The following is a 72,089-nucleotide window of genomic DNA, read 5'->3' on the forward strand; positions in this document are numbered from 1 at the left end:
AGAAAGCCCAACAACGTCTCTACTTCCTACGGAAGCTAAAGAAATTTGACATGTCTGCATCGACTCCTATAAATTTCTACAGGTGTGCGATAGAGAGCATCCTATCCGGCTGCATCTCAGCTTGGTATGGCAACTGCTCGGTCCAAGATCGCAAGAAACTGCAAAGTGTGGCGAACTTAGCCCAACGCATCACACATTACCACCCCAACATTGATTCTGTATACACCTCCTGCAGCCTCAGAAAGGCAGACAGCATTATCAGAGACCCCTCCCACCCAGGCATTGCCTTCTTCCAGACCCTTCCAGAAGGGACAGAAGTCTGAAGACCCGCACATCCAGTCATAGGAACGGCTTCTTCCCTACAGCTACTAGACTCCTCAACGATTCTCCCTCGGACTGATCTGTTCCCTGTAAGAACACTGTTCACGATGCCCTATACTGCTCTTGCTCATGTATTTGCTTTGCTTGGCCCCTTGTTCCACACTGTAACCAATCACTGTTTGTCGATGTACCATTTGTAAACGTTCTCTGTTGATTATTTTGCTTGTCTACTATGTACGTACTGTATACATTCCCTCAGCTGCAGAAAAGTACTTTTCACTGTACTTCGGTACCTGTGACAATAAATCAAATCAAAAAATCTAAAGTCTAAATGGTAGTAGGAAGAGGGTGGGTGTGGTGCAGCCACATGGTCAGCATAGGGTTGGTTTGCGAGCCATGTTGGCAGGCCACTATGGGGTGCAATGACAGAGGGTCATGAATAAGTCCATGAGGTGAGAAGGATGCTGAGGCTGAGGGGACAATGAAGGCACAAACATTTTTCATCACCCCTCAAGCTGCAATGCGGAGCTGCAGGGCCTCAGCTGTGTGGAGGGGGACTGCCACTCCTCCAGGAAGCCCGACCTACTGGGCTGGTAGCATGAGTGGCTTGGTGTTCGACATGGAAGGCTTGTAATATTTGCTAGGTCAGAGTGCAGGGGAAAAGTTAAATATCAAGTCTTTTCAGGGTGGTGCCATCCATGATTCTGCAACAATATCTCCACTGCAGATGCCACCCTCACAGTGTTGGCCTCATTGCCTCAGAGTGCGTGCACCATCTCCTTGTACAGAATGCAATGGGACTCCTAAATTCAGCCTTGTGGTCTGAGGAGGGATGCTGACATCCATTCCTGATATTCATGACTATGCCTTTGTAGCTCCAGCAGCTGGGGGACGGCCGAACCCAGGGGTGCATCGTCTGACTGGAGCTCAGCAGATTCCTGGGCTTCAGCACACCACTGAGTGCCAGATCCCTGGGACGTCCCTGCCTCCAACTGCTGTGGCCCATCAGCTGTGAGGTGCTTACCAATGAGTTACCCAGATGTCTACCTACTCATTCCCATCGAAGCGCGAGTATTTGCACTAGTTGAGGATGTGGGTGACAGCTGTGACACCTCTTCAATCCTTATGTCCGAGATATGTTCCTCAGAGCTGCTCAGGTCCACAGTCTCCAAAGGACGAGAGGACGGGCTGGGCTGGTAAACTGATTGACCTGCAAGGGAAGCAAAATACCATTAGTTCATGGCTGGGGCATAAGAATAGTAGAAATCGAACTCACGTGAGGCTGGCACCATGGCTGGATTTGTAGAAGATTCTCACTTTTGTCTCTTGTTCGCACTTCTCCCTCAGCACACTAGTGGCCCTGCACCTTGCCGTCCAACTCTAGGTTTCTCTCTTCGTACCCCATGAAGGTCTTCATCTCAGACATCAATCCGGCCGGCTGTGCCCACGCTCATTGATTTTGCTCAAGCTTGTCCTGCAATGAGACAGATGGGGAGAGTATAGGCAGGACGCAGGTCAGATAATGATGGTTGCGGAGTGGGAACCAGGATGTGATGAGGAGAGGAGCCATTTGGGAAATAAGGGAGATGCAGGAGGGCGAGTGGTGGGACTTCCATGAGGTGGCTGTGAGTGAGCTCCCTGTGGAAGTGTGATGGGTGTGTGAGTGGGTGCGTGGTGACAAATGAAAAGGATGACTTGCCCTGGCTGAATGGAGGTGAACATTCATCTTTTTCCAGCACTGGATTCTGATCATTTTATGCAGCGAGCTGGTTCTCACTAGTGATGCCATTGCCTCCTATGCAGGGTGGGGGCAGGGTGGGTAACATTGTTGGCAGGACGTCTGCCAATCTGAGGGTAGAGGATATCACATCCCTGCTCCAACCCATCCAGAATCTTAGTGAGGGTTCCCTCCAAGGACTTTAGGACTGTTTTCCTGGCCATCCCCCAAATTGGCCTTGATGCAAGTGCCAGGGAGTGCAGGTGAGGCGCTTCCAAGGTGCGCCCAGCGATTGATGAGTCCAAGTGATGCCAAATGTGTCGACCCATCGAGTCTGCACCGGCCCTCCGAAAGGGCATCCTACCTAAGCCCATGCCACCTCCTCCCTATCCCCGTAACCCCATAACCCTAACTAACATTTTGGACACTAAAGGGCAATTTAGCATGGCCAATCCACCTAACCTGCATATCTTTGGACTGTGGGAGGAAACTGGAGCACACGGAGGAAACCCATGCAGACACAGGGAGAGCATGCAAACTGGACACAGGCAGTCACCCAAGCTGTGAGTCAGCAATGCTAACCACTGTGCCACTGTGCCGTCACCAAAGGTCATATGATTTTTGAGTGTCCATTTTAATACAATGGCTGGGATTCTCCAGTCCTCCAGCCGTGTGTTTCTTGGTGGCGTGCACCGTTCGCTGGCGGTGGGATTCTATCTTCCCGTCGCTTGTCAATGGGATGTGCCATTGTAACCACCAACACCGCCGGAAACCCCGTGGACATGGGTGCGCTGCCGGCGGGAAAAGTGGATCACAACGACTGCAGAATTCTGGCCACTGTTTGTGCTTAAAATTTTAATGTATAGTCTGAAAGTTCAGAATACACTGGAGCAAGGTAATATTACAAAAGTTATTTTAAGCTGTCAGTCGTGTAGATCAATTTATAGTAAGCCTTACATGTGTAAATCCAACTCCTGCTTCCCTATTATGTGCAGATGTCACGCAGCAGGCTGGCTGCTGTTTTTATTGCAAAAATGCTCTGACAATTAATCAACCATGGCTTCCCACACTTTGCTGACAAGAATCTTCTCCCTTTATCAGCTGCTGGAAATTCTAACCAGAATACGAGGCAATTCCATATTTCATGCATTGAAATTGTCTTCATTCTGCCTTAACTTATGTGGCTAAGGGTTTCTGTTCTGTACTTTGCGCCCTGGCTCATTGATGTGCTAAGTGTTGATCTTTCTTTCGTATCGAGCGGCAAGCAAGTCAAGGTACAACGAAAATTCCGCATCCCTTTCTGATAAAGTGTACTTGCAAGATAAGCCCCAGTGGCTCAGTGTGTATGTGCATTCCCAGCATCGCACATCAGGAAGGAGAGATTGACCGATCTCACCTGGCCCTAGTTCAGCAGTTGGCAGTTGGTATTCTTGGGCAGGGAAGAGGACTAAGTCGGTTAAGTTTTCTACTGCCGGTCAAAAGCTTGTGGCCCTGAGTCCCACTTCAACACATAATCCAATGCAATACTGAGTGAGTGCCACAGAATGTCAGAGGTGCTCGCTCTTAGATGAGCAAATACATTGAGGCCCTGTCTGTTCCCTAAGGTGGACATGAGTGGTCCCCAGGCACAATCTGAAGAAGAGCAGTGGTGTTATCCATGTTCTGTGGAAGAGTCATATGGACTCGGAAACATTAACTCTGTTTTTCTCTCCACAGGTGCTGCCAGACATGCTGAGTCTATCCAGCATTCTTCATTTTGATTTCAGATTTCCAGCATCCCTTGTCCTGGCCAATGTCCTGGCCGAGTTTCTGACTAACCACCTATTGCCGGTCGGGATGCTCGCGTGGCGGCTGCAGAGTCAGTCCGCGGCCGCCCTGGTCAGGGGTGTGTGCATCAGAGACCGGGGGCCTTATAGGCGACCGGGGATTAAATGTGCGGGGGTTGAATCTCGAGTGCACGGCCGATCGGTGGGTCTCCTTTTTCGGTATGGCTCCGCGGTCCGAGTCCGCCATAGAGCACGGCGCGGCCGTTGGAGGTTGCTGCCGTGCGCATGCACGGCCTCCACTCTGGAGGTGCAGAGGCCCGTATCTGCAGCAAAAGTTGTGAGATTCACTCCGGGTCCCTGCTAGCCCCCTGCTGGGCTAAGAAGTCATTTAACTTTTTTCAAGGAATTTCGGCAGTAAAACCCCACCGTTGTTACGCCAGCGTGGGGTCACAGTCTCATTTTGGGAGAATCCAGCCCAAGATGTTTCACACAATATGAAGTAGCCCTGGGGATTCTTAAATGTCCCTGACGCTTTCAACTGATGACATTGTGCTACAAGTGCTCCAGCTTCCCTTCTGTGAACTGGAGGCTTCATGTGAGCAAAAGAACTCACACTGTATGGGCGACTCAAAACATGCTGTGGTGAATGTATGAATACTGTTAATTCACCAGTATACTGTATTATGTTATATTATGTTATTAACCCTGTGGGCTCCATCTATGGGCCATTGTGTGGCTTCACCCACAGGGGGAGATGTTGGAGCATGTACGGGCTCTGCCCATGGCTCTGCCCTTTAGAGGAAGTATAAGAGCAGCAGGCCTGCGGGACCGCCTTCAGTATTGTACCAGTTGCAGGCAGGCAAAGGTGTAAATTGATTAAAACCACTGTTTACTTCGACACATGTCTTTGAGTGAATTGATGGTCGCATCAATTTTATCCACTTAAAGAACTACTATGGAGTCAGCCCTCAAACCTGACAGACTGGAGCTCGATCCACAGACCGCGGAGGCGAAAGAAATTTTTTCACATTGGCTTCGGTGTTTCAAGGCCTACCTTGCTCCGCCCATGGGTCCGCCCTTTAGAGGAAGTATAAGAGCAGCAGACCTGCGGGACCACCTTCAGTATTGTATCGGTCGCAGGCAGGCTGTGGTGAACCTCTGTGTGCACCTGTACTAGGGGATGTAATGTAGGACCTGCACTTCAGGTTCGCCGGTAGGCCCTGCCGGCTAGCTCCGCCCATAAGGAGCCATATGAATATGCGTGTCCTCCTCTGATCAGCCATTTTGCCAACTGCAGTAGGAGGCCACGCATCTGACTGTAATAAAGCCACAGTTGTACCAATCTGAGTCTTTTGTGTAATTGATCATGCATCAATTTATTACAGTCAGATTTTCGAAGAAATGGATATCAGAATCAAACCAGATCGCCTGCAGCTGGATCCCCACTCGCCCGACGCCAGAAATGACTTTAGTCACTGGCTAGCTTGTTTTGAGGCCTACATCAACGCCGACGGAAGCTCAGAATATTCAGGTCTTATACTCCAGGTTAATCATCATTAACTCCAGGTTAATGGCACAAATCATCGTAAATGACTATGATTTAGTGGCCATTACTGAAACATGGTTAAAGGATGGTCACGACTGGGAGTTAAATATCCGAGGGTATCAAACTATTCGGAAGGACAGAGTGGATGGTAAGGGAGGTGGTGTTGCTCTGTTATTTAAGGATGACATCCGGGCAATAGTAAGGGATGACATCGGTGCTATGGAGGATAAGGTTGAATCCATTTGGGTGGGAATCAGGAATAGTAAGGCGAAAAAGTCACTGATAGGAGTAGTCTATCGGCCACCAAATAGTAACGATATGGTGGGGCAGGCAATAAACAAAGAAATAACTGATGCATGTAGAAATGGTACAGCAGTTATCATGGGGGATTTTAATCTACATGTCGATTGGTTTAACCAGGTCGGTCAAGGCAACCTTGAGGAGGAGTTTATAGAATGTATCCGCGATAGTTTCCTAGAACAGTATGTAATGGAACCTACGAGGGAACAAGCGGTCCTAGATCTTGTCCTGTGTAATGATACAGGATTGATTCATGATTTCATAGTGAGGGATCCTCTCGGAAGGAGCGATCACAATATGATGGAATTTAAAATACAGATGGAGGGTGAGAAAGTAAAATCAAATACTAGTGTTTTGTGTTTAAACAAAGGAGATTACAAGGGGATGAGAGAAGAACTAGCTAAGGTAGACTGGGAGCTAAGACTTTATGGTGGAACAGTTGAGGAACAGTGGAGAACCTTCCAAGCGATTTTTCACAGTGCTCAGCAAAGGTTTATACAGTAGTCCCCCTTTATAACGCGGGTGTTGGGGTCCAAGACCCCAACCCGCGTTGTAACCGAGCCGCGGATATCCATGATGGGGGTTTTTAATTTATTTAAAAATCTATGCTAGCGCTTCCTATTGTGAGTCTACGGGGGGGCGGGGGTAGAGGTCAGACCCCCGTAGACTCACAATGGGAAGCGCCAGCATAGATTTTTAAATAAATTTAAAACCCCCATCGTGGATCCAATTAAAATTTCAGCGGCCGGCTCACTTTGATCCGGAGAGGGAAGCTGCTCTCACTGAAATCAGCCGGCCGCTGAAATTGACACTGCCCGCTGCTCTCTCCCTCCAATCCAACTTTTAAGTTTTAATATTTCTGATTGGAGGGAGAGAGCAGCGGGCAGTGTCAATTTCTTTTTTTTCCTCCGGCTTGCCCCCTCTCCCCCCACACCCTCCGACTCGCCCCCTCTCCCCCCCAACACCCTCCGGCTCGCCCCCTCTCCCCCCACACCCTCCGGTTCGCCCCCTCTCCCCCCACATCCTCCAATTAGACCCCTCTCCCCCCACACCCTCCGGCTCGCCCCCTCTCCCCCAACACCCACTGGGCTCTGTCTCCTCCTCTCTCCCAACACCCACTGGGCTCTGTCTCCTCATCTCCCCCAACACCCACTGGGCTCTGTCTCCTCCTCTCCCCTCCCCCCCCCACCCCACCCACCTCACACCCTCCGTCTAGCCCCCTCTCCCCCCACAATCTCCAACTAGCCCCCTCTCCCCCCACACCCTCCTGCTCGCCCCCTCCCCCCCCCCCCCCCACACCCTCTGGCTCGCCCCCTCTCCCCCACACCCTCCTGCTCTCCCCCACAGCGTCCAGCTCGCCCCCTCTCCCCCCACACCCTCCGGCTTGCCCCCTCCCCCCCCTCTCCTCCCCCCCTCTCCTCCCCCGTCCCCTCCCCCCCCTCTCCTCCCCCGTCCCCCAACACCCGCAGGGCCCTCCTCTCTCCCCCAACACCCGCAGTGGGGTCTCCCCCACACCCGCAGGGGGGTCTCCCCCACACCCGCAGGGGGGTCTCCCCCACACCCGCAGGGGGGTCCCCCCACACCCGCCCCCCTCCTCTCCCCCCCCAACACCCGCCCCCCTCCTCTCCCCCCCAACACCCGCCCCCCCTCCTCTCCCCCCCAACACCCGCCCCCCCTCCTCTCCCCCCCAACACCCGCCCCCCCCTCCTCTCCCCCCCAACACCCGCCCCCCCTCCTCTCCCCCCCAACACCCGCCCCCCATCCTCTCCCCCCCAACACCCGCCCCCCCTCCTCTCCCCCCCCAACACCCGCCCCCCCTCCTCTCCCCCCCAACACCCGCCCCCCTCCTCTCCCCCCCAACACCCGCCCCCCTCCTCTCCCCCCCAACACCCGCCCCCCCTCCTCTCCCCCCCAACACCCGCCCCCCCTCCTCTCCCCCCCCAACACCCGCCCCCCCTCCTCTCCCCCCTCCTCTCCCCCCCAACACCCGCCCCCCTCCTCTCCCCCCCAACACCCGCCCCCCCTCCTCTCCCCCCCCAACACCCGCCCCCCTCCTCTCCCCCCCAACACCCGCCCCCCCTCCTCTCCCCCCCAACACCCGCCCCCCCTCCTCTCCCCCCCAACATTTGGATAGGTTAAGTGAATGGGCTAGGGTCTGGCAGATGGAATACAATGTTGACAAATGTGAGGTTATCCATTTTGGTAGGAATAACAGCAAACGGGATTATTATTTAAACGATAAAATATTAAAGCATGCCGCTGTTCAGAGAGACTTGGGTGTGCTAGTGCATGAGTCACAGAAGGTTGGTTTACAAGTGCAACAGGTGATTAAGAAGGCAAATGGAATTTTGTCCTTCATTGCTAGAGGGATGGAGTTTAAGACTAGGGAGGTTATGTTGCAATTGTATAAGGTGTTAGTGCGGCCACACCTGGAGTATTGTGTTCAGTTTTGGTCTCCTTACTTGAGAAAGGACGTACTGGCGCTGGAGGGTGTGCAGAGGAGATTCACTAGGTTAATCCCAGAGCTGAAGGGGTTGGATTATGAGGAGAGGTTGAGTAGACTGGGACTGTACTCGTTGGAATTTAGAAGGATGAGGGGGGATCTTATAGAAACATTTAAAATTATGAAGGGAATAGATAGGATAGATGCGGGCAGGTTGTTTCCACTGGCGGGTGACAGCAGAACTAGGGGACATAGCCTCAAAATAAGGGGAAGTAGATTTAGGACTGAGTTTAGGAGGAACTTCTTCACCCAAAGGGTTGTGAATCTATGGAATTCCTTGCCCAGTGAAGCAGTTGAGGCTCCTTCATTACATGTTTTTAAGGTAAAGATAGATACTTTTTTGAAGAATAAAGGGATTAAGGGTTATGGTGTTTGGGCCGGAAAGTGGAGCTGAGTCCACAAAAGATCAGCCATGATCTAATTGAATGGCGGAGCAGGCTCGAGGGGCCAGATGGCCTACTCCTGCTCCTAGTTCTTATGTTCTTATGTTCTTATGTTAAGCTCCAACGTGTTCCCGTTGACCCAGGACGCCCCGGGTTATGCGGAAGCGATGGCACTCCTAAAAGAGAACTATGCACAGAAAGCAAACACGCTCTTCACCAGGCACGTACTCGCCACTCGTGCCCAACTCCCTGGTGAGTTCATCGAAGACTTCTGGCGGGCTCTAATCCCACTTGTACGGGACAGTGACTGTCAGGCTGATACGGCCACTGAACATTCCAATCTCCTCATGCGCGACGCGTTTGTAACAGGGATTGCGTCGTACCCCATCTGACAACGGCTGCTGGAAGGGGCCACACTTGACCTAATGGAGACAAAAACGCTGCATGACGGTCGCATCTTGCAACGTCCAGGCCTACCCCGCTCGCCACGCGGCCCACCCGTCCTCCCCTTCCTGCACCCCACAAACGACCCCCCCCCCCCCGGCTGGGGCCCTGCCTACCCAATACGCCTGCGCCACCTGCCAATCCCTCACCCCAGGGGTCCCCACTGCTAGTTCTGCGGTCAGACGACTCTCACTGTTGAAGGTGTAGAATTCAGCGGTTTCCGCCTCTGCGTCCTCCCCAACCTCTGCGTTGCACTATTGCTGGGTCTGGATTTTCAGTGCAATCTCCAGAGCCTCACCCTCAAATTCGGCGGGCCCCTACCTCCACTCACCGTTTGTGGCCTCGCAACCCTCAAGGTTGACCCCCCCTCCCTCTTTGCCAGTCTAACTGCAGATTGCAAGCCCGTCGCCACCAGGAGCAGACGGTACAGCACCCAGGACAAGACCTTCATCATGTCCGAAGTCCAGCGGCTGCTCGGGAGGATATCATCGAGGCCAGCAAAAGCCCCTGGAGAGTTCAAGTGGTAGTAGTAAAAACGGGGCAGAAACACAGAATGGTCGTGGACTGCAGCCACACCATCAATCGGTACACGCAGCTCGACTAGTACCCCCTCCCACGCATATCTGAGATGGTCAACCAGATTGCACAGTACCGGGTCTTCTCAATAATTGACCTGAAATCCGCCTACCATCAGCTCCCTATTTGTAAATCGGACTGTCCATACACTGCCTTCGAGGCGGACGGTCAGCTCTATCAACTCCTTAGGGTTCCCTTCGGTGTCACTAACGGGGTATCGGTCTTCCAAAAGGAGATGGACCGAAATGTTGACCGGTATGGTTTGCGGGCCACGTTTCCGTACCTAGAGAATGTCACCATCTGCGGCCATGACCAGCAGGACCACGCCGCCAACCTCGCTAAATTCCTCCGCTCCGCCATTCTCCTCAACCTTACGTACAACAAGGAGAAGTGTGTGTTCCGCACGACCCGCCTAGCCATTCTCGGCTATGTAGTCCAGAACGGACTCCTGGGGCCCGATCCCGACCCCGACCGCATGCTCCCCCTCATGGAGCTTCCCCTCCCCCAATGCCCCAATACCCGCAAACGCTGCCTGGGGTTCTTCTCCTACTACGCCCAGTGGGTCCCAAACTATGCGGGCAAGGCCCGCCCACTCATACAGTCCACTCAATCCCCCTTGCGGCCGTGGCACAACATGCCTTCTCCCAGATCAGAGCAGACATAGCCAAGGCTGGGATGCATGCAGTAGACGAGGCACTCCGCTTTCAAGTAGAAAGAGACGCTTCAGACGTTGCCCTCGCTGCCACTCTAAACCAGGCAGGCAGACCCGTAGCATTCTTTTCCTGCACCCTTCATGCCTCTGAAATTCGGCACTCATCCGTCGAAAAAGAGGCCCAAGCTATTATTGAAACTGTGCGGCATTGGAGGCATTACCTGGCCGGCAGGAGATTCACTCTCCTCACTGACCAACGGTCGATAGCCTTCATGTTCAACAACACGCAGCGGGGCAAGATCAAAAATGATGAAATTTTGTGGAGAATCGAGCTCTCCACCTATAATTACGAGATTTTGTATTGCCCCGGCAAACTCAACGAGCCCTCCGACGCCCTATCCCGAGGTACATGTGCCAGCGCACAAGTAGACCGACTCCGGGCCCTACACAACAGCCTTTGTCACCCGGGGGTCACACGACTGTACCACCTCGTCAACGCTCTCAATCTGCTCTACTCCGTCGAGGAAGTACGGACAGTCACCAGAGTCTGCCAGGTCTGTGCGGAGTGCAAGCTGCATTTCTACAGGCCAGACCGCGCGTGCCTGGTGAAAGCATCCCGCCCCTTTGAACGCCTCAGCATGGATTTCAAAGGGTCCCTCCCCTCCACCGACCGCAACACATATATCCTCAGTGTGGTCGATGAGTTCTCCAGATTCCCCTTCGCCATCCCATGCCCTGATATGACGTCTGCTATCGTCATCAAAGCCCTCAACACAATCTTCGCTCTGTCCGGATTCCCCGCCTACATCTACAGTGACAGGGGATCCTCATTCATGAGCGATGAGCTGCGTCAGTTCCTGCTTAGCAGGGGTATCGCCTCCAGCAGGACGACCAGCTACAACCCCCAGGGAAACGGGCAGGTAGAGAGGGAGAACGGGACAGTTTGGAAGGCCGTCCAGCTGGCCCTACGGTCCAGGAACCTCCCAGCCTCTCGCTGGCAGGAAGTCCTCCCTGATGCACTACACTCCATCCGGTCTCTACTGTGAACCGCCACAAATAACACACCCCATGAACGTGTTTTCACCTTCCCCAGGAAGTCCACATCCGGGGTATCGCTCCCGACTTGTCTTGCAGCTCCAGGACAGGTGCTGCTCCGTAGGCATGTCCAACTCCATAAGGCGGACCTCTTGGTGGACAGGGTACACTTGCTCCACGCCAACCCCCAGTAAGCCTACGTGGAGTTCCCCGACGGCCGCCAAGATACTGTCTCCCTCAGGGACCTGGCTCCCTCAGGTTCCACTCCAACACACTACCCCACCCACCCGCCATCCTCCCCTCCCCCGGCGCTCCCAATATTAAAGCCACCAGGTCCATCCCTCCTTCCCTCGCCCACGCAAGAGGGCGAGGAAGATTTTGGCACGCTCCCGGGGTCATCCGACTACTGGCCAGCACCAACACCGCCAGCACCGATGTCGGCGACACCAGCACCGGCATCGCCGCCACCTTTACGTCGCTCCCAGCGAACCGTCAAAGCACCGGATCGACTTAACCTCTGACGGGCACCGGAACATCAAAATTGACATTTTTTTCCCCTCCCCACTGTAAATTATTTGTAAATCTGTATATAGTTCCACGCCACCCCCGCCGGACTCATTTTTAACAGGGGGTGAATGTTGTGAACCACTGTGTGCACCTGTATTCGGGGATGTAAGGTAGGACCTGCACTACAGGTTTGCCGGTAGGCCCTGCCGGCTAGCTCCGCCCACAAGGAGCCGTATAAATATGCGTGTCCTCCTCTGATCAGCCATTTCGCCAGCTGCAGTAGGAGGCCACGCATCTGATTATTATAAAGCCACAGTTGTACCAATCTGAGTCTTTTGTGCAATTGGTCGTGCATCACAGGCAAAGTTGTAAGTTGATTAAAACCACTGTTTACTTCGACACGAGTCTTCGAGTGAATTGATGGTCGCATCATTTTCCTATCCAAATCCCTCTGCAGACTTCCAGTATCCTCTGCACTTTTCGTTTTACCACTCATCTTAGTGTCGTCTGCAAACTTGGACCCATTGCCCTTGGTCCCCAATTCCAAATCATCTATGTAAATTGTGGGCCCAACACTGATCCCTGAGGGACACCACTAGCTACTGATTGCCAACCAGAGAAACACCCATTAATCCCCACTCTTTGCTTTCTGTTAATTAACCAGTCCTCTATCCATGCTGCTACTTTACCCTTAATGCCATGCATCTTTATCTTTTGCAGCAACCTTTTGTGTGGCACCTTGTCAAAGGCTTTCTGGAAATCCAGATATACCACATCCATTGGCTCCCCATTATCTACTGCACTGGTAATGTCCTCAAAAAATTCCACTAAATTAGTTAGGCACGATCTGCCCTTTACGAACCCATGCTGCGTCTGCCCAATGGGACAATTTCTATCCAGATGCCTCGCTATTTCTTCCTTGATGATAGATTCCAGCATCTTCCCTACTACCGAAGTTAAGCTAACTGGCCTATAATAACCCGCTCTCTGCCACCTCCTTTTTGAAACAGTGGTGTCACGTTTGCTAATTTCCAATCCGCCGGTTACTGGGCAGCATGGAACTGCATGATCATCTCAAGGACAATTAGGGGGGTTACTCATGGCCTTATGACATCTTCCAGACCCCTTTATCAACTGTTGTTGGGCCTTCATGAATACATAGTTCCCTTATCTTAGTCTTATTACAGGCTGGTACCATTGTCAGCAACCCACAAGAGCCTCTGCCCGAGGGCTCCTGATTAGGAACATTCTTGCTGAGGGTGCCTTGTTGTGGCTGCTTTTGGTGAAACAGCTCAGATAAGGAATGTAGAAAAGTTAGTTAGCTCGATTCCCTGATGCCTTGCAAACATCTCATAGTTAGTTGTGAATATATGATAATAATAATAATCTTTATTGTCACAAGTAGGCTTACATTAACACTGCAATGAAGTTACTGTGAAAGGCCCCTAGTCACCACATTCCGCCGCCTGTTCGTGTACACAGAGGGAGAATTCAGAATGTTCAAATTACCTAACAGCAGGTCTTTCAGGACTTGTGAGAGGAAACCCACGCAGACACAGGGAGAACGTGCAAACACCGCACAGACAGCGACCCAAGCCGGGAATGGAACCTGGGACCCGGGCGCTGTGAAGCAACAGTGCTAACCACTGTTATTTATGTAGACGTGCATGTGGGTTACATAATATTTATTGCAGGTGCCTTTGCCTTAGGAAACTTACTTCAACGATTGTAAACATTAATTCTTAATAGTCACAGCTCAAACCTTTTGTCTCCACTAGCATACACAAACTATGGCCACGATTCAACCAAAAGAATTTGATGTTCAGTTTCAGGAGATGATTTAGCGGGGTGTTCCGCGGTGCTGCAGCACCGAGAAAGGCCCCGCTATCCATCGTCACTTTGCCAGTTGTTTTGGCTTCGGCGAGGAAATCCCCATTGAGGTTGCACTTTAGTCAATAGTACTCACAGATCGGGGCACCATTTTTAAAGGCACCCCCGATCGTTTGACCCTCCTCAGCGACCTCACCACTTTAATCAAGTTACCTTTTCCGGGGTCCTCAAGCCTGCCTCACCCCAGCTCTTATGGGCAAAGCACCCCCGGGCCCATTGCCTGGCTTGGGTAACCTGGCACCTGGGTATATTGGCACTGCCAGCCTGGCACCCTGGCAGTGCCTCTTCCAGTATTAACTGGGCACCCTGAGAGTGCTTGGGTGGCACTCCCAGGGTGCTCTGGTCGTAGGCCCAAAGGTGCCAGCTGGAGTACCAGGGTGCCATCCTGCCCATGCCCGACCATCCAGGGACCTCCACTGGCCTGGGAGATCCCCCAAGGCGCAAATAGGACTGGTCCACAATTGTGTAAGCCAGTACTAAATGGCGACCTGCCGAAGTCTCCTAGGCGCAGCGATGAACCTTCAATGTCAGGTGAATCCAACAAGCTCATATTTAAATGGGCCTAATGGCTCAATTAAACATCCATATCTGGATCTCGCCCAGCGAGAACGAAATTCAGTTCGCGATGTCTCGTGAGATTCCATTGAATTGTGCGAGCCATTTCAAGCGTGATGAATCTCGCAAGAGACCTTTCACGCGATTCAATGACATCATCCCGACACTAAGTCAGGCACGACGAGGCCACTGAATCGTGCCCTATGTCCCCTTAATGTTTAAATAACTCAGTACAGGTAGAAAGTAACTGATGAATTTTACGCCATCTTAACAAATTGTAGAGTAAACTCCTCCATTATCTCATTGGTGTTCTTGACCATTCTTTCTTAGTTCCTGAACCGAGTGATCTGCACAAATTTGGCATTTTACTATTCTTCTAAGGTTTAATCTGCCAATGTGTAACCCCAGATAACTAAATGATGGAAGTATCCCATCATCTGTTGCAGCTTCATTGACATACCACAGGCTGGATTCTCCAACTCTGGGGCTATGTCCCCACGCCGGTGTGGGAACGGTGGCGTTTTAAACCCAGAAAAATGGCTCATAACAGCCACCGATTCCCTGTTTTGCTGGGGGCTAGCAGGGTAGTAGCATATAACACCCAGCTCTAGCTGCCAATACGCCCCAGAGAATTGCTCGGTCCGTGGCCGCGCATGCGGTCCCCCCTTCGGCCGCCTCGCAAGCCCCAGACCACCCCCACCCCACAGTGCCCACAGCCCCGAATAATGTCCCTCCCTGCCCATGGATTTCCCCTCCTACAACTGTAGTGGCACTGGACTGAGTCCGCAGCCGTTACGCCGAGTTCCTGACAGGTGAGCCCACACGTGTCCCAAGCCGTCGGGAACTCGGCTGGTCGTGGGCGGAGCATCGGTGGGCGGGCCTCAGGCAATGTCCTGAGGCTGTCGACACGTGGCGCGGTATACTCTCCGAGTATGCTGCTTTGCAGAGGGCGGAGCATCGCAAAAGCGTTGCTGCCCCCAATTTGGTCGGGAACTCGGATACTCAGACCATTTACCGAATGCAATTTCGGTGTCAATGAGCGGAGAATCCCGCCCCCCATATTTAAGATTATTCCCCCCACCTACAGATCAACTCACTCATAAACACATAACAACCTTTATCTTTTTACAGAAAGCCATTCATTTCTATCCTATTAGCATTCAAGTACATGGAATTAAAACAGCAGATTTGATATGTTCCCGTATGCATTACCTGATTTAGCATTTACTCAGTGTGGATGACACACACAAAACAAATATTACTTTTATAAAAATATCCCAGATTCAAATAGTGACATCATAATCTGAGATTATGTTTAATTTATCTCTTTTCAAACAACAAGAAGGGTTTGAAACTCAATACCCCATACAGACTGACTCCTAGTACCCTTTATTTGGCAAAAATTAAAAATGTTTTATTATTCCCTTAAACTGGTAACTTCCCCTTTTATGAGTTGCCACTTCTGATACACTTAATTTATTTGATCAAGTAAATATCAAGAGCAATTGTATCCAGGCATGTTAGTTTTAAGAGAAGAGTCAAATTATCAGACCTACAATTGGTGTAGACATGTTTTAAAATCAATTTAGAGTACCCAATTATTTTTTTCCAATTGAGGGGCAATTTACCGTGGCCAATCCACCTACCCTGCACATCCTTCTGTGTTGTGGGGGTGAAACCCATGCAGACATGGGGATAGTGTGCAAACTCCACACGGACAATGACCGAGGGCCAGATTCGAACCTGGGTTCTCCACAGCGCCAACTAGTGCGGCGGTTAAGTGTAACTATTCACAAACACTTCCATTCAAAGGGCAACAGCTAAGTCTGAACATGTTAATCTTTTCCACGAAAGGCAAAGCCGTTAGGTCCCCAATTATCACCAAGCTGTGATAAACAATCATGAAGACTTGAGGCTGCTAGACTTGTTTGTCATTCATGATCCATCCATCTATTTTAAAAACAAAAGCACAGAAAGACGTTTGGCTGATTTAATTTGGTCTGAATTTACCCGTCAATTTGAAAGAAAATTAAAATTCAGAATGTCCGGTATATAAAGAATCTCAATCAGCAAATTGTGGGTGGAAGTTACCGGCTGTTCATGTCGGCGACATCTTCCAGTTCCACCGACGGCACACGGGTTTCCCGGCAACGAGGGATGCAGTTAACGGAAAATCCCATTGACAAGGCCAGGATCAGAAAGTCCCTCTGATGGGCCGCTGAATAACACGTGGCGGTTTGGTCAGTAAATCCTACCCTAGATGTACAATGAATTTGAATGCAAAATAGTGAAATCGCGACCAGTTGGAGAAAACAGCGCAAACGTTTTCAAATATACCATTGCCCCTTAACAAAGAGGGAATACGTGGTCTCCGCAAACAAAGAACATTCTTCAAATTCCAAATTAGATCCCCTTTTTTCACAATTTGAGCGAAGGGTACGTAGAGTACGAAGAGTATTAAATCAGGTAAATATTTGCAAATTCCCATTTATATAGTTCGATTTAAAAAAAATTTCCGTTTACTTTCTGAGAATGGTGTTCCAAGTAACTTCAAATTGCACTTTAAATTCTGCTCACAACTCCCACTTAATTTTAAACTCAGGATTGAAACTAGTATTGCAAACTCATAATTTAGGGCAAAACAACATAAGAAATTAAAGCTATCAACACAACAGAGAAAGATCCATACAAATTCTTCACTTAGACACACACACACACACACATTCATACATGGAAGTTTCCCATTCACACATCATTTCCCCTGCATTTACCTTTGCTTTCATTCACTCTGAATAACTTGAAACTGAAATTACAATAGAAAATTCATAGAAAACAGGGAAATCAGTTAAAACAGTAGTCTCCGTCTTCTTTCTTCAAAATTCTAATTTAAACAAAGAAACAGGTGATTTCTCAAGAACTATATTTTAAAAATGTAACTATCACTCTTCCGCAGCCATAGGGGATTTTTGAACCAAAATGTAATAATAATAATCTTTATTATTGTCACATGTAGGCTTACATTAACACTGGAATGAAGTTACTGTGTTCCCTAGTTACCACACTCTGGCGCCCGCCTATTTGGTACACTGGGAGAATTCAGAATGTCCAATTCACTTAGCAAGCACGTCTTTCGGGACTTATGGGATGAAATCGGACTGCCCGGAGGAAACCCATGCAAACACAGGGAGAATGTGCAGACTCCACACAGACAGTGACCAAAACCGGGAAATTAAGCCGGGTCCCTGGCGTTGTGAGGCAATAGTGCTAACCACTGTGCTACCCGGCCGCCCATATAAAACATCATTCTATTGCCCCAGAATCACCACTTTCCTACCAGAATAAAGCAATTGCTTTATCAACACTTCCGTTATTTTAGCACAGGTTATCCCTCTCCTCACTCAACCTAATCCAAATACAGTTACATACGCACATTAAACAAGCAACTTTAAAACAAACAGAACCAGACCAGAGAAGATTAACCCGACAGACACTATACATAAACTCACGAACAAGGGAGAATCATACAGACACTGTCACGCACAGACAGCACTTATTGAAGCACAAGTTTGCCTATTCAATTCAGCAGCCAGCAGCTCTGAATGGGTTAATTAGAGTCTGCAAAATACCTTTCAACTTTGCAGGTGATTTAATCAAGATCCATTGTCCTCTGAAACACTCTTGTCTGACCAGCTATTAGGCAATTATGGAGTCTGATGGCCTCTATGTTTATCGTTCATCCTGCTGCAAAGTTGATCACTATTGTCTCGAAGTTATTTACATATTCATAGCATGATCCTTTGTCCCTTTTCTGCAAAACATGATAATTACTGTAAGTGGGTGATCATAAAGTTCTATACAGCAATAACGAGTTTCTGTGTTGACTTGAGTGCCTAACTTGGATTTGTTTATTGTTCCGAGGTTCTGCTTAGAGTCCAGTCAGATCATTCCATGCATGAAAAAACATCGGGCAAACATAACGCACAATGTAAATACATAGACACAGGCATTGGGTGAAGCCAACAGATGGCCAATATCGATTTCAGCCATGGCCTTATTTGGTTGTTCCTGTTTTTGGCCGATATGTTTTTTATCTCTTCTGCACCCAATATTGTCCCCAGTACCGCAACACTTAAGAGACATGCTCCAGGGGCAGCACAGTGGAGCAGTGGTTAGCACTGCTGCCTCACGGCGCCGAGGTCCCAGGTTCTATCCTGGCTCTGGGTCACTGTCCGTGTGGAGTTTGCACATTCTCCCTGCGTTTGTGTGGGTTTCACACCCACAGCCCAAAGTTGTGCAGGTTAGGTGGATTAGCCACGCTAAATTGCCCCTTAATTGGAAAAAGTGAATTGGGCACATGCTCCATCCCCAAATCATGGGTCAGTACTCTGCCACAGCCCATCGGTCAGTTTTACACTGCAGCCATGTTAATATGAAAGAATGTAAGGTGGAGAGTTGAATGGGCTGCTGATGTACCATTGCCCTTTTTGAAAAAATGTTCACCTCCAATATTCCCTAATAATTATCTATATCCGTATCAATCTGTAGTACGCATTCCAGGCCTCAAACATCACTCGAGACAAGAAGAGAAGTGTCGGGATACACACTGTCATTCAAAAGATATTCTTGTCGTAGAATTCAACTTCAGCGGGGACACAAAATGGGTGGTAATGGCGCAGCAACGCAGTGTCAACACTGCTAGTTTTCATTTGCATTGACTTACATTAAAGCAACACTTCCATCTGCATTAGGAATGTAACCTGCCTCAGTTTTAAACGTGCATGGACAATTCAAGAACACAACAGGAAGTCTCATGAAGTCTCTCTTAATCTTGATAAATGCTCCTGAGTGTTATTGTGGCCTATTTTGCAGCTACAATGGGTCTTGTGTATATTCTGGAACCTGATTTAGGCAGCGCCAAATCTAAATATTACCCTCCAGTACACTGGAATTGATGTCAATGTAAAGTGCGTCACACATTTGTATGAAATTCCTCTCCATTTAAAACAATTCATGCTTCTGTTAAGAAAGGGAGATAGTTAATGTTGTGTCCATTTTAAACCTTTGTGCAACAGTATCGCTCACTATTAACTCATATTTTTATTATGTAGAATCTGTTATCTATGTGGGTCATTTTAGTTGTGTAAAAGTTTATTTAAGAATGGAGTCACGTGACATCGGCTGCTTCGCAGGCTTTTGGACAGTCTAGTACCAAACATTGCACAGTGAAGACCTCTTAAATAAACCTATGTTGCTTTTCCATAAAAACTCACATGCTTGGGCAATCTATTTCCTTTTGTACTGTTAGTCTAAAGATACAATACAACCAGGTAAGGCAATGTGGAGATTTCTGTGCTCACCCTTTGGGCAATGATCTAATTAGTTGCCTCCCTTTATTAAATGTTCCTGATTTTTGTTCCATTGATGTCAATTGGCAAGCAATCTGCTCCTTCAGAGTACTGCGCAAATTGTGGAGATGAAACTCAAGCCTCATGCTTCATAATGGAGGACATCATTGATGTTGAAAATGGTAAGAGAAGTTGAGTCCTGTGGGGGGGGTCACCTCGGCCACACGACCCATTCCCCCATCACCACCTCCCCAGCCCTGGCAGTGCCCCCCCCACCCCAGATAACCCGGCCGGTGTCCAGCTCAGCAGTCAATGCTCGCGCCTCTCCATCTCCAACCTCTCTCTCTGTCATCAGCCACAATGGCGGTTTCACGATTTTTAAAGCTTAAGTGAACCTCGCCATTGGGAATTCTGTCCATCGGAGGCAGAGAATAGTGGAGGCCCCAGATACTGCCGGGTCGGGTTTGCTAACCATATGTGAATGCGCAACAAGATGGCCACCTTGCAGGCCACAGTGTTGGCTGTCCATGCAACATCTTGTTGCGCGCACCACTGACCACCCATCTTTGCCCCTGGTTCTGTAGAGTGGTCCCAGCCGTATGGGTGCCCACACCTGACCACCCATGCACCCCACCCTCTGCCGTACCCCCAACCACCTAGCATTGCTGCCTCATGCCGCTGAGGACCCGGGTTCGATCCCAGCCCCGACAACTGTCCATGTGGAGTTTGAACATTTTCTCTGCGTCTGTGTGAGTCTCACCCCCACAATCCAAAAAAGATGGGCAGGGTAGGTGAATTGGCCACGCTAAAATTGCCCTTTAATTGAAAAAAAAAAGAATTGGTTCCTCTAAATTAAAAAAAAGACTTTCATATTTATCGGCTAGGGTTCATATCATCTCGATAACAGCGTGCAGAACCATAGACCACTTCATCAGCAGATGTAGAAAAAAGGGTATGTATTATGATTTTTTTAATGCAGAGCCAGCAGACAGAGTTGGGGGTTGTTTCCACACCTCTGGAAGCATTCCAGAAAGATCTGCTGGACAAACCCAAAGCATAAAGCATCAAAATGTTACTCAGAAGTATGAAGCAATCCTTGCAAGTTCAACGGTGTTAGGAGGCTGCCTGACTGGCCAGCCGATACACCCAGTAACTCAGTGTGCATGCCCATTAATGTTGTCATTCATGCTATCCCATCGGCTTCTCATCTTAGTCCCCTACATTAACTTTCTTGTGAACTTGTCCTCCTGGAGTCTGGATCTTTTTTTGTTCTCTGGTCAATATTTTATCAAGAGCTGCCACTGTCGCAATCTTTTTTTTCCACCATCAATTTAAACACCAGCCTGCGTTTCAGAAGAAGTAAGAAACCTGCACCTCAAGAATGGCAAAAGCACTGCTGACACCACCTACTTTGTGCAGATCATGCTGACCATGTTGAGAAGAGGAGGTCAGCACTGGAGGTAAGAGGTCCTTCACTCAAAATCTTGTAGGTAAGATGAATTAACCAACTTTATGTCTTACCTACAATGATCTGACTGGGCACATGCACACCAAGTACTGTGGTCAGCACACCTAAAGAGCAGGGCGATTGAATTTCGACCCAAAGTTAATTTGAGGAACTAGTAGGATTAAGCCCGAGATCAGGTGTAATGCCTGCTTTTGTCTGCTTGTATCTCATATGTCTCTGTGGGCACCAAGATTTGGATTCAATTTGAATTTGAATTGGTTTTGAGTGTCATGGGAGTGTCCCTTTAAGAATTTTTTTCTCTTATCACATGGCTTCAGTGATGTCATTGTGTGGATGGAGCTGGGCTGTGGCTCTGTGAGTTTTACTTTCGCTTTGAGTTTGGACTGGTTTGAACTGCACAGGTTGAAAGAAGTGTTTTTCTCCATCTTTATTTTAAAAGAGATAATTGCTTTCTGGAAGGGATTCAAATCTGCTGTTTGAAAAGGGGAACAGAGTATCAATAATAAGTATTTTACCAGTAAGAATATCATATGCTGGGCCACACCTTTAAAAAGGGGTTTCTGGTTTCACTTGGATTTTGTTATTGAATTGAAACAGTTAAGGGGGAATTCATTAAGAGTTTTACATAGATTATTGTAGCTGTTTGGGATCTTTATGTTTGTAGTTGAAAACAAATTCTTGCTGTGTGTGTTTATACAAATGTTAACTCAATTCTTAGAAAAAAGCTTGTATTTTTGATTAAAAGTGCCAAAGAAATCTGTTGAATAACACCTGAAAGGCAGACTCTTCTGATCATCCTAGCCAAATTCAACAAAACGTTATAGGTCAGGTGAACTTCATAATATGCTTTGGAGTTTTTTAAACGCTGGCCCATAACATGAGAGCAAGCAAAGAGATGGATTAAGGGCTTGCCCTGTCCACTCTACACATTGGCTTTGTAACTCTGAGAAAGGAATACATTAAAAAAAAATACTGTGCAAATTAACAAGAATGCTTGAATGGGGGAACATTAGGGACAATTGAATCGCAGCAGGGTAAATATTCCAGCCTCAAACACAATCATCCTTCATCTTAGCAGCAAAAGCTTCTCATAATGAACAACTGGCAGGGGCTCAAGAAGACTTGGTTAATGTCTGAAATTATAGTCACGTAATGATTTCCTTCAATGTTAATTTTGCAGGTCAGGTTCCAACCATCAGGCAAGATATGCTTCACAGTATTCCACTGTCAGTTTCCCAGCTGTCAGCACTTCTGTACAAATCATTCATCATCAAATCCAAAACTGTCCATCTCCCAAGTTCAGTTGAATTAGTTATCAGACTATCTAAATGTTGCACTCAAAGTGTAAAGCTGACTGCTGCTGGAGTCGAATCTCCACATATTGTTAAGTGCCGCTACAGCAAAGATTAATGCCACAAAGGCACAAATTAAAAATGCTTTGGATTCCAGTGGTGAATAATAGATAAAAGCCAGGAAACCAGATATTTCTTGTGCTGCCAAACAGAAGACCAGAAGACCATAAGACATAGGAGCAGAATTAGGCCACTCGGCCCATCGAATCTGCCCCACCATTCAATCACGCCTGATATTTTCCTCAGCCCCATTCTCCTGCCTTCTCCCCATAACCCCTGATCCCTTTACTGATCAATGAACTATATAGCTCTGTCTTAAAGACACAGTGATTTGGCCACCACAGCCTTCTGCGGCAAAGAGTTCCATAGATTCACCACCCTCTGGCTGAAGAAATCCTCCTCATCTCTGTTTAAAAGGATTGTCCCTTTAGTCGGCGATTGTGTCCTCTGATATTAGTTTTTCCTATTAGTGGAAACATCTTCCCAATGCCCACTTTTCCCAGGCATCCTAGTATCCTGCAAGTTTCAATAAGATCCCCCTCATCCTTCTAAACTCCAACGAGTACAGACCCAGAGTCCTCAACTGTTCCTCATACGACAAGCTCTTCATTCCTGGGATCATTCTTGTGAACCTCCTCTGAACCCTTTCCAAGGCCAGCACATCTTTCCTTAGATAAGGAGCCCAAAACTGATCACAATACTCCAAATGGGGTCTGACCAGAGCCTTATATAGCCTCAGACGTACATCCCTGGTCTTGTATTCTACCCCTCTCGACATGAATGCTAACTTTGCATTCCTTCCTAACTGCCGAGTGAACCTGCACATTACCCTTAAGAGAATCGCGAACAAGGACTCCTAAGTCCCTTTTTGCTTCTGACTTCCGAAGCATCTCCCCATTTAGAAAATAGTCTATGCCTCCATTTCTCCTTCCAGAGTGCATAACCACACACTTTTACACATTGTATTCCATCTGCCACTTCTTTGCCCACTCTCCTAGCCTGTCCAAGTCCTTCTGCAACTCACCTGCTTCCTCAATACTACCTGTCTCTCTACAGATCTTTGTATCATCTGCAAACTTAGCAACAGTGCCTTCAGTTCATTCTTCCAGATCATTAATGTATGTTGTGTAAATTTGTGGTCCCAGCTCCAATCCCTGAGGCACCGGCTGCCATTCTGAAAAATACCCCTTTATCCCCACTCTCTGCCTTCTGCCAGACAGCCAATTCTCTATCCATGCCAGGATCTTACCCTTAACACCATGAGCTCTTAACTTATTTAAGTCCCCTAAGCGGCACCTTGTCAAAGGTCTTCTGGAAATCTAAATAAATTACATCCACTGTTTCTTCTTTGGCTAACTTCCTTGTTACCTCCTCAAAGAACTCGAACAGATTTGTCAGACATGATCTCCCCTTGACAAAGCTCTGATGACTTAGTCCTACTTTATCATGCACTACCAAGTGCTCCACGATCTCATGTTTAATAATGTAAAATCTAAATTAATCTAATTTAAGAATCTAAAATCTTACCAATGACCGAAGTCAGGCTAACCAGCCTATAATTTCCCAACTTCAGCCTCCCTCCCTTCTTAAACAGCGGTGTTACATTAGCCACTCTCCAGTCCTTTGGGACCATTCCTGCCTTCAGTGATTCCTGAAAGATCATCACCAATGCCGCCACAATTTCCTCAGCTATCTCTTTTGGAACCCTGGGGTGTAGTCCATCTGGTCCAGGTAATTTATCCATCTTCAGACCTTTCAGTTTCCCCAGAACCTTCCCCTCAGTGATGGCCACTGCACTCACCTCTGCCCCCTGATTCACCTGGAGCTCTGGCATCCCACTGGTGTCTTCCACCATAAAGACTGATGCAAAGTAACTATTCAGTTCCTCTGCCATTTCTTTGTTTCCTATTATTACTTCTCCAGCCACATTTTCCAGTGGTCCAATGTCTATTTTTGCCTCTCTCTTACCTTTTATATATTGAAAAAACTCTTCCTATCTTCCATTATATTACTAGCTAGCTTGCACTCATATTTCATCTTCTCCCCCTTTATTACTTTTTTTGCTGTCCTTTGTGCTATTTAAAGGCTTCCCAATGCTCTGGCTTCCCACAAATCCTTCCCACTTTGTATGTTATTTCTTTTGCTTTTATGCTCTCTTTGACTTCCCTCATCAGCCATGGGTGCCTTGTCCTCCCCTTCGCATGTTTCTTCCTCCTTGGGGTGAATTTCTGTTGTGCCTCCCGAATAACCCCCATAAACTCCTGCCATTGCTGTTCCACTGTCTTCCCTGCTAGGCTCCTTTTCCAATCAACTCTGGCCAGCTCCTCCCTCATGTCTTTGTAGTTACCCTTATTTAATTGTAATACCGTTACATCTGATTGCAGCTTCTCCCTCTCAAACTGCAGTGTAAATTCTATCATATTGTGGTCACTGCTCCCTAAGGGTTCCTTCAGCTCAAGCTTCCTAATCAAGTCTGCCTCATTACACACCACCAAATTGCCTGTTCCCTAGTAGGCTTTGTCACAAGCTGCTCCAAAAAAACATCTCTTAGACATTCCACAAATTCCTTTTCTTAGGATCCACTACCAAACTGATTTTCCCAGGTCACCTGCATATTGAAGTCCCCCATGATTATTGTGATATTGGCTTTTTTACATGCCTTTTCTATCTTCTGATTTATTTCCTGCCCCACATCCTGACTGCTGCAAGGGGGCCTGTACATAACTCCAATCAGGGTATTTTACCTTTGCCATTCCTCAACTGTACTCACAGAGATTCTATGCCTTCTGATCCTATATCGTCCTTGCTATCGATTTAACTTCACTCCTTACTAACAATGCAACTCCTCCCCCTTTGCCCATCTGCCTGTCCTTTCGATAGGACACATATCCTTGTATATTTAGATACCAGCCCTGATCCCCTTGCAGCCACGTCTCTGTGATGCCCACAACATTGTACCGGCCAATTTCAATGTGCGCAACAATCTAATTTACCTTCTTCTATATACTGCGTGCATTTAGGTACAAACCCTCAGTCCTGCATTGACCACCTCCCTTCTGACACTTGTCGCCTTTTTTGCTCTGTCTAAGAGATGTTTTTTTGGAGCAGCTTGTGACAAAGCCTACTAGGGAACAGGTGATGCTGTTCTCTTATTTTGGTTCTCTATTTCGCCTTCAGTTATTACACCTTCTAAGCTCACTTCTGATTCCCCAGCCCCCTTCCATACTAGTTTAAATCCTCCCGAGTGAATCTAGCCAATCTCCCAGCCAGGGTATCAATGCCCCTCCAGTTTAGATGCAACCCATCCTTCTTGTACAGGTCCGACATGCCTGTAAGAGATCCCAAAGGTCCAGAAATATGAAACCATCCCTCCTACACCATCAGTATAGCCCCGTGTTTAGCTGCACTATCCTCCTATTTCTGGCCTCAATGGCACGTGGCACAGGGAGTAATCCTGAGATTGCAACCCCAGAGGTCCTGCTTTTTAGTTACTGCCTAGCTCCCTGAACTCCATCTGCAGGACATCGTCGCTCTTCCTGCCTATGTTGTTGGTACCTATTTGTACTATGACTGCTGGCTGTTCACCCTCCCCCTTCATGATATCCTGTAATCATTCAGAGACACCCTTGACCTGATGAAAAGTAGAAAATTAAATCATGCACTCACTCACATATACATACTCCAGGGTAGGATGCAGTAAAAGGTGTCTGATAGGCAACCCATATTTGATCTCTAGCCGCCAATAACAATCTTGTGTTCCCATATTCTATCAATATTACTATAGTATTGCCTCTCTGAATTTCCTGCTTTGCTTCTTTTAAACTCTGAGCAAATACTCGCCCTCCAATTTTTCGGCATCATTGTTAAGTCTGAGTCGCCCATCTCCCACTGGAACATATCATTTCCCAGGGCACAAAACTATAGATTTCCTTGCCTTCTTTGTTTTGCCTTTCCACCTTGAACTATAATTTTGTTTTTTCACAATTAAGGGGCAATTTACCGTGGCCAATCCATCTAACCTGCACATCTTTGAGTTGTGGGGGCGAAACCCACGCAGCCACAGGGAGAATGTGCAAACTCCACATGGACAGTGACCCCCGGTCAGGATCGAACCGGGGTCCTCAGCGCCGTGAGGCAGCAGTGGAAACCACTGCGCCACCGTGCCACCCTTTGAACCATACGTTTTAATACCCAGGCGTGACATTACTCTTTCAGAGTTTGTCTGTTCTTTTCTCATGTTACGGTACCCGGATCAGACCTAATTTTATCTTTGGAAACTGGATGAGAAACCCCAACAATTTTTATTTGTAAACTGTGAGTAAATTCTAATTATATTACGGCCATGGTCTTTAATTGCTCTCTGTGTGTTGGAGGCGTCTAATTAGAATAGATACACTGGGATCTTTAATTGAAGTAGGTGGACTGCACTTGTTAATTGAAGTGGGTGGTCAAATGGTTGCTGCTTCAGGAGTGATTTCATTGACAACCAAGGATTTTTTACATTGAAACAAATTTTATTATTACCTCGGGATTAACCCCATGAATATCCGAGAAAAAAGAGCTTTTCAATTAACAGTTAAGCAGCTCTTACAAAAAAATAAAGAAAGGTCTTTGAGTTTACTTTCCCATCTACTTCTAAACTTTCAATTAGGCTAAAGCCATGCACATAGGTCAAATGCTGCTTATGAATAAAGTTAACACTTAGTGGCTTACAGAGTTATCCACAAACTCCATGCGAGAGAAGCTTTCAGAAGTCAGTCTGAGAAACATAACTCTTTTCCTCAGAACCCAGAGCAGAATTCTAAAAGTGAAACAGCAGACAGGGGCAAGGTCGAAAAACAAAAGGTAAACCGAGCCAGTCCTTCCTCTGAGTGCCATCACAACTTGCCTTAATCATACTTTTAGAAGGCACATAATCTCGATATCTTAAACTAAATTATTTTTAATGACATTACAGCAACAGACACTTCAGACAATATATATAAACATGTTCTGCATTCACCACACTCAGCTTTCAGCTTTGGTATAGTTCTCGACAAATGAAGGAAAAGAAGTTACAATACACAAGACTGATTTCAATACAATGATCTCTTTGGAGCTGGTTGGTTATTGTTAATCACTTTTGCAGTTTATCGCGTCATTCAAATCTTTAGATTACAGCTTGTGATCACTTCCAGGCATTCCATTATTTTACATGGAAACCATCTGAAAGTCTATTAGATCACAGCCTGCAAATTACTTCCAGACAAAGATTTATGCTGACTATAATTTCTACTTATAAAGGCTCTCAGGAACATACATTGCACATATTAAAAGACAGTTGAAATATTTCTGGAAGTGAGGTTTTTTTCCTCCACAAACCATAACAATAATTAATTCTAGATTAAATTTTGTTCTCAAGGCGATGTATTATTGAGCCTTGCACTTTAATTGGTTCCAATCTACATTGCATCGAAGCCTTTTTGATTTAGATCTTCCTCTTAGTAGTGAAGCGTGTTCCATTTGTGATTGAGTTTCATTGCTGATAACAGTGGTGACCAGACCCAAATTCTAACTGGTGCAATTGAAGAGCCAAAGTAGAGCATCTATCGATCTGTTATAGCGAAGAATGCAATCCCCACTATTGTCCTGCTCCATAGAGTTATCCAGGAGTGGTGTGACATAATTCTGGGGAGACTGATGAGGTCACAGGTTTGTTGTCTGCTATTCTTCACACAATGAGTTCCTGATTTCAGTCATGAAATGATGGGAAGCTGTCAAGCTGAAACCAAGCAACCTCCCCCCCCCCCCCCCCCCCCCCCACACCCCCCGCCCCTCAACAGGGAGAAGGAAGTAAACACTGTGGTGGTTATGGTGTGTTAACGATCATTCAAGGAAGCCAGGATGCAGTGGCAAAATGCACTTTTACATGTGGTGGCCTGGAGCTATGCGCAGTGATTGTAAAGACTCCAATTTATTCTACATAACATTTATGACCAGGAATCCCCTCCCACTCTTGCCACCTACCACTGGCATGCATTGGAAAAATTTGCACATCCATAATTAATCTGTTTGGTCACATCATGGATTTGTTCCTTGGCCATCGGATCCTGGGGTGGGAGATGAACCCCTTCCTCGATCCAGTTCTGTCATTCAATAAATACTGTGGATTATCTGCGCGTCTCTGCATTTATCCACTTTGATCCTGTAACTCCTTGCCTCACAAAATGTAATCTCAGTTTTGACATTTTCGTAACCTAGCCAGTTCAGCTTTTTGGGGTGACAGTTTCAGATCTCCAATAGCTTTTGTGCTTTCTGACATCACTGCTGAACCTTCAATTTTAAGGTTATGTTCTTTATCTTGTACTCTCATCCATATGAAGTAGTTCCTCTCTATCTACCTTATCAAAACCAAAATCATATTAAACACCTTGGGTGGGATTCTCCACTCCCAGCAGTGAATGGGAGATTTGACTAAGAACCAAAATCTCCGTCTTCACCAGCAGTGATAGTGGGGTGGACTCGCCACAGAGAATCCCGGCCCTTAATTAGGTCGGTGGTCAATCTAAATTTAAAGATTTAAATCCCAGTCCAATCTGTCCTCATAAGTGGCACAGTGGTTAGTACTGCTGCCTCACAGTGCCAGAGATCCGGGTTCAGTTCCGGCCTTGGGTCACTGTCTGTGCAGAGTCTGCACGTTCTCCTGATGTCTGTGTGGATTTCCTCCAGGTGCTCCGATTTCTCCCACAGTCCAAAGAAATGCAGATTAGGTGAATTGGCCTTGATAAATTGTCGTTTTGTGTCCAACAATGTGTAGATTTGGTGGGGTTATGGGGTTACGGGGAAAGGGTGGGGGAGTGGGCCTAAGTAGGGTGCTCTTTCAGAGGGTCAGTGCAGACTCGATGGGCCGAATGGCTCCCTTCTGCACAGTAGGAATTATATGGCTCTAATTGCACCCTTTTCACCTGAGCATTGTTCTGGTGAATTTGAGTTGCAGTCTTTCCAAGGCCAACATATCCTCCAGTATAATGCCCAGACTGAGCTCTAAATGAAGCCTAATGTAAGCTCTGTAAAGTTGTAAAATAACTTCTACCCCTTTGCATTCCAGCCCATTTGACATAAACCCCAAATTCCATTAACGTTTTAGATTCATTTTTATATTTGTCTGCTAGTTTTTAGCAATCTGTATAGTTGGATCATTAAAGTGAAGGACTCCACATTTGCCCACATTGATCTCCATCTTCCACAGTTTTGCCCATTTATTTAATCTATCAGTGTCGCTTCGTAATTTGCTCTTCTCATCAATAGCGTTTAATATGCCACCTAACCGAAGCCCGAATGTTCCGTGGAGTGACAATCTGAGTTGGATTGCCACTTTGCTCCCACTCAATTACTGTGGAAATGAAGCCACTCTTTTCTGACTTGAACTTCCAACATGCAGCAGATTCCAGAGCCCTATGTCGAGGGCAGGAGAGTCGGATTTAAGGAAGAGATGCCGCCCCCCCCTTTATCTATGGCTGTAAAGCAGGTAAGTTTAAAGATTCAGCCACTTTGAGAAGCCAGGGGGAAGGTAGGTTTGTAAGGTAAGTAGGATAGGATTGGGGTATGGGGGATGTGAGGTGGAGTGGTCTAGGGTGGTGGGTGTCGAGTGGACATTGGTTGGGTCTGGTGGTGAGCGGGGAGGAGTTGGAAGGTCAGTAGAAGAGTGGCCATTGAGTGGTTGGTGGCAGGTGTCAGGCTGTCAGTAGGGACGGTTGGGAGGTGAGGGGGTGATCAGCGGAGGTGTTGTGGTCATGTGGCTAGTGAAAGGGTCAGATGGTGAGGTGGGTTGTCAGTGTGGAAGTAAGGAAGGAAGTGGGGAGTCAGGTGGTCGAAATGTCAGGCGCATCTCCCACTACCTCGATTGAGAAGACTGATACACAGTGATGATTTAACACATCTTCCATTTCCTTAACATCTTTTGCTTTTGTAGGGCGATTGTGACTAACATTTTCCTTCTAATATAATTATATAATTCTTGTCTTGATTTTCTGTTTTCTCTCCCTCTCTCTATGTACTCTGGATCAAGATTTCTTTCTTTTCTCCCTTTTGTACACTATGGCTTTTAACTTTATGCTATTCCTTACCTCTTCTGTCAACTGTGACTGTTTATCTTGGTAAATAGAGCTTTTAGATACATAGATACAAAGAAGATAGGAGCAGGAGGAGGCCTTTTGGCCCTTTGAGCCTGTTCCGCCATTTATCATGATCATGGCTGATCATCCAACTCAATAGCCTAATCCTGCTTTCTCCCCATAGCCTTTGATCCCATTCACCCCAAGTGCTATATCTAGCCGCCTCTTGAACATATTCTCCTAAGAAATATAGACCGATCCTGTCATAAGCTAAGTCATTTCTTGAATACCATCTAATGTTGTAAGGTTTGGTTCTGGCACATCCTACCCAAAAGGAGGGTTGAAGTCATAAGTGATTTTAAAGCAGTTTCCTCAGTTAATTTGGAAATGATCCATCAACTCAATATGCAGAAAAAGCATACAACCCATTACAAATGAGAATGGTTTACTGTTCCAGGATTGGATGTACAGATGGGGGAAGTGGGGGAAGTCAGGGGGGGATGCTGATTTTCCTGTTTGTAGCGGCAATCTCCTCAGAATAGTTTACTAGTCCTGGATTGGACTACCAGACAGATGAAGCTGATCTGTGTAGCTGGAAGTGGCAAACTCTTCCGCTATCAGTTTTCTTGAGCAGGACAGTGTTAGGCCAAAGCCAGTACATTGAAAAGGGCTGTCTGGTCCAAACTGATTATTTTTTCCTCTCAAAAGCCCGATTGCATACCTTATTTCTCCTGTTTTATTTTTAATTTAAACAGTGACCTGGTGCCAGGATCGAAACCGGGTCCTCAGCGCTGTGAGGTAGCAGTGCTAACCACTGCACCACCGTCCTGCCGCTTATTTCTCCTGTTTAACCTGTACGCAGGCTGTTGATTTACAAATGGGTAATGAGATCGTGCCTTATCGGGCTTTAGGAATGCGTTATTTCAGAGCCCATGCCGCAATCATGTCCTTAGCAGAGATAACAGGCCTACGTCATTGTATGTTTTCCCAGCTGGAGGCTTTCTGCATGAAGGAGACAGAGAGAGCAATTTATGTAATATTCACTAAATTTCTGAAGATTTTATAAGGTTATTATACAGCGATTTCATACAATATTCAGTTTTCTGTGATAACAGTTTGAACAATTTTCCTGTTATCAGTCCATCATGTTAACATCAGCCTTACCAAAATCTAAAATCTTTGTAACTGCTTTAAGTTTCTCCTTTTCGAATCCAGCATTGAGGTTGATTACTATTAAATAAATATTCTCTTACTGCTAGTTTGCTCACTACGTCCGCCTCATTTCTCATTAGTTAGTCTCGGAGGGTCTGTCCTATGATACAGTCGAGAATACATTCCTTCAGAAATCTATCTTGAATGCACACAAGAAATTCCCAATCTTTCTAACTTCTGCTTTCCCCAGCCTGCATGAAAATTAAAATCTCCCATTAAAGCAACTCTAATTTTTCTACAAGTCTCTCTACCTTCTGAACGAATACATATGATGTCAGCTCTCATTACAGCTTAAAGCCTTGATTTAGCCTCAATTCCATCCATGAAGTCTCTGCTGATTGCTTCCTGTCTACATCTCCTATTACTAATGTTGTAATATAGGAAGCAAATTTATCAAGGTTTTCATGCAATGAATAATAATGGCGATCTGGGTCGCACTGCCTGAAGGAGTGATGGAAGCAGAATCATTAGTAGCTTCCAAAAGGCTTGAAAAGGAGAAATTTGCAGGTCTACATGTGGAATGAGCAGAGACGCAGGACCAATTAGCTAGATTTTTCTTTTCTTAAAAGTATATTTTATTCCAAACAGATTCAGCATAATAACACAAACTTTACATCCAACAGAGTATATATTTTCTACATTTTTCTCCATTTACTCCCCTCCCGTGACAAATAGCTCCTCAATATAGCCATGGACGGCCTCCACCATACCTCAAATCCTCCTCCGATCCCTTTAGGACAAATTTGATTTTCTCCAATCTAAGAAACTCGTATAAGTCTCCCAAGCATGCCGCAGCCCCTGGTGGCGTGGCTGACCTCCAATTTAAATGTATTGTTGCTCGTTATGCTTTCCCTTAATTTTCTCTGTTTTAATTACCTTTGCTCAAGAGTCGCCAGGTATCTTTCTGATACCACCACAAGGTTCAAAACCGAATACTGATCAATGACTTGATACACCAGTTAGTAAGTTTGAAATCAATGTACATTTATTTACACACACAGTGAATTATTACTCATGCACAAACTCTACTCACTAAACTACAACTACTACTAAAAGCCTATACTTAGCTTCGAGTGGCCCACTCAGTCAGAGGAACAATGGCCGTTGTCCGGTTCTGATACTGCTGGCTTCGAACTGGTATAGAATAGTAGCTAGGAGCGTCTATCTCGTAGCGTGGGGTGACCTTAGAGTTACTTGGCTGGTGCTTGGCGGGCCTCTCATTGCTGAGAGCCAAATGCCAAGGTGAAGATGGAGAAGGTAAGAGTTCTCAAGAGAGTGAACTGACCTTGGGGACCCTGTTTTATATCCCCCAGGGTTTCGAGCCCTTCTGGGCGGACCCTGGACTTGGTCCCAATTAATTGGACCATGTCCCAATCGTTTGTATCGATTCTCTCCAATAACGGGGTAATTCCCTGATCGTTAGGCAGGCTCTAGGTAACTGGCTTCCACTGGCGCCGGGTAGTCTGTCCTGGTACCGACTGTTTCAATGTTTCTTTTTGTCCCCGGAGATAGCTCATTACTATGCTAATGGCTTGTAGTTTCAGTTCTGTCTGGGTTCTGCAAGTTCCAATCCACAGGAAACCTTGCACCTGCTTGTTTTTCAAGTGCTGTCTATTTTTCCCTGCACTCTTTGCGAGTATCCATTTTGGAATAGGGACGTGGCCACCCCAGATGGCAACTGCATCCATCGCCGGGAAACCAGAAAGGCGAAGGCGACGACATCGGCCTCCTTCCCTTCCAGCAGCGCCGGCACCTCCACTACCCCAAAGTTCGCCATAGAACATAGAACATAGAACAGTACAGCACAGAACAGGCCCTTCGGCCCTCGATGTTGTGCCGAGCAATGATCACCCTACTCAAACCCACGTATCCACCCTATACCCGTAACCCAACAACCCCCCCTTAACCTTACATTTTAGGACACTACGGGCAATTTAGCATGGCCAATCCACCTAACCCGCACATCTTTGGACTGTGGGAGGAAACCGGAGCACCCGGAGGAAACCCACACACACACGGAGAGGACGTGCAGACTCCGCACAGACAGTGACCCAGCCGGGAATCGAACCTGGTACCCTGGATCTGTGAAGCATTTATGCTAACCACCATGCTACCGTGCTGCCCATAGGGTTAAACTTCATCTCAAGCCCAGCAATCCTCAATAAGTCCCTGAACACCATCTCCCAAAAGTTCTCCAACTCCTCATACCCCCAGAACATAGGGCGTAGGGCGACATGGTGGTGCAGTGGTTAGCACTGCTGCCTCACGGTGCTAGAGTTGAGCCTGGCCACGGGCCACTGACCATGTGGACTTTGCACATTCTTCTCATATCTGCATGCGTCTTACCCCCACAACCCAAAAATGTGCAGGGTCGGTAGATTGGCCACGCTAAATTGCCCCTTAATTGGAAAAAAGTTAAGTGGGTATTCTAAATTAAATAAAATAAATAAAAAAAATTAAAATAAAACAATGTATAGGCATGGTTCACCGGCCCCCTCCCACACCTCTCGCACCCGTTCACCACCTTTGGAAAAACCCCATTCATCTGGGCCCGAGTCATGTGGACCCAGTGCACCACCTTAAATTTTATAAGACTCATCCTTGCACAGGAGGAGGTTGAGTTCACTCCCCGCATTACTTTGCACCAAAGTCCCCATCCTATCTCCCTTCCTAAGCCTTCCTCCCAGTTCCGCTTGATTTTTTTCACTAAGGCCGTGCCCTGCTCCCCCAACCACCCATACATATCCCCAATCTTACAAACCCCCCTCATCCGGGAGCAATATTTTCTCCAAAAGCGAGGGGATGGATGGGATGTAAAAGAAATGGATGGAGGAAGATTTAGAGCTGGTCAGGGCCATGTTTGCAGAGGGGACGTTTGCTGGGCTAGAGAAGCTGTGGGAGACATTTGAGCTACCAAGGGCGAGTAAGTTTAGATAATGGCACCTGAGGGAATGAAGGCAGCACCTTGCGTCCAAAGTCCCTCACCTGCCATTATCCAAACTCATTCCTCCATGTCCATCACACTTATACCCTCGATTGCTTCTTTCCAGACCCCCTCCCCCTCAAGCCAACATGAGAAACATCACACCAAATGGCCCCCATACAGAGCATTCTTGAGCCACCCAACCACCCCCCCCCCCCCAACCCACATCATAGAACATAGAACATAGAACAGTACAGCACAGAACAGGCCCTTCGGCCCTCAATGTTGTGCCGAGCCATGATCACCCTACTCAAACTCACGTATCCACCCTATACCTGTAACCCAACAACCCCCCCCCCCCCCCTTAACCTTACTTTTATTAGGACACTACGGGCAATTTAGCATGGCCAATCCACCTAACCCGCACATCTTTGGACTGTGGGAGGAAACCGGAGCACCCGGAGGAAACCCACGCACACAGGGGGAGGACGTGCAGACTCCACACAGACAGTGACCCAGCCGGGAATTGACCCTGGGACCCTGGAGCTGTGAAGCATTATGCTAATCACCATGCTACCCTGCTGCCCCATGCAGTGCAGAGAGCATAACCAGAAGCGTGCAATACAATTAGACACTATACCCCCAACACAGAAGGCCCTCCCTCTGATAAAAGCAGCAACTTAACTTCAATACAAAAATAAAATTAAAAAATACACAAAAATTACAGAACAGGGGATGCAACCATTCCCATAACAACCTTTCCTATTCGGCAAACTGAAACAGATAACAAAATTCAGCAGACTGAACTTCCACCCATGCTTCCCCCTTCAGCCACCCCCCCGGTTTATATTCCTTAATAAAGTCATTCACTTCCGCCGGTGTACAAAGTAATATTCCGGCCTTCGAAAGTGACCCAAAGTTTGGCCGTGTACAGCACCCCAACCGAATCTGGCGCCAGTACAACACTGCCTTGGCCTTGTTGAACCCGCCCATCTCTTGGCCAGCTCCGCAACAATGTCCTGATAAATCCGGATTCGGTTTCCTTCCCAATCGCAATCCTGCTGTGCCCTGGCCCACCTCAGAATCTTTTCCTTGTCTGGAATTTGTGCATATGCACAGTCACTGCCCATGGTGGCTCCCCCACTCATGGCCTCTGCCTCAACGGCCTATGGGCCCGATCCACCTCTGGGGCCTTACCCATCACCTTCTCTTCCACTAATCTCGGCAGCATCCTCTCGTTCCCATCACTCCCTCCGAAAAGCCCACGATCTTCAGATTTCTGCCTCCTGGACCTATTTTCCTGGTCCTACACCTTTGTTTGCAGTGCCTTATACATGGCTAGAGGATCGCCACCTCCTCCTCCAACGACGTAATCCAATCACACTGATCTGACACCACCTTCCTTACCTCCTGGACTGTTGTCCCCTGCACCTCTTAGCTCTTCTCCACCCATTCCAAGGTCCCGCAAAGAGGTTCCCCCTCAATCACCTTAGTCCAGTCGTTCTGCATTTCCTCATGTTGCTGCCAAAATCCATCCTTAATGAAGCTCACCAAATGCTCCATATGCAGTTTTCCAGTCGACGATGACCCTGCTCCCTTTGTTATTTTTAAATTGGTGCTGCACCACGAGTCTCCTCCAACTCTTGAGCCAGGGCTCTCACTGTCTTCTGTCATGTTTGGTAACGGCAGGCATGCCCATCCGGAGGAGAACTAATCTCCCTCCACTTTCCGCACAACGTTTCTGCTGAAATTCCCCATAGGTCGGTTAAAAGGGGCCAAAACCAATAAGTCAGGCAGGAGCTGCTCTGTGTGCGACCACTCCCTCCATAGCTACCACCGGAAGCCAGCCAGTTTTTCAAAGAGCTGGCACACAAATGATGTGCTGTATTTTCTGTATTGTTCTAGTCTTACACCGCTGGAGACCATGTGGTGTCAGTTGACCCAAAGTGCTCTGAGGGACTGAGTGCCAAGACTTCTACCCAGCGACAGTGAAAGAACGGCAATATGGTTCCAAGTCAGGATGGTGGTGGCCTGGAGGTGAACGTCCAGGTGGTGATGTTCCCAGGTATCTGCAGCCCTGGTCCTTCTAGATGGTAGTGGTCGTGGGTTTGGAAGGTGCTGCCTAAGAAGCCTTGGTGAGTTGCTGCAGTGCATTGAGTCGATGGTATACACTGCTGCCAATGTGCATAGGTGGTGGAGGGAGTTAATTTTTGTACATGGGTTGTAGGGCTGCTTTGTCTTGGATGGTGTTAAGCTTCTTGAGTGTTGATGGAGCTGCAATCATTCAGTCAAGTGGAGAGTATTCCATGACACTCCTGAACTTGTGTCACGCAGGCAGTGGACAGGTTTTGGGGAGTCAGGAGGTGAGTTACTCGCCGCAGGATTCCTAGTCTCTGTCCTGTTCTTTTGCTGCAGTATTTATATAACTAGTCCAGTTCAATTTCTAGTTAATGGTAACCCCCCAGGATGTTGATAGTAGGAGAATCAGCCATTGAATGTCAAGAGGTGATGGTTTGCTTCTCTCTTGTTGGAGATAGTCATTTCCTGCCATTGTGTGGCGTGAATATTATTTGCCACATATCAGCCCAAAACTGGCTATTGCTGCTTTTGGGCTTGATCTGTTTCAGTGTCTGAGGGGTCAGAAATGATGCTGAACATTATGCAATCTTCAGCGAACATCCCCATTTCTGATGTTATGATGGAAGAAAGGTCGTTGATGAAGATGATTGGTCCGAGGACAGTATCCTGAGGAACTCCTGCAATAATGTCCTGAGACTGAAATAATTGATCGACAAGAGCTACAACAATTTTCCTGCTGGTTGGGGGGCAGGGGCGGTTGGGGCCATCTTGCAGGAGGGGGGGGGGGGGGGGGGGGGGGGGGGGTTGGGGCCGATTTGTGGTGCGTGGGCATGCCAGCTGCAGGACATTGCTATCAGGCCGCCTGCTCAAAGTGGCAGCCCGTTAGCAGGATTCCCTGAAAATCCCACCTATTCCACGATATGGATACATTTGCATGGTGTGGGACACTGAATTGCATCCTGCTTTACGACGGCAAGGGGATCAAATAGCGGGAGAACATAGGGCTGGATTTACTGTTTTGGAGGCTAAGTGCCGATGCCGGCATTTAGCGAAATAGTGCCCCCCTGGCCACCACCTGGCCAGCCCCCAACAGTCTCCCCTGCCCTCGCAGAAGCTCCCCCCCCAGCCAGGAGCACAACTCCCTCCCGACTGTTGAATCGCTGGTCACAGTCCGCAGCCATCACGCCGGATTCTCGACTGCTGAGACCACACGTCAACCGCACGGTTGGGAACTCAGCCCATCGGGAGTGGAGCATCGGGGGAGGGCCTTCAGGTAATGCGCTAACGCTGTTCCAATGGCGTGCGGTGCGTGACCCGGTGACACCATTTCGGAAGATACAAAACCGGTATCAATCCGGCAGCGTCCCCGATTTCGGCGTCGGAAGGGATTCTCCTCCCATACGCCGATTATGAAATCAGTGTCGGGGAACAGTGAATCCCGCCCATAGTCTCCCAAACAGAGAATCCAGTCCAAAGTGTTTAATCAATAGGTCAGCCTGTATTAAGTCAGAATGAAAGCCTTGGACCTTAGAAGATTAAGGGATGATTTAATTGACATATTTAAAATGATAAAGAGATTCCACAGGGCAGATGCAAAAGAAACAATTTCATGTGCAAATTCAGTACAGAGGGACGGGGGGTTAAAATAAGAAGCCACCTTTCACACAGAGTAGGGGGAAATCAGAAACTCACTTCCCACATTCCTGCCTCGGCAAGATCATTGAACTTGTAACTCATTTCCAGTGTTGACTATTCCAGTCATGACTTTGTGGGGGTAGGAGCAATAGTGGAGCTAAGGACAATGGTTATTTTCTCCTTCAGCCCAGGAATCCTGCAGACAATCGTTGCACTTCCATGGTTCTCTGTACTGAGATATTCTTGTTCAGCACAGTCCAGGATTCTGGGAAGGTCAGCTAAATGCAATCACAACTACAGATGTACTCAGACAGATGTGCAGTCTGCACTGGATGACTTCACAAGCCATAGTCTGCAATGAATGCACTAATGAAAGTGGATCTGCACAGTAAATTGCACAAAATTTACATCTAAATGGGCCTGATTTCAACATTAGGCTGCTCGATTAAATTCTAATCAATTCTCAGCTTTTTTTTGTTTCAGAGAAAGAGCTTTGCTTTTCTGATGAGCTATTCTGTTATAATTTGTGTAACCGGTTCCCTTTTCCCTGAAACCAATTGAGCATTTTTTCAAACGTATGGCAATGTTTCACCATTTCCTCCATCTGAATTCCTCTGATAAATGGTGGTTCCAACCACACAGAAATCCATTAACTTTTGGATCAAAGTGTGGACACTTTAAAAATGAGCACGGCTATTTCCCCCCCGTTTTCAGGAGGCAGATCAGCTGAGCGCCCCTAGCAAACCCGTCACACCAGCCCCACCCCTAACTCCCTCCCTGCTCCCCATAATTCAACCCGAGCTCTAAGCTCCCAAGGAGGACACAGAGGTCAAATATACCATCCAGTGTCTTGTGCCAACCACCCCACAATCTGTCGTGCCAGCAAGAAACACATAAAGGGCAGCATGGTCGCACGTTGGTTAGTACTGTTGCTTCAAAGCGCCAGGGACCCGGGTTCGATTCCTATCTGTGTGGAGTCTGCATGTTCTCCCCAAGTCTGCGTGGGTTTCCTCCGGGTGCTACGGTTTCCTCTCACAAGTCCCAAAAGACGTGCTATTAGTTAATTTGGACGTTCTGAATTCTCCCTCCGTGTACCCGAACAGGTGCCGGAATGTGGCAACTAGGGGACTTTCACAGTAACTTCATTGCAGTGTCGATGTAAGCCTACTTGTGACATTAATAAAGATTATTATTAGATTATTAATATCAATTTAACTTGGTGCATTATTAAAACGGTGCAACCAGCGCTTCACAGTTGCATAAATAAATCAAGTGGTTTTATAATAGTAAATGTTGTACATGTTCATTTGCGTTGCGTTTGTTGAATTTCACCAAACTTGTGGCAACAAGAATTTGTAAACATTAGCCTGAATTCTTCGCTTTGGGATGCACCAGGTGGGCCCGGAAGCGAATTCAAAGCGCTTTCCCGGCCGCGGTTGATCCTGGAATTTCATGCGCACTCTGTGAAAGACTGACCACTGCCGGTGAGAGTGGGAGAGTGCGGCCTAACGTCCTCCTGCGGGGTGTGGGGTAACATAAGATTCTGGCCGATGTATCTTAAATTGTTGCATTTAAATTAAAAGCAAGTTCTCAAAATATTGGCTCATAATTTTCTGGTTCCCCAGCTCTGTATTTCAGGAGTACCCCAATGATGATCTGGGAAATCCCTCCAGGAAGTTCCCATGTAAGGGTTTAGCTGGCAATTGCCCAGTTCTTCTGTTGTCCTCTGGACAATAGCGTTGGGCTGGGAACCATCCAACAGAAGCGATTTAAGTCGCTAACTTCGGATGGTTCTATCAGTTTTATCCCGATAGTTACTCTGAAAGAGTTAGAGGAAAAATAATCACTTCTAACTCCGGAGTAACTATTCAAAAAACCCAGACACAGCCTTGCATGGAACACCCCAATACACATGAGCCCGCAGGAGATCCACCATACCACCCTTATGCTGGACCCCAGCCCCACCACAACACCCCACCCCGGACCTGACCCCAACAACCCCCCCCCCCCCCCCCCCACCATCCTGACCCCTCCCAGCACCCAACCTGACTCCTCTCCCCAACTGGACTGACCCTTCCCTCCTGACTGACCCTCCCCTCCCGGACTGACCGCTCATCACAGATTGAAAACCCCTACCCCATCCAGGACTGACCACCATCTCCCATCCGCAGCCCCCACGCCCACCACCTGCAATCCGCCCCGTCAGACCGACACCATTCCCCTCGCCCACCGGACTAACCCTCTCCCTCCCAAATGACCCCTCTGGACAGATCCCCGCCAACACAGACTGAACCACCCCCTCGTCTGGGACTGACCATCCTGTCCCACCTGTACTCCTCCCCCAACGTTGTCTGAACCACTTACTTTTTAATTGTCTGTCTAAACAACTCCTTTACTGTGAAAAGGGGTGTTCCTTCCCTCTCTGAGCCCCAGTTACTCCACACTGATGCTGCTGGGATGCACTTCATTCCTCCTGTCTCACCCAGCCTGAGTGAAGCAGTTTGGGAGAGACAGTGGCGTTGGAATCTAAGAGGGGGTAATACTATCCCACCAATCGGCACCAATAATGTTACCAAATTAACTCGATAAGGCAGTTATTAATGATAATATTGCTTTTCAGAGTCGCCAGGTATCAAATGATACCACCACAAGGCTTTACCGGGATATCGATCAAAGACCAAACAACCAGTTAGTCAGTTCAAGTTCAAAGATAGTTTATTTACACACAAGGATCACTTCGACATGCAACATAAAACACTACAAGTTAAACTACACCTAACAACTACAATAACCTGTACTTAACTTCAGGGCAATCGGCTCTTTGCAGATGAACAAGGCCGTTGTTCGGATCTTGTATGGTTGGGTAGAAGAAGTGGCTTAGTATCTGCTGGGCTCGTTCATCTGATAGCAATTGTTGGTCTTGAACTTGTCTTCTGGTCGTAATGCTACACCTGGTTTCAGGCGTAGGCCGGGGCCAAGAGAGACCGAACACATCGCTGTGTCTCTTTTTATCCCTCTGGGATTTCGCGCTCTTTGGGGCGGTCCTTAGGTTTGGACCCAATAATTCAACAGGCTTTGATCACTGCCTTTAATTTTGGCCAATAAAGGGGCGGGTGTCTTGATGGCTGGGCGTGTCCTGAGAGGTGTGAGAAAGCTGTGAGTGTGAGCAAAGGAGGGAACGAATGGTCAACACATGTAGAGGGTGACTGTAAGGCTTGGGTTTGAGAGGGCACTATGATGTGAATGTGAGTGTTGTCTATTGAGGTAGGGTTGTGAGGGGCTGCCTGGAGAGTGGGGAAGGAGTAGAGCCGTAAGCTGTGTTGATCTAAGGCAGGGTTATCCAATCTTTTCATCTAGGGACCATATTTCAAAATTTTTTCACTCATGGGGCAAATATCAGAAACAGATGTCGGGATTCTCCAACACCCCCGCCGGGTCAGAGAATCCCCTGGGGGAGGCACGAATCCTGCCCCGTCCCCCCGATGCTGGCCGCCTTACTCTCCAGCGCCGTTTTTCGGGCGGCGGTGAGATTCCCACCACGCCGGTCGGGGACCATTGAAAGCGGCCCCCCCCAGCGATTCTCCAGGCCTCGCTGGGCCTAGCGGCCATCCATTTTTGGCTGGCATGAATTACTCACCTCACACACGGCAGGACCTGGCAGGTGACTATGCGGGTCGGTCCTCGGGCGGGGGGCGCAGGGCGCAGGGGTGTCCGAACCCGGGGGGGGGGCACGTTGGCCTGACCCGCGATCGGGGCCCATCGATCTTCGGGTGGGCTTGTTCCATGGGGGCACTTCTTTCCTCCACGCCGGGCCCCTGTAGGGCTCCGCCATATTGCCTGGGGTAGGCACGGAGAAGAAAACCCCCACGCATGCACGGAAATATGCTGGCCGGTCCACGCGTGCATGAAATCAAGCCGGTTGTTCTGCGAATGCGCGCACTCGCGCCGTCCCTTTGGCAGCAGCAGGAACGGCGCCAACCCCTCCGGGGTCCACATGGCCCTCGAAAGTAAGGAGAATTCTTTACTTTCGGGGGCTGTTGACACCGGAGTGATTGGCGCAGGTTTTCCCGCCGGTGTGGGGACTTAGTCCGCAGAAGGGAGAATCCCAGGCATAAAGATATGGGGCGGGATTCACCCCTACCTGGCGGGCTGGGGGGGTCCCGGTGGGACGGAGTGGCGTGAACCACTCCGGTGTCGGGCCGCACCAAAGGTGCGGAATCCTACGCACCTTCAGGGGCTAGGCCTGCCCCAGAGTGGTTGGCGCCCCGCCAGCCAGCGGGAAAGGGGCATGGCGCCACGCGAACCGGGATGCGCAGAAGGATTCGCTTCCACACCGGGAATGGCGGAGGACCACGGCCTCCGGTGCGGAAGGATAGAGTGCCCCATGGCACAGGCCCGCCCGCCGATCGGTGGGCCCTGATCGCGGGCCAAGCCACCGTGGGGGCAACTCCCAAGGCCAGATTCCCCCGCGCCCCCCGCCAAGAACCCCGGAGACCGCCCGCGTTGCCAGGTCCCGCGGGTAAGGGACCTACTCCAATTGACGCCGGCGGGTCCAGCAACAGACGGGCGGGACTTCGGCCCATCGCGGGTCGGAGATTTTGGGCAGCCCCGGCGCCCATTGAGTCGCGCCGTTCTCCGAGGCGGGCGACGCGACTCACGCCGGGCCGGTTTTAGGGGGGGGGGGCGGGAGAATTAGGGGGACGGCGGGGGCGGGATTCATGCCGACCCACCGGCGATTCTCCCACCTGACGGGGAGGTCGGAGAATCCAGCCCATGAAAACAAAACAACTTTCCGGGGCATAAACGGGGCAAACATTAACAATGCACAAGAAGTAAAGATGAGTATTAGAATGTAATAGGGTGAGACTGTGTATGTGTGAGAGTCAATGAGAACTCTGAGCCAGACTTAGGGGCACAAATTTCTCCGCAAACACACTCTCTCCCCCTCACGCCCTCTGCCCCTCACACTCTGCCCTCACACACACTCTCTCCCTCACGCCCTCTGCCCCTCACACTCTGCCCTCACACACACTCTCTCCCCCTCACGCCCTCTCCCCCTCACACTCTGCCCTCACACACACTCTCTCCCCCTCACGCCTTCTCCCCCTCACACTCTGCCCTCACACACACTCTCTCTCTCCACCCTCACACTCTCTCTCCATATGATGCCCATATTCCATGAATTAATATAAAAAAATACACTCTCTCCCCCTCCTCCACACTCTCTATCCCCTCGTGGCACTCTCTCTCCCCTTCCCTCCACTCTCCCCACCACACTCTCTCCCCAACATGCGCTGTCCCCTCCATTCTCTCTCTCCCCCCTACTGGTTCTCGTCCCCACTCACTTTCTCCCTCCCACTCTCTCTCTCCCTCCCATTCTCTCTCTCCCCCCCACTCTCTCCCTCCCCTCACTCTCTCCCCCTGCCACACTCGCTCCCTCCCCCTCACTCTCTCCCCCTGCCACACTCTCTCCCTCCCCTCACTCTCTCTCTCTCTCTCCCCACTCTCTCTCCATCCCCACTCTCTCCCTCACACTCTCTTTCTCCCCCCATTCTCTCTCTCCCTCCCCACCCACTCTCTCTCCCCCCACTCACTCTCTCCCACCACTCTCTCTCTCTCTCTCTCCCCCACTCTCTCTCCATCCCCACTCTCTCCCTCACACTCTCTCTCTCCCCCCACACTCTCTCTGCCCCCACTCTCTCTCTCTCTCTCCCCCACTCTCTCCCTCTCCCCACTCTCTCTCCATCCCCACTCTCTCCCTCACACTCTCTCTCCCCCCACTCTCTCTCTCCCTCCCATTCTCTCTCTCTCTCTCTCTCTCTCTCTCCCACCCACTCTCTCTCTCCCCCCACTCTCTCTCTCTCTCTCTCCCCACTCTCTCCATCCCCACTCTCTCCCTGACACTCTCTCTCTCCCCCCACTGTCTCTCTCCCTCCCATTCTCTCTCTCCCTCCCCACCAGCTCTCTCACCCCGTCACTCTCTCTCCCCACCCACTCTCTCTCCCCCCACTCACTTTCTCCCCCCATTCTCTCTCTCCCCTCTCTCTCTCCATCCCCACTCTCTCTCTCCCCACGCTCTCTCCACCCCGAGCTCTCTGTCCCCCTATTCTCCCTCCACCCAATGCCTCTCCCTCCCCCCACCCTCTCCCCCCCACTCTCCCTCCCCCCCACACTCTCCCTCCACGCACTCTCTCCCTCCCCCCACTCTCTCCCTCCCCCACTCTCCCCCTCCCCCCCACTCTCTCCCTCCCCCCACTCTCTCCCTCCCCCCACTCTCTCCCACCCCCACTCTCTCCCCCTGCCACTCACTCTCCCTCCCCCCACTCTCTCCCTCCCCCCACTCTCTCCCTCCCCCCCACTCTCTCCCTCCCCCTCACTCTCTCCCTCCCCCCACTCTCTCCCTCCCCCCACTCTCCCCCTCCCCCCCACTCTCTCCCTCCCCCTCACTCTCTCCCTCCCACTCACTCCCTCCCCCCACTCTCGCCCCATGCCACACTCTCTCCCTCCCCCTCACTCTCTCCCTCCCCACCACTCTCTCCCTCTGCCACACTCTCTCCCTCCTCCCCATCTCTCCCTCCCCCCCATCTCTCCCACCCCACCACTCTCTCCCCCGCAACACTCTGTCCCTCCCCCCACTCTCTCCCTCCCCACCACTCTCTCCCTCCCCCCCCACTCTCTCCCTCCCCGCACTCTCTCCCTCCCCCCACTCTCCCCCAGCCACACTCTCTCCCTCCCCCCACTCTCTCCCTCCCCCCACTCTCTCCCTCCCCCCCTCTCTCCCCCTGCCACACTCTTTCCCTCCCCCCCCCCACTCTCTCCCTCCCTCTCTCTCTCTCCCTCCCCCCGCCGGCGCTCCCTGCTCCGGGAATCCTCGCTCATGGGCTGCACCCAGTCCTGGGCTCTCTGCTCCACTCCTGGACACCATGGACTCTCTGCTCCCTGGGACCTCATACATTGAGGTGGTGTTCACTGCTCCTCCAATCACAGATGGTTTCTTTTCCACGTATGCTGATGATGGGCTCACTGGTGAACCCATCAGCAGCAAACGCGGACAGAAGCAATTTGTAATTGGATGAGCAGCTCCATAAAGACTCTCCCATTCAAACTTACCTGTTTATCTGGCAGAAGTGCCCTTATTGCTGGTTGGGTCATCCATGGATGAATGCATGTAGAGACACTCTCATTCAGAGACGTTAGCTCAAGATATCTGTTGACACTTTGTACAACACTGTGATCTTCCAGACCACTTGCGTGGATGAGTACAGCTTCAATTATGCTCAAGAAGCTTGACACCACCCAGGACAAAAACAGCCCACTTGATAAATACCTCTTCCACAAACATTTGCTTCCTGATGTATAATGAGGACAGTTGGGGTCCTGGCTCAGATCTCTGCGGTACCCCACTAGTCACTGCCTGCCAATCAGAAAAAGACCCATTTATTCCAATTTTTTACTTCCTCTTTGCTAATCAGCTTTCTATCCATCCCATAGACTACCCATAATCACATGCACTTTAACTTTACATATTCATCTGCCCTGTCAGATTTTGTTGAAAGCCTTCTGACAGTCTAAATAAACCACATCCACCCGTTCTCCCTGATCAACTCTACTAGGCACATCTTCATAGAATTTTAGTAGATTTGTCAAGCACGATTTTCCTTTTATGAAACCAAGCTGACTTTGTCTGATTAGACCACTTTTTTCAAAATACTGGGCTATGAAATCCTTGATAATGGACTCCAGCAACTTCCCTACTACTAAGGTTAGGCTCACCGGTCGATAGTTCCTTTTCTCTCTACGTCCCTTTTTGAATAGCGGGGTGACATTTGCTACTCTCTGATCTGTAGGAACCATTCCAGAGTCCAAAGAATTTTGGAGAATGACCACCAATGGATCTACTATTTCTAGGGCCACTTCCTGATTATTGCCCTGGAGATTGGTCCACCTTCAATTTCATTAATTTCCTCCAAACCATGGGCGGGATTCTCTGGTTGCCAATGACGAAATTGCATTCGGCAATTGGCCGGAGAATACCCGTTTCCGACCAGATCAAGGGTGGTGCCTCTTTCGCGATGCTCCGCCCCCTCCAAAACGGCGTACTCGGACAGTACCCTTCATGGCATACCGACGGCCTGAGGACATTGCCTGAGGCCCACCCCCGATGCTCCGCCCCCGACCGGCTGAGGTCCCGACGGCATCGGTCGCGCGTGCTATCATCGGTCGGGAATTCGGCGTGGCGGCTGCGGACTCAGTCCAGCACCATGTTGCACGGCGTGGCCGCTGCAGATCGTCGCCATGCCCATGCGCGACCACAGACCCGTCAATTCTCCGGGGCGTATCGGAAGCTGGAGTCTGTAACAAGACATCACGAGCTGGACATCTCCCACAAGGGGTGGGACCTAAATTTGTATATTAAAGTGAGCTGTAAGGCTCACTTTAATATGCCCTAGCCAGAGTTAACCAAGGCGTGGGATCTAACCCCACGCCTCGGAGACCCCGGACGAGCGCCGGTTAGCACTGGTCTCCAGTAATGTTGACCAGGCATACCAGCACTTGGGGGGTCTCCCAGGTGATTGGGGGCCCTGACTTTCGGCAGGACATTCCTGATGCCAGCTAGGCACCCTGGCACTGGCACCCTGGCAGAGCGATCCTGTCAGTCTGGCACTGTCAGTCAGGCTGGGAGTGGCCAGGTACCATTTTGTTCCTGCTGGGAATCATGCCCAGAGTTCTCTGCCTTTACGGGGGTGGTGCAAGGGGTTCAAGACCCCCTTATAGGTAAGTTGGGGAATTGGGGAGTTCCAAAGTCTGCGGTGGGGGTCTAAAGATCGAGGCACCATTTAAGAAGATCTCTTCATGCACTGGCAAGCGGAGCTCATTAATGCTGGAAATGGGGCGATGTGCGGTTTCAGCAGGGAGTTCCTCACCGATGCCCCAGACTGAAGCAAAATCTCGTTTGATAGCTGGGTTTTGCTCAGCGTTGCTAGTGCCAGGACACACACGGCTAATCTGCTCGACATGGGACTCTGATTAATTTCCGTTAAATCGTGTCCATTATGTCTGAATCAGAAGAATTAGCATAGCATCCTTCAAGCCAGGCACGGAATGGATATCTGTATTCACTGCAATTTGGTGGCCAGTTTGTGTAAATGTGGTAGTCACCACTGTTGTATTATACTGTATATATGGGTTTTACGGTAAGGCCCCTGTACTACAGGTACGGGGGTAGATCCCTGCCTGCTGGCTCTGCCCAGTAGGCGGAGTATAAATATGTGAGCTCCCAGTACAGCAGCCATTTCGCGAGCTGCTGTAGGAGGCCACACATCTCTGTGTAATAAGCCTCGATTACATTCTACTCTCATCTTCTCATAATTGATAGCGCATCAATTTATTACACAGAGATTTTTCAGAGATGGACCTCTGCATCAAGCCGGATCGCCTGCAGCTTCATCCTCAAGCAGACAACGCCAAAAAAGACTTCGATCATTGGCTCGCCTGTTTTGAAGCTTACATCGGGTCTGCGCCAGACCCAATCCCAGAAGCACAGAAGCTCCAGATTCTGTACATGCGGCTGAGCTCCAACGTTTTTCCCCTCGTCCAGGATGCGCCGACCTACGCAGACGCCATTGGACTGCTGAAGGAAAATTATGCTCAGCAGACCAACAAAATCTACGCCAGGCATCTCCTGTCCACGCGGCACCAACTTCTCGGTGAGCCTGTGGAAGATTTCTGGCGTGCCCAGCTAGCCCTGGTGAGAGACTGTGACTGCCAGGCCATTTCGGCCACTGAACATTCAAAGCTGCTGATGAGAGATGCGTTCGTTACGGGCATAGAGTCTGACTACATCCACCAGCGCCTCTTAGAAGGGGCCCGTTTGACCTCGCGGCGACCAAGAAACTAGCAGTCTCATTTACGGTCACCTCACGCAACGTACAGGCTTATGCCCCCGACCGCATGGCCCACCCCCCCTATGCACCCTGGACCCCGCCGCCGGCCACCTATTCATGGACCCCATCAGCGGCCGCACCCAGCCTGCACCGCGCAGCAGCCAACCAACCCCGGGGGACTCAAATGCTACTTTTGTAGACAGACAAAACACCCCCGGCAGCGCTGCCCGGCGTGGAGCGCGCCCTGCAAGGCCTGTGGCAAGAAGGGATATTTAGCTGCAGTGCCAGGCCTGCTCAATCGCCGCCATTGTCCCGGCAACCCCACGTGCGGCCAGTGCACGCCACCATCTCCCCCTCCTCAGACCACGTGCGTCCCGTGGGCACTAACATCTTGCTCTACCAGCCGGTGGGTGTTGCCATCTTGCCTGCCCCAGGACACGTGCGGCCCGAGGGCGCCGCCATCTTGCCTGCCCCAGAACACGTGCGGCCCGTGGGCGCTACCATCTTATCTGCCTCAGGACCCATTACCCATCGGGCACCTCATCAGGCTGCTCATCGCCTGTAACCGCCGATGACCAGCTGCGTCTCGCCTCGGTCACGATAGACCAGTCTCGACCGCACAACCTCGCGACACCTTTGACAAAAGTGGAGGTCGACGGGCACAAGATATCCTGCCTTCTGAACTCCAGGAGCACTGAGAGCTTCATCCACCCCGATATGGTAAGGCGCTGCTCCCTCGCGGTACACCCCGCTAACCAGAAAATCTCTCTGCCCTCCGTATCCCACTCCGTGGCGATCCGGGGGTACTGCATCGCCACCCTCACCATCCAGGGCGTAGAGTTCAGTGGCTTCCAGCTCTACACCCTCCCCAACCTCTGCGCTGCTTTGCTACTCGCCCTGGACTTCCAGTGCAACCTCCAGAGCCTAACCCTGAAATTTGGTGGGCCCCTACCACCCCTTACTTTTGCGGCCTCGCGACCTTAAGATCGACCCGCCTTCCCTTTTTGCAAAGCTAACCCCAGATTGCAGTCCCGTTGCTACCAGGAGCAGACGGTACAGCGCCCAGGACAGGACCTCCATTAGGTCTGAGGTCCAGCGACTGCTGTGGGAAGGTATTATCGAGGGCAACAACAGCCCCTGGGGAGCCCAAGTGGTCGTGGTGAAAATCGGGGAGACAAACAGGATGGTCTGACTACAGTCAGACCATCAACCGGTACACGCAGCTCGACGCGTACTCCCTCCCACCCATATCTGACATGGTCAATCAGATTGCACAATACCGGGTCTTCTCGACAGTGGACCTGAAATCTGCCTACCACCAGCTCCCCATCCGTAAGGCTGACCACCAATACAGTGCGTTCGAAGCAGACGGCCGCCTTTACCATTTCCTTAGGGTTCCCTTCGATGTCACCACTCGGTCTTCCAACGGGAGATGGACCGAATGGTTGACCGGTACGGCCTGCGGGCCACTTTCCCGTACCTGGACAACATCACCATCTGCGGCCACGATCATAGAACATAGAACATAGAGCAGTACAACACAGAACAGGTCCTTCGGCCCTCAATGTTGTGCCGAGCCATGATCACCCTCCTCAAACCCACATATCCACCCTATACCCGTAACCCAACAACCCCCCCCTTAACCTTACTTTTATTAGGACACTACGGGCAATTTAGCATGGCCAATCCACCTAACCCGCACATCTTTGGACCGTGGGAGGAAACCGGAGCACCCGGAGGAAAACCCACGCACACACGGGGAGGACGTGCAGACTCCACACGCTAACCTTTCCAAATTTCTCCACACTGCCACTCTCCTCAACCCAACTAGGGCCCGACCCCGATCGCATGCACACCCTCGTGGAACTCCCCCTCCTCCACTGCCCCAAAGCCCTCAAACGATGCCTGGGGTTCTTTTCGTATTACGCCCAGTGGGTTCCAAACTATGCGGACAAGGCCCGCCCACTCATTCAATCCACCAATTTCCCACTCACAGGCGAGGCTCATCAGGCCTTCGACCGTATCAAGGCCGACATCGCCAAGGCCGCGATGCAAGCAGTCGACGAGACGCTCCCCTTCCAAGTCGAGAGCGATACATCAGACGTCGCTCTGGCCACCACACTCAACCAGGCAGGCAGACCTGTGGCATTATTTTCCCACACCCTCCATGCCTCCGAAATTAGACATTCCTCCTTCGAAAAGGAGGGCCAAGTGATCGTTGAAGCTGTGCGACATTGGAGGCATTACCTGGCCGGCAGGAGATTCACTCCTCTCACTGACCAATGGTTGGTTGCCTTCATGTTCAACAACACACAGCGGGGCAAGATCAAAAATGATAAAATGTTGAGGTGGAGGATCGAGCTCTCCACTTACAATTACAAGATTTTGTATCACCCCAGTAAGCTCAACGAGCCTCCCGATGCCCTATCCCGAGGTAGCCAGCGCACAAGTGGACTGACTCCGGACGCTGCAGGACAATCTCTGTCACCCAGGTGTCACCCGTTTTTTCCACTTCATTAAGGCCCGCAACCTGCCCTACTCCATCGTGGAAGTCAGGGCTATCACCATAGACTACCAGGTCTGCGCGGAGTGTAAACCGCACTTCTACCGGCCAGACCGGAGGGGCACAGAAGGCTTGGTGAAGGCCTCCCGCCCCTTTGAACACCTCAGCGTGGACTTCAAAGGGCCCCTCCCCTCCACCGACCAAAACACGTACTTACTCAGTGTGGTCGACGAATATTCCCAATTCCCCTTTGCTGTCCCATGCCCTAATACGACGTCTGCCACCATCATCAAAGCCCTCAACACCATCTTCGCTCTGTTCGCTTTCCCCGCCTACATCCACAGCGACCGGGGATCCTCATTTATCAGCGACGGGCTGCGCCAGTTCCTGCTCAACAGGGGCATTGCCTCGAGCAGGACGACCAGCTACAACCCCAGGGGCAACGGGCAGGTGGAGCGGGAGAATGGGACGGTCTGGAGGGTCGTCCAGCTGGCCTTATGGTCCAGAAATCTCCCCGCCTCCCGCTGGCAGGAGTTCCTCCCCAACGCACTTCACTCCATCCGGTCGCTCTTGTGCATCGCGACTAACGAAACCCTCCATGAACGTCTCTTTGCCTTCCCCAGGAAGTCCAACTCTGGGGTTTCACTCCCAACATGGCTGGCAGGACCCGTTCTCCTCCGTAAACACGTGCGACTCCACAATGCTGACCCGTTGGTTGAGAGGGTTCAACTACTCCATGCCAACCCGCAGTACGCTTATGTAGCGTACCCCGACGGCTGCCAAGACACAGTCTCCCTCAGGGACCTGACACCAGCTGGTTCCCCACACACCCATCCCTCCGCCCCGGCGCCACCCTCCCTTCCCCCGGCACACCCCACCGCAGCCCCCGCTCCAGGTCAATCCGTCCTCCCCTTGCTCCCACCAGGGGATGAAGAGGATTTCGACACGCTCCCGGAGTCACCGAAGACCAAGCCGATGCCTGAGTCACCACCAGCACTGCGACGCTCTCAACGACAGATCACGGCACCGGACTGTCTAAATTTGTAACCTTCTCTGTAATTTTTTAAAAAGCAATCTGTATGTATATAGTTCTCCACCACCCCCGCTGGACTCATTTTTAACAGGGAGTGAATGTTCTAGTCACCACTGAAGTATTATACTGTATATAAGGGTTTTACGGTAAGGCCCCTGTACTACAGGTACGGGGGTAGATCCCTGCCTCTGGCACCGCCCAGTAGGCGGAGAATAAATGTGTGTGCTCTCCGTACAGCAGCCATTTTGTCAGCTGCTGTAGGAGGCCACACATCTCATAAAGCCTCGATTATATTCTACTCTCGTCTTGTAATTGATAGTGCATCAGTAATTTTCCTTAAAATGTGCCAATAGTGGTCATGATGCTGGTTTATGAGCAACTCCAGTGATGGCTGGTTGCCATAGTAATTGCTACTCAGCGAAGCTGTCAAAATAGTACACAAACATTAAGTGATTATTTGGACCAATGCCCTTGCGCGAATAATTCTTATATTGCTAGCTGGTTTTACCTCTTTGTTTATCCGTTCAATTTATTGTCCAGAGATAGCCTCAGAGTGAGGATTAATCTTGGTGAGGAGCCTCGCTGGAAGAGACCATTTAATAGTGATTTTCCAGTTGAGTACAAGGATAATAATGGGCACCAAGAATCTGGTGTGCTGATCCCTGTGCCCTATTTGCCAATCCTCAGCGCCAGCAATGGAACTTTGCATGGAGCCTTGGAAGATGTGTATAGGATTACAGAAACATGCTGTTCAACCGAACCAGTTAATGCCAGTGTTAAATTTCATGTCAAACTCCTAACAATATTTGGCAACATTGCTTCCGAAATAAAAGATCATGAATGGAGCATACATACCTTAGCTAGAACCATCACCGGAGTAGAACTAAAAATGTAGCACCATCATCCACCAATATCTTTTCCTCTCCTTTAGCTGCTAATAATTTGCTTACTTGACTTTGTAGATCGTATCTGAGTTAGACCATCGTGGGGTCAAGCCCCACTACCACTTTAGACATTTATGTGCATGAAACGTCTGCAGTGTCAGGGGTGCCATTTTTTGAATGAGACATTAAACGAGAGATGGAGCAATTGTTGAATTTTAAAAAAGAACCCTTTGAAAATCTGTGGAGTTAGGAATTCTCCACGAGTCCACATCAGCATTCTTCACTTAACCAACAATCCTAAACACAATTTGATTGACTATTCATTCATTTCCAGTGCGCAAATTGACTGCTGTACTTAAAAAAAAAATGATTCATAGGATGTGGGTGTCACTGGCTAGGCCAACATTTATTGCCCATCGCTAATTGCCCTTGAGAAGATGGTAGTGAGCTGCCTTCTTGAACTGCTGTGGTGGAGGTAGGGAGGGAGTTCCAGGATTTTGACCCAACGACAGTGAAGGAACAGCGACCTATTTCCAAGTCAGGATGGTGAATGACTTGGAGGGGAACTTCTAGTTGGTGGTGTTCCTACATATCTGCTGCCCTTGCCCTTCTAGTTCAGTGTTTTTCAAACATTTTGGCACGAGACCCATTTTTACTAACCGGCCATCTTTCAGGAGCCACATCAGCTGACCTTCACAAACCATGACGGCCGAACTTCGTGACCCACCCTTTTGTTATTCAACATTAAATTTCTGGTAATTACTTCAGCTGATGATTTAAGATCCCAATGCATCCGTTGAAAAAAATAGAGTTTTGTCCTCAAACTCACTACGCTTAGTATGAAAATGTCTTTGCAGTTTTGAGGGATTTAAACCTTCATTTACCAGTGCTTCCCTGTATATAACACACATGAACTTTGCATCCTTATTTGTGGCAGCACAATTAATAAACCCATACCTCAAGTAATCATATTTACGCTGCTTTGTTCCTGTTTTCAGCTACTTCTTCATGGGTTATTCACCAGAGGCCCTGGAGTTCACATCAAGCACTGCTGGCAGCCTCAAAATGGAGGAATTGCATGGGCAGCATGGTGGCGCAGTGGGTTAGCCCTGCTGCCTCATGGCGCCGAGGTCCCAGGTTCGATCCCGGCTCTGGGTCACTGTCCGTGTGGAGTTTGCACATTCTACCCGTGTTTGCGTGGGTTTCGCCCCCACAACCCAAAGATGTGCAGGCTAGGTGGATTGGCCACGCTAAATTGCCCCTTAATTGGAAAAAATTAATTGGGTACTCTAAATTTATTTTAAAAATAAAACAAAATGGAGGAATCGCTCTCGCACGCCCACAGTACATGACGTCAGCGTAAGGGGCTCATGACCTGCTCTTTGTCGTCACTTTAGGCGGAAGGACTCAAATGATTAAATCTACCCCTGGGCCAGCACGCTGATGTCAGGAGGAGGCGGTCTGCTCTGCTGGGCCCCGGAGCAATGCACAGCTGAGGGAGCACGCATGAGCGGAATGACCAGCATTTTGAAAGCCGATCGCAGCTAGCATTTTTAAAGCCAATTGTGCCCTTGAGCACTCCTTCCTGTGATCGGGAACGCAGCGACCCATGGCCCCGTGACCCGCCCGACACCCGCCCATGACCCGTTGAAATATGACTGTTCTAGGTGGTAGTGGTTGTGGGCTTGGAAGGTGCTGTATAAGGAGCCAAAGTGAGATTGCAGATCGTGCACGCCTCTGCCACTGTGCGTCAGTGATGGAGGGTGTGAATGTTTGTGGGAGGGGTTCCAATCACGTAGGCTGCCTTCTGTATGGTGTTGAGCTTCTTAAGAGTGTGAACAAGTTCTTTCTTTCATACTTAGTGTTCTTCTACAATGTTCTGCTGCTCTTTGTATTTCAACCAAGTGGACCTAAGCCCAGAATGGGTCTCTTGGCTGTTTAACTCTGGGAAGTTAAACTACCAACAGTAGTAAACAGCTGGGCTGCTTAATGATGGAGGAGCCCAGATGGAGCAGCACGGTAGCACAGTGGTTAGCACAGTTGCTTCACAGCTCCAGGTTCCGAGGTTCGATTCCTGGCTTGGATCACTGTCTGTGCAGAGTCTACATGTTCTCCCCGTGTCTGCGTGGGTTCCCTCCGGGTGCTCCGATTTCCTCCCACAGTCCAAAGATGTGCAGGTTATGTGGATTGGCCGCTAAAATTGCCCTTAGTGCCCAAAAAAGGTTAAGTGGGGTTACGGGGATGGGGTGGAGATGTTGGCTTGGGCGAGGCGCTCTTTCCAAAGGCCGGTGCCGACTCGATGGGCAGAATGGCATCCTTCTGCATTGTAACTTCTATGATCCTATGATTCTATGATCTGTGCAAAAGACAAGGCTGAAGCATTCACAACAATCTTCAGCCAGAAGTCCCGAGTGGATGACCCATCTCGGTCTCCTCCGAGGTCCCCAGCATCACAGATGTCAGTTTTCAACCAATACAATTCATGCCACGTGGTATCAAGAAACGGCTGAAGGCACTGGATACCGCAAAGGCTATGGGCCCTGACAATATTCCAGCAATAGTACTGAAGACTTTTGCACCAGAATTTGCTCCACCCCTAGCCAAGCTGTTCCACTACAGCTACAACACTGGCATCTACCCAGCAATGTGGAAATGTCCAGGCATGTCCTGTACACGAGAAACAGGAAAAATCCAACCCAGCCAATTACCGCCCCATCAGTCTACTTTCCATCATCAGCAAAGTGATGGAAGGAGTCATCAACAGTGCTACAAGCAGCACTTATTCAGAAATAACCTGCTCATGGACGCCATGGTCACTCAGCTCCTGACCTCATTGGAGCCTTGGTTCAAACGTGGGCAAAAGAGCTGAATGCCAAAGGTGAGGTGAGAGTGACTGCCCTTGAAGTCAAGGCAGCATTTGACTGAGTATGACATCAAGGTGCCCTAGATAAACAGGAGTCAATGGGAATCAGGGGGGAAACTCTCCGCTAGTTGGAGTCATACTTGGCACAAAGGGGCCTCACGGTAGCAGGGGCCTCACGGTAGCATGGTGGTTAGCATCAATGCTTCACAGCTCCAGGGTCCCAGGTTCGATTCCCGGCTGGGTCACTGTCTGTGTGGAGTCTGCACGTCCTCCCTGTGTGTGCGTGGGTTTCCTCCGGGTGCTCCGGTTTCCTCCCACAGTCCAAAGATGTGCGGGTTAGGTGGATTGGCTATGCTAAATTGCCCGTAGTGTAAGGTTAATGGGGGATTGTTGGGTTACGGGTATACGGGTTACGTGGGTTTAAGTAGGGTGATCATTGCTCGGCACAACATCGAGGGCCGAAGGGCCTGTTCTGTGCTGTACTGTTCTATGTAAAGGAAGATGGTTGTGGTGGTTGAAGATCAATCATCTCAGCTCCAGGACATCACTGCAGGGGTTCCTTAGGGTAGTGTCCTTGGCCCAACCATCTTCAGCTGCTTCATCAATGACCTCCCTTCAATCATAAGGTCAGAAGTGGAGATGCTCACTGATGACTGCACAATGTTCTGCACCATTTGCGACTCCTTTCAGGTGGAGATGGTTGACAGCTTCAAGTTCCTAGGTGTGCACATCACCAACAATCTGTCCATGTCAACCCTATGATCAAGAAAGCAAAACAGCGCCTGTTCTTCCTCAGGAAACAAAGAAAATTTGGCATGTTCACATTGATTCTTCCCAACTTTTAAAGAGGTACCATAGAAAACATCCCATCTGGCTGCATCACAGCCTGGTATGACAACTGGTTGGCCCAAGACCAAAAGAAACTACAGAGAGTCGTGAACACAGCCCAGTCCATCACGCGAACCTGCCTCCCATCCATTGACTCTGTCTACACCTCCCGCTGCCTGGGGAAATCGGGCAGCATAATCAAAGATCCCTCCCACCCAGCTTACTCACTCTTCCAGCTTCTTCCATCAGGCAGGAGATACAAAAGTCTGAGAACACGCTAACAGATTAAAAAACAGATTTTTTTTCCCGTTGTTACCAGACTCGTAAACTCCTGTGGACTGATCTGATCTCTTCAAACATCTTCTCTACTGAGTAGTACTACACTCCTGTATGCTTCATGTGATGCCTGTGTCCATGTATTTACATTGTGCAGTTATGATGGCCCTATGTTTTTTTTTCATGTATGGAATGATCTGTCTGGACAGTACGCAGAACAATATTTTTCACTGTACCTTGGTACACGTGACAATAAACAAATCCGAATCCAACTACCAGCAGAAGTCAATGCAAGTGAATTTCTGGCTGATCTCAGCCCCTCCATGTGCCTTCACCACTCCACCTCCCTTTTCTTAGCTCCATGGCACTGAAGCCAATTGTAATCACTCCAGCACAGTCCAACCTGGAATCAGCGAACCTAGCACAGACTGGTGACCAATACTGAACCCTTTCAGGAGAAGTTGGCTCAGAACCCTGCTGGTTAGTGCTTAAAGTGCTTCACTTTTAAAGACTGTAACGCATTGTGAATCAATCATAGCTTGAAGCCTTTATATGGCTTCGACTCTTTATTAATAGTCAGCCCGCAGTGCATAAATTCTGCTGTGAAAGGCAGTGCCAGGCTAATTACCATCAGAGCCAAGAAAAATATCAGTCAAGGGATATATGAAAGGCAAAGCTGAATTAAAATGTCACCCGTTATTCCAGACATTGCCATAAGCTCCATGTGACCTCAAATTCCGTGTAGCAAACATAACAGACGCTAACTCTCCAGGCTAATACTATACTTTGCAAGTTTCAGCAAGCAAACTGTAAATAATAGGGACATAATTAATGATCAGAGTTGGCACTTAATGTTGGAAATGAAGCAACTGCCTTGCTCCATTCGTGAGTTGTAAAATATGGTGTGCAGCCGTGCCCCAGACCAGTGGGGAAACAGAAGCACTACACAGGAGGCAAAAGGTATCTGTGTCCCATAGATTGGTAGACACATCTGTCCAGTGTGTCAGCGGAAGTCACCCAGGAGCTGCACTGGAACTAAACTCATGCAATCAAACCAGCAAAAAGCATTTGTCGTTGAGGGGTAATCTTATAAATTCATACCTCAGCGCAATGCATCACCAGCCAGAAATGCACACTTCTCCCGAGTACAGAAGATTTAGACAAAAAGCAACATTACTACAGAAGGTGGACATCTGAAATTTAAAAAAAAAACAGAATGTTGGAAATACTCATCAGGTCAGGCAGACTGTGTGGACAGAGAAAGAGTCAATGACTGGCAAGTCTGCACCACTACCGCTGTTAGCGACAAGGGAAAATATGGCGCTCAGCGCAATCTCTCATTCAGTGCAGCACGACCGGATAATCCCGCTGCTGTGAATGAAGCGGAAATCCTGCCCAATGTTTCAGATCAATGACTTTACATCAGAACTGGGAAAAGTTAGAAATGCGATAGGTTTTGCGGAAGTGAGAGGGGAAAAGAACAAAAGGGCAATACGCGTTTGGGGGGGAAGATAGGAGAGTTACAATAACAAAGGAGTTGGTTGTACAGGGCTAAAGGGAGTGATAATGGGACAAGTAGAGAAACAAAAGATGTGTTCAGAGGAGGTGTGAATGGCAGTATGAAGAACAGTCACTGTCCAAAAGCCAAAAACAAGAAAAATAATCAAAGGTAAAATTGAACCCTGCAAAGAAAAGAAAAACAAGCTGAAATTGTCTCACTCAATGTACAGCTCAGAAGTGTCACCCTGATTCATAGATGAAGTGTTGCTCCTTGAGCTTATGTGGAGCTTGTCTGGGAGACTGTAGGATGGCAAGGATGGAAGAGTCAAAGTGGGAACAAGATGCAGAAATGACAAGCGTTTGATCACTGCAATGTGGAGTAGACCACATAGTGAGCAATGGATAGAGTGTACTAAACTGAAGGATGTACGTGTAAATCACTGTTTTACTTGGAAGCAGTATGTGGTAGTATGACTAGAGGGACTACGGTACCTGGGACTGTGAGCTGCTATTGGTGGAGAAGGCTCGCTGCCCATTGGCCCAAGTGTTGCTTTCCCATTGGTCAAGATGAAGGTAGCTCCGCCCACGAGGCAGAGTATAAGAACCCGTGTTTCCCAGCAACCATCGTTCTTTCTGTACTCAAGCTGCTGGGCACACTTCTTGTAGATTAAAGCCTTCGATTCAGACTACTCCTTTGTTTCTGTGGTCATTGATCGCACATCACAGTATTTAAGGTTTACCTAGCGAGGAGGTTAAAAAAGCAGAGGATTGGAACAGATTCTTCCCCACAGCTACTAAACTCCTCAACGACTCTCCCTCAGACTGATCTGTTCCCTGGAAGAACACTATTTACGACGCCCATGCTGCTCTTGCTCATGTATTTGCTTTGTTTGGCCCCTTATTCCACACTGTAACCAATCACTATCATTTGTCAATGTACTCTGTCGATTATTCTTTTTTTGTCTACTATGTACGTACTGTGTATGTTCTCTTGACTGCAGAAAAGTATTTTTCATTGTACTTCAGTACATGTTACAATGAATCAAATCAAATTGCACATCCTCCACTTGCATGGAAAGATTGAACGATTAAATGGCATTCAAATTTAGATGTTTAACGTAGTTTGAAATATTTGATAGGGGCAGAGAGAAACTATTTTCTCTGCTGGGACAGTCCAAAACAATGGGCATAGTCGTCAAATTAGAGCTAGACCATTCAGAAGCCATTTCATTCAGCATAACTTTGCACAAAGTCTTATTGCGGAAAGCTATTAAGACTGGAGGTCAATGGAACACTTCAATGTTGTGATGGATATATTTTTATTAGGCAAGAAATTAAGAACAGAGAAACCACGATGTAGCTGAATGGCAGAAATGGCTCAAAGGGCTGAATGGCCTCTTCATATCAGGAATTTAGATGCTCTTTTTTAAAATAAATATTTTTTATTGGATTTTTCGAACATAGTTCATTTACAGGTGTACACAAAGAAGAGGAAAAAAATGAGAAGATAATACAAACAAGATAAAAACAACAGTGCTATATAATTAGCAAAATCACGTTGATAAAAAGTATAAAAAAACAAGGGTGTAGGGAGGTAAAAACTGGGGAAGTGTATATACATCGAGGTACTGGCGAGGCAATTGCAGTATACCTGTATACATGTCTTGTGTATTCTTTCTTTTTTTTAAACAATACAACGCCAGTAATACAAAAATAGATCTGGGGGGGAGAGGTGAGTGTCTGGATGCCGTCTCTGATGTTGCTTGCTTCTCCTGGTCGGTTTTCACTGTTGTTGTTGTGCGTTTGCCTCTGCTTCGGCCGTTCGTCGTTTCTTCCTCCTGTACTTTCTTACTCTCTACTGCTGTGTTTGTCATGGTCGTTGTCATTTCCTGTGCCCTCCTCACAGTTTGTGTTCCCTCGTCTTTCCGCCCCCTCTGGTTCCCCTCGATTGTTCTTTGCCCGCTGTCCTTCCATTCCCCCTCCCCACTATCTCTCCCCCCCCCCCCCCCCCCCCCCCCCCCCCACACCACCCCCCTCCCTCCCCATAAGATTTTCCCCAGGGATGAACTGGCAGGTCAGAGAATTACTTTTAAAATTACTCAACAACTCAGCAAAGCAGCTGAGGCTGGAATAATTTGTTTGGTTGTATTTAATGTGATGAAATATTTGTTGAAAATCTATTCCAACGTGTTTTGGCCAAAAGCCAAATAACCCACTCGCTCCTTCCTAACTTTTCAGCTGCAGCTGATGTTTGGATGATTTGAAAGGGGTGGGGTGGGGGAAGGGGTGACGCGATCTCTGTAAACCTACACCTGCACACCTGTGCAAAGCTCACCTTTGCCTGATGCAAGATGAGGAGCAAAACGTCACCAAATTGTCACTAAGATGACATTTTGCTGTCAGCACTAGACCGCCCAGCAGAGATGGTCTCACAGCTCTCATACTTTGTGCAAGTTGCAATTTGTGGGAGGCTTTATTCAGTTCAACAGAATCCTGAATAACTTTGGAAGTTGTTAAAATATTTGGCAGGATGGAGGGGCGATGGGGATGATGGTGCTTTCATCTATGTCCTGTTGCTTAGCAATAGCTCTAAGTAGTTGGAAGTGGATAAGCAGACTTTAATTCAGGACTAAGAGCTCTAATAATACTGATTTAAGAGGGGTCGGTTAGCTTAGTTGGCTGGATGGTTGGCCCCTGTTGCTGAGTGACACCAACAGCACAGGTTCAATTTTCATAGGGGCTGAAGGTATTCATAAAGGCTCCTCCTTCTCAGCCTTTCCCCTCACCTGAGGTGTGGTGACCCTCAGGTTAAATTGCCACCAGTCACCTCTCAACGGGGAGAGCAGCATCTGGGACTTTGGCGGTGTTTACATGATTGGGGAGCAGTGTAAATGGGCACATGACTCCAAGTCTTCTTTTTGCACCACCTCAAATGCTAAGTTCACCTTACATTTAGACCAGTAATGGTCAAACAATTTGACTTTCCAAACCATTTTAAGTTACTTGCCTGAGAAATTTCAGAAATGGGATGCATTGTAATTCAATATCTTGAATTTTGTTTTGTAACATTAAAATGTTGTGATCGCTGCCTAATTCAATGTATTGTATTTTGCAGCTTAAAGTGAATTGGAAACAGGTTTAAATGACAACCTGCCCACCTGGGAAGGAAAGTGGCATTTGGGAGATCGCTACATCTGAAAAGCATTCAGAGAAATGCGAGGTTCATTTCGAGAGACATAGGAACAATTTATAAGTATCTGGAAATGAATTACACACATCTCTAAATGTCATTTTTTCTTACCAGCTTAGACAAGTTGCCATTTGCAGATGTCTCTGATTCATTTAGAGAGATTTTGATATGAGTTACAGATGGTGCTTAATTTAGACATCTGAAAGCTACAATCTGCCTAACCTTCAGTTACAAGTATAATTGTTGTGATATATGAGATCATTATGAAACATCCAGCACTGAATTCAGTGACAGCCTGGTGACATCTTTAGTTGTGTCTGATTAATTTTAAGCTAGCCTAAATGTATTTGAGATACATGGAAATAAAATATACTTCCCATGCATCAGACCTGTCTAAGGTGATCTATGTTACATGTACAATATACATACATACTTACATACAATGTGTGGATTTATCATAAGACCATAAGAAAGCAGAAGAGGAGTAAGACACTCAGATATTTAATACGATCGCGGCTGATTTAACACTAACTAAGCCCATTTCCTGACTGATCTCTGAAACCCTTCATTCCCGAACTGATTAAAAACCTGTCGATCTCAGCCTTGAAAATATTCAAAGGCTCGACCTCCACAGCTTCCTGGGGTAAAGAATTCCAAGTTTCATCACTCTTTGAGAGAAGAAATTCTTCCTCAAATCTGTCTTAAGTGATAACCCCCCTTATTCTGCGACTATGTCCTCTGGTCCTACATGCCCCCATGAGTGGAAACATACCCCGGTCTAAACCCCTAAGAATTTTATGTGTTTCAATCATATCACCTCTCATTCGTCTAAATTCCAAGAAAGTCAGGCCCCGCCTATTTAAAAGTAATGGACTTGACGTTTTAAAATTCATTCATTCACGTATTGTACAACAGTGCATTGTGTTATAATATTATAGCATTCTTTCGCATTTCTATTAACTTTGTTTAGTTGGGAATATATTCACCCTTGAATCAGAAAGCCATGGATTCTCTCATTTAGACTCAGTGTATCATCCTCTTGGCTTGGTTCAGTTGGGGGTTGAGATCCCAAAACACTATTCATGGAAAACCAGGACATATTCCTTGTGCCCTGACAAACACTTCCTTCCAGCCAATATTCATTGTGAGATGATGCTATGCACAATTGGCTGCTGTCTTTAACCACAATGCGACAGCTCGCCTTCACAATGTAAATCTATGGATGTATTTTGTTGTATAATTATTTATTCTGGGAGTCACACTTAGGAGCTACTTAAATGCAAGTTTCTTTTTTCACAATACCTCTGTCACAGAAGAGACACACTCTTGTATAATTTGTTATTTATGCATGAATGGCACAGCAATTTCAGGCAAGGGGCAAGTGTGTGGCTAGATGCAAACTTTCAATACTTACCTATCCAAACACCCAGAAACCAGGGCTCTACACATTGCCGCAACAAAGTAAACTCAGCGAGGAGGTCTGCTGTCTTCCAATTGAGTGTTCGAAATTTTGTCGTCACTGTGTGGCTTTTTTCAGGATTATTGGCAACACCAATTACATCACCAAATATTCACAATTTTGACAGCCTTGCAGGATATAGTTTGGCTCCCTGAGTTGCAATAGCTTATGTGGCCATAGCCTGAGCTGGGCATAGGTTGTTGCTGTTGGAGCTGTGACTGTTATAATATGCCTTTAAGGGCTATCAGCATGATAGTACAAGAAGGAAAGTGTGCCACGTCATCGAGCCTTCGTTTCATTTTTGCTTTGAGTAGAGTACACACACGGCTCTGATATCTTCAAGCTTTATACCTATGCATAACTGTTCTCAAGTGCCCAGTCTTAGTAAATGAGTTCACAATGTTTACCCAATCCCTAATGAGCAATTAGTGCCTCGAGTCTTATACAGTAAATAAGCCCAAGGTGTAATGTCGTTACAATAGTTACTAGATAGACTCTTCTTTCCCACGCCAGTGTCTAAAGTTTATTGTACCCCTACCGCTGACCTCGTGAAGGGATAGAAAGCAGCAGAAATAGATCCCTCTCTCTGTGGAATTCTGCTTAAATCTTGTCTCCCCAGAGTCAGCCATTTAATCTCTCTTCCTGCACAAATCTATACTAGCTAAGCTCCCCTAAATGTGAGGACCCAATGCCTGCTGGCTGGAGCAGGGTGTGATAGTGTATGTAGGAATGATACAGTGCTGCAGAATCACTTATGCATGGTCAGTTAGTACCTGATAATTGTTTTACTTCTGCATCAGTTCTTCTGCTGCATGTGAAAAAGTTGAGGCTTTCATACATTTCAGTCAAATCTTCAAATGCCACAGTGTCACCATGTTACATTGTTCTTTTCAACACAAATGGATCAATCATAGAACATAGAACGGTTTAGCACAGTACAGTACAATACAGGCCCTTCAGCCCACAATGTTGTGCTGACCATTAATCCTAATCTAAAATCAACCTAACCTACACTCTGTCATGTGAGAGTACCTTTAAGAAATGGGTGTTTATCAAATAGCTGTAGTTGCTTTACCTTTAAGAAATGGGTTGTTATCAAATAGCTGTAGTGGGTGTCTTTACGAAATGGGCATTTGTCAAATAACTGCAGCTGCTTTTACTTTCGCTTTGAACAAAAGCTGGGGTGTGTGTCTGTGAGTTTTAGTTTTGTTTTACGAGTGAAGAGCTGCAGTGAAAGCCAGCAGATGTGCATGGATATCTCTATAAGTTAAAGAGTGTTCATTTGGGTGATTTCAAAGTGATAACTGCTCTCAGTAGAGAATTTAAACCTGATTTCTGTGTTCAAGATTGTATTTGTCTTATGGATGGTGTAAGGAATGATTAAGGGTTACTTATAGAGTACTGTATTCTTTGGGGGGGGGGGGTATTTTAGTTGATGGTTGCTAAGATGTCTACTGTGTGTATTTAAAAATGTTAATGGAATTCAAAGAATAAACATTATTTTTTGTTTAAAAATACTTTTAGCTCTCTGTTGCACCACACCTGTAAAGTGGGCCCTTGTGCTCCCCATAACCAAAATCTATTCAAAGTGATGGGTCAGGTGAACTTCATGATACACTTTGGGGTTCTCTAAACTCTGGCCCGTAATAACATGAAACAAGACATTATGGACTTTTGTCTCTTCCCATGCCCTTAATCCCTGAAGCTTTGTGAAGTCAGAAGATTGGTTGATTTACATGATGGTGGCTGGTCACATATTGGTAATGTTACAGGCATCCAGGTTAATGCCCCAGAGACATCAAACCCCACCACAGCAGCTCGGGAAATTAATAATGCAAGACTGTTTCGATGGAGTTTATTGTTACAGCCATTTCATTTAAAAATCATACATGTGGCAGGCCTAGAAAATGTGACAGCCGATGCTTTGTCATGAATGTGATGAAAAGACGTAGGTTCAGTGGAGGAAGAAGAACTAAAATGGACTATGATATTATCAATGTTTGCATGTTTTGTTTTGGTAAAAAAAACATATATTCACTGTCAATATTTCTTAAAGTAAGGTGAAAAGGTGAAAAATGAAACCATCTTGAAGTTGATGGTTTATTTTTTTTCTTGGGGGGAGCTGTCATATGGGAGTACCTTTAAGAAATGTGTGTTTATCAAATAGCTGTAGTGGGTGTACCATTAAGAAATAGATGTTTGCCAAATGGCTGCGGTGATGTCAGAGAGTGGGTGGAGCTTTTACTTTCACTTTGAACAAAAGCTGGGGTATGTGTCTGTCAGTTTTTGTTTTGTTTTGAGAGTGAAGAGCTGCAGTGAAAGCCAGCAGATGTGCATGGATATTTCTACAAGTTAAAGAGTGTTCATTTGGGTGATTTCAAAGTGCCAACTGTTCTCAGTAGATAATCTAAACCTTATATCTGTGTTAAAGAGGGTATTTGTCTTATGAATATTGTAAGGAAAGATGAAGGGTTATTTATAGAGTACTGTATTCTTTGGGGGGAGTATTTTAGTTGATGGTTGCTAAGATGTTTATTGTGTGTGTTTAAAAATGTTAATGGGAATAAACATTGTTTTTGGTTAAATATACTCTTAGCTCTCTGTTGCACCACACCTGTAAAGTGGGCCCTTGTGCACCCCATAGTCAAAATCTATTCAAAGTTATGGGTCAGGTGAACTCCATGATACACATTGGGGTTCTCTAAACCCTGGCCCGTAACAACCCCATCAATTTACTGCTGTCCATGTGCCTGTCCAAAAGTCACTTAAATGCCCCTAATGACTGACTCCACCACCTCTGCTGGCAGTGCATTCCACGCACCCACCACTCTCTATGTAACAAACCTAATTCTGACATCTCCCCATACCTTCCTCCAATCACCATAAAATTATGTCCCCTCGTGACAGCCATTTCCACCCTGGGGAAAATTCTCTGGCTATCCACTCTATTCATGCTTCTCATCACCTTGTACACCTCTATCAAGTCACCTCTCTTCCTTCTTCGGTCCAGTGAGAAAAGCCGTAGCTCCCTCAACCTTCCTTCATAAGACATGCCGTCCAATCCAGGCAGCATCCTGGTAAATCCCCTCTGCACACTCCCCAAAGCAGCCACATCCTTCCTATAATGAGGCGACCAGAACTGGACACAATATACCAAGTGTGGTCTAATCAGGGTTTTATAAAACTGCAGCAAAACCTCGTGGCTCTTAAACTCAATCCCCCTGTTAATGAAAGCCAACACACCATATGCCTTCTTAACAACCCTATCAACCTGGGTGGCAACTTTGAGGAATCTATGTCCATGAACTCCAAGATCCCTCTGTTCCTCTACACTTGCAAGAAACCTACCTTCAACCCTGTATTTAGCATTCAAATTCGACCTTCCAAAATGAATCACTTCACATTTATCAAGGTTGAACTCCATCTGCCATGTCTCAGCCCAGCTCTGCATCCTGTCAATGTCATGTTGTAACCTGCAACTGCCCTCGACACTACCGACATCTCCACCAACCTTCGTGTCATCGGCAGACTTATTCACCCACCCTTCCACTTCCTCATCCAAGTCATTTATAAAAACTGCAAAGAGCAGAGGTCCCAGAACAGATCCCTGTTCTGAGACCCCCCACCGGGTCGGAGAATCACCGGGGGGTGACTTGAATCCCGCCCCCGCCGTCTGCCGAATTCTCCGGCGGCGGAGATTTCGTGGGGGCAGGAATCGCGCCGAGCCGGTCGGCGGGCCCCCCCCCGGCGATTCTCCGGCCCGCAATGGGCCGAAGTCCCGCCCGTTCTGTGCAGGTCTGCTGGCGTAAATTGGAGTTGATCCCTTACCGGCGGGACCTGGCGGCGCGGGCGGACTCCGGGGTCCTCGGGGGGGGGGGGGGGGCGGGGGGTCGATCTGGCCCCGGGGGGTGCCCCCACGGTGGCCTGGCCCGCGATTGGGGCCCACCGATCCGTGGGCGGGCCTCTGCCGTGGGGGCACTCTATTCCTACGCGTCGGCCGTGTAAGCCTCTGCGATGGCCGGCGCAAAGGTGAACCTCCCCCTGCGCATGTGCGGGGGTGACGTCAGTAGCCGCTGACGCACCCGCACATGCGTGGACCTGGGCCAGCCAGCGTAGTCCCTTCGGCCCCGGCTGGCACTGAACCAAAGGCCTTCCACACCGGCCGGCGGGGGCGCAAACCACTCCGGCCTGGCCCCTGAAGGTGCAGAGGATTCCGCACCTTTGGGACAGCCAGACGCCGGAGTGGTTCCCATCACACCACTGCGCCGTTTCTGCCCACCCCACCGATTCCCTGAGAATCCCGCCCTCTATTTCCATCACTGGTAGACCCCTTATTCTGAAACTGCCCACTATTCTAGACCACAGAAGGTGGAACATTCTCGGAGCATCTCCCCTGTTAAACCCTGTCAAAATCATATATGCATCAAAGAGACCACCCCTCACTATTCTAAACTCCAATCAGTAAAAAGCCAACTTGCTCAACCATTCCTCCTCAGGCAACCCTTCCAACCAGGAGTCAACGTAGTGAAACGTCTCTGAACTGCCTCCAATGCAAGTATATCCCTTCTTAAGTAAGGACATCAAATCTATATACAGTTCCAATGCCCTGTGTAGTTGCAGCAAGACTTCCCTACTTTAATACTTCAACCCCTTATAGAGAAGGCCAAAATTCCACTTGTTTTCCTCATACTTGCTATATATGCATGCTAACATTTTGTGTTTCATGTATGATTACAATCAGGTACTTTGTACTGCAGTATTCGGTAGAGTCTCTATTTAAATAATATTCTACTTTTCTATTTTCCCACCACTGTCATTAACTTCACATTATCCCACATTTTACTCCATCTGCCGATTTTTTTGCCCACTCACTGAACCTATATCTACCCCTTTCCTGATAATCTTTGCAATTCCTCACAACTCATCTTCCAAACATTCTTTGGGTGTGATTTAATGGCCCCACTACACCAGGCGCAGATCGGGGTAAGCCCGTTAGATCGCCTGACGCCGAACAGTTTGTGATCTAACTGGCTCGTTCCCATCTGCGGATTCAGGATTCTGCCTTGATGTGGTGAAAAATCAATAATCAACAATTAAGGTCAATCTCCGCCTCATTAACGTCTCATTATCTAATGGCCTCTTGGGATCTAACTGGCTCCCCAGCAGGACATCACGCCAGCACCGATCAGTACACCTATTTCGAAATGGGAACCTAGCGCAATGGCCGCTGAGGGGATTGGAGGAGGTGTGTCATCATCCTTAGAACCAGGCATGCAGCTTTGGGGTTACAGCTCTAGTGTATGGGGTGGGTGGAGGCGGGGGGGGGGGGGGGGGGGGGGGGGGGGGATAGTTTAGAAGAATAGAACAAATACATACATCCATTATTTTGCAGCAACTTCTTTTAAGACCCCGGGGCGGAATTCTCCGACCCCCCACCGCAGGGTCGGGGAATCGCCCGGGGCCTTCGTAAATCCCGCCCCCACCGCGACCGGAATTCCCTGCCACCCGGGAATCGGCAGGGGCGGGAATCACGCCGCGTCGGTCGGCGGGAATCACGCCGTGTCGGTTGGCGGGCCCCCCGCGGCGATTCTCCGGCCCGCAATGGGCCGCAATCCCGCTGCTGTCAGGCCTCTCCCGTCGATGTGGTTTAAACCACCTCTGGTACCGGCGGGAGCAGGCGGCGCACGTGGGCCCCAGGGTCCTGGGGGGGGGGGGGGGGGGGCGTGGGCCGATCTGACCCCGGGGGGCGCCCCCACAGTGGCTTGGCCCGCGATCGGGGCCCACAGATCGGCGGTCGGGCCTGTGCCGTGGGGGTACTCTTTTTCTCTAATATATTTTCTCTCTTTTATTATTGGTTATCCTTTGCTGGTCTCTAAAATTTCCCAATATTCTGGCCTACCACTCATCTTCAGCACATTTTGTGTGCCTTTTCTTTCAATTTGATGCCATCTTAACTTGTTTAGTTGACAACAAAATGTAGAGTCTTACATTTTTCAGTCGCATTTTTTTGAATAGTTATGAAATATATCTTTAAATGTCTGCCACTGATAATCTGCCATTTTTCCGAATAATCTACCTTCCCATTCCATTTAGTCAATTTTGTCTTCATACCTTTGTAATTGCTTTTATTTAAATTTACACCATTAGTTCGCACCCACGTTTCTGACCTCCAAATTGAATGTGCCCTTTATCATATTATGATTACTCTTGCCCAGATGAGCATTTACTATGAGGCATTAATTAGTCTAGTCTCATTATTTATTGCCAAGTCCAATGTAGCATGTTTCTTGGCTAGTTCCAAAATGTATTGTTATAAGAAACTGTTCCAATTACACTCTACAAACCCATCTTCCAGTCTACCTTTGCCAATTTGATTTGTCTAAGCTATATGTTGATTAAAATTACCCACATTTGTTGTATTATTTCCTGATTTATACCCTGTCCTAATTTTTAGACACTGATAGGAGGCCTGCAGACTACTACAACAATAACTTATTTCCACAGTTATTTCTGATCACACCTCAAAACTATTCTATTTCTTCTGAACCATGATACTTTCTCTGCTAATCTCATACATTATTAATAAGGTTACTCTGCTTCCCATCCCTTCCTCCTGTCCTTCCAACATGTCAACTTCCCCAGAATATTCGGTTCCCAACCTTAGAACATAGAACAGTACAGCACAGAACAGGCCCTTCGGTCCTCAATGTTGTGCCGAGCCATGATCACCCTACTCAAACCCACGTATCCACCCTATACCCGGAACCCAACAACACCCCCCCTTAACCTTACTTTTATTAGGACACTACGGGCAATTTAGCATGGCCAATCCACCTAACCCGCACATCTTTGGACTGTGGGAGGAAACCGGAGCACCCGGAGGAAACCCACGCACACAGGGGGAGGACATGCAGACTCCACACAGACAGCGACCCAGCCGGGAATCGAACCTGGGACCCTGGAGCTGTGAAGCATTTATGCTAACCACCATGCTACCCTTGTCTACCTTGCCGCCACATCTCTGTAATGGCTGTCGGAACGTACCCTTTATTTCTATTTGCACCATTAATTCATCCATTTTGTCACAAATTATATGTACATTCAGATAAAGAGTTTTTAATATTGCATTTTTCTTGCATGTTTCTCTACAATGACCATAGCACACTCTTAAATTAACATGCGCTGTCCATTCCTGTAACACACTGGTTATTACCACCTTGCCTTATACTTTCCTTTTAACCTTCTAAATTTCCTGTCATCTGAACTTTATTTAATTTCAATATGGTAGTAGTTTTCTGAAACTGCGGCAAGTTGGGACCAAAGAGGGCACTAGGTGGTGCTATGGGCCATCACACCTCAATAGATAAGACTTGAATGAAACATAAACTAATGGAATAAAAGTCCCCTCTGTGTTGGCTGCAAAGGTTGGCAGCTACTCCTTGGGGTGCATGGGATTCCGATGGCGACAAGCAATGACTAACAAAGTAGTCTGTGGTGCGTCACACACTTGCAAAGTGGATTTTATAGTTGTTTCCTGAACAGTTGATGGTTAATGTTGACATTTTGATGAATTTGTGATTTATGTCATCAACCTCAACTCATCAGAACTTAGAAACATAGAAAATAGGAGCAGGAGGAGGCCATTCTGCCCTTCAAGCCTGCTCCGCCATTCATTATGATCATGGTTGATCATCCAACTCAATAGCCTAGTCCCACTTTCCCCCCATATCCTTTGATCTCCTGTGTCCTAAGTGCTATATCCAACTGCTTCTTAAAAACATACATTGCTTTGGCCTCAACAACTCCCTGTGGTAACGAATGCCACAGGCCGACCACTCTTTGGGTGAAGAAACTTCTCCTCTTCACTGTCCTAAATGGTCTACCCTGTATCCTCAGACTCTGACCCCTGTTCTGGTCACACCCACCACTAGGAACATCCTTCCTGCATCTACCCTGTCCAGCCCTGTTGGAATTTTATAATGGACATGATTCTCAGGGTCCGTTCACCGTGCACCCAAATCCCATTACGGTTGCAAATTCTCGCGAGAGGCCAAAAACAATATTTACGCTGGCGAGAATTCCGAACGCCATCCCTCCCCGCTGACAGAATCAGATTCACGCTCAGTAAGGGCGCGAACCTGATTAGAATGAAGTTGAATCCATTTTATTATAATTAGCGAGGTTACAGTCAGATGTTTAGACCTCAGTAAATCTTCCCATCCACCTACATGATGTCATGAGGGTGTGAATTACTATTCATTTTCAAAAATGGGAACCAGGCAATGGCTTCTGAGAGGGAGGAAAGTGGAAAGTACCCCACTCTACATTGTACCAGGGTGTGCAGGGAATCAGTATCCACTGGCCAGCTGGAGGGGAGGCGGGGGGGTAGTTCAAGGGTGCTGGCAGTGGCCTGGGAGTATGGGCAGTCTGGGGCAACAGGGCTCATGAGGTGGTGGGGAGGGAGTGATTCCACTGAAGAAGGCTACTCTACGTGGCTGGCTAGCCAAAGAGAAGGCAGGATGGTAATGGGGCGGAGTGGGGGTGGCGAATTAGATCACGGAATGACTATGCCTGAGTATCAATGGAGCCTATGTGTGTCACCTGATTATGCCCCAAAATGAAATTGCGCCCTCTAACATTCTTTTTTTAAATGTTTGAATTTTAAAAATAAATTTAAGCACCCAATTCTTATTTTTCCAATTAAGGGGCAATTGACCTATCCTGCTCATATTTGCGTTGTGGGGGTGAGACCCACGCAGACATGGGAGAATGTTCAAACTCCACATAGACAGTGACCCAGGGCCGGGATCGAACCTGGGTCCTCAGCTCCGTGATGCAGTGCTAACGCGCCCTCTAACATTCTTGATAGTCCTGCTCATCCAACTAATTGATCACCATGATTTGAGCCTTACCTTGAGTCAACTGCCCATAGTCTCATAGTTAATGTGAGGGATGGACCTTCATGTATCAAGGATGAAAGGTTGGGTGGCGGGCATCTGGAGGGTGTAGCCACTGTAGCCACCTAAAATGGACACTGAACCAAACAAAATGGAGAATCGCTAAGACTGTAGGGAAAAACAGTTTAGCCAAGGCAAACAGCCTGCAAACACTCATTAGCATTTTGCAAGCAGCAAAACCAGTTTCTGGCCAGGTGGAAGATCTCCAACCAAAGGTGATAATGGCAGAACGTTCTACATACTAATGAGGCAGTCCAGATCTAGGCACACACAATGGCAACATTTGGGTTTGAATAAGATACTTTAAGTGGATGTCCAGACAGAGCGGCACCAGAAGTATCCACTATAGAAACCGCCCCCACCATCGAGAAAGCCCCTCACATTGGAGGAATTCAAAAGATGTCGATTGG

This window comes from Scyliorhinus canicula, chromosome 1 (assembly GCF_902713615.1).
Source record: "Scyliorhinus canicula chromosome 1, sScyCan1.1, whole genome shotgun sequence".
NCBI lineage: Eukaryota > Metazoa > Chordata > Chondrichthyes > Carcharhiniformes > Scyliorhinidae > Scyliorhinus > Scyliorhinus canicula.